At 44.8% G+C, this 71,164-nt stretch overlaps 4 protein-coding genes across 6 annotated transcripts in view; 1 reads left to right on the forward strand and 3 right to left on the reverse strand.

Moving 5' to 3' along the window:
* Positions 1-11,232: 11,232 nt before the first annotated feature.
* Positions 11,233-20,907, forward strand: fgf18a (fibroblast growth factor 18a). Of its 2 annotated transcripts, none has more exons than XM_021561019.3 (5): positions 11,233-12,855; positions 16,791-16,830; positions 17,056-17,236; positions 18,587-18,693; positions 18,919-20,907. In XM_021561019.3, the coding sequence occupies exons 1-5, from the start codon at positions 12,824-12,826 to the stop codon at positions 19,186-19,188; spliced, it is 630 nt and encodes a 209-aa protein (XP_021416694.1). In that variant the 5' UTR covers positions 11,233-12,823; the 3' UTR covers positions 19,189-20,907. The 2 variants fall into 2 exon arrangements, with proteins under 2 accessions (XP_021416694.1, XP_090054408.1); XM_090198282.1 differs by having other exon boundaries at positions 18,922-20,907.
* Positions 20,908-24,311: 3,404 nt separating this feature from the next.
* fbxw11a (F-box and WD repeat domain containing 11a) lies at positions 24,312-44,889 on the reverse strand. The gene is made up of 13 exons (XM_036942846.2): positions 44,591-44,889; positions 40,674-40,745; positions 40,273-40,495; positions 36,029-36,215; positions 35,828-35,918; positions 35,258-35,395; positions 34,735-34,853; positions 31,877-32,126; positions 31,585-31,703; positions 25,884-25,994; positions 25,696-25,774; positions 25,445-25,609; positions 24,312-25,369 (listed from the first exon to the last, which is right to left on the reverse strand). Exons 1-12 carry the CDS (start codon positions 44,627-44,629, stop codon positions 25,448-25,450), a joined length of 1,590 nt encoding a protein of 529 aa, XP_036798741.1. The 5' UTR covers positions 44,630-44,889; the 3' UTR covers positions 24,312-25,369; positions 25,445-25,447.
* An 808-nt stretch (positions 44,890-45,697) lies between these two features.
* On the reverse strand, positions 45,698-54,843 carry LOC110488703 (eukaryotic peptide chain release factor subunit 1). Of its 2 annotated transcripts, none has more exons than XM_021561018.3 (11): positions 54,598-54,843; positions 54,087-54,198; positions 52,406-52,581; positions 51,067-51,206; positions 49,620-49,758; positions 49,282-49,472; positions 48,976-49,105; positions 48,581-48,754; positions 48,240-48,304; positions 47,965-48,112; positions 45,698-46,431 (listed from the first exon to the last, which is right to left on the reverse strand). In XM_021561018.3, exons 2-11 carry the CDS (start codon positions 54,170-54,172, stop codon positions 46,349-46,351), a joined length of 1,332 nt encoding a protein of 443 aa, XP_021416693.1. In that variant the 5' UTR covers positions 54,173-54,198; positions 54,598-54,843; the 3' UTR covers positions 45,698-46,348. The 2 variants fall into 2 exon arrangements, with proteins under 2 accessions (XP_021416693.1, XP_021416692.1); XM_021561017.3 differs by having other exon boundaries at positions 54,328-54,705.
* Positions 54,844-63,835: 8,992 nt separating this feature from the next.
* LOC110487720 (testican-1) overlaps positions 63,836-71,164 on the reverse strand; it is a 288,270-nt gene continuing 280,941 nt past the window's right edge. Inside the window, exons 11-12 of the mRNA XM_036942848.2 lie at positions 69,595-69,732; positions 63,836-68,205 (exon numbers count right to left, since the gene is read on the reverse strand). Of these exons, the coding sequence (XP_036798743.1) occupies positions 68,009-68,205; positions 69,595-69,732 (335 nt within the window). The 3' untranslated portion in view covers positions 63,836-68,008. The remainder of the gene's footprint in view (positions 68,206-69,594; positions 69,733-71,164) is intronic.

Here is a 71,164-nt window from a genome sequence, read left to right on the forward strand (position 1 = left end):
CACAACCATATTTCGAAACTTGCACCTTGTGTATACTCCCAGTCAGTATTAAATAGAACGTCACGGCACCACCCGCCTTAGGGGAAAACCACCCATGGTCACCTTGGTTACCCCATTGTCTCACAGCAAAAACTTGACCTCTTTCAAAAGCTATGTTCTTGTTGTCTGCTTGTTTTTCAACACTGCCTGCCCCCTACCGTTCTCACTACTTAGAAAAGCATAATATTGTAGGGCTTGCCTCATGCTGCTTTTCATGACGGTGCTAGCAGCCACGTGAGTCAGTGCTAGCTAGCTACCGGCCGGGAACATTAAGCTAGCCAAGACCAACAACACAAACAAATGGACTATCTAGATGCAAGTAGTGAGTGGAGTTACAAACGGACTATACTAAACAAGTTAAATGTCTTATCTGTGATTAAATGTTTTTCACACTCATAGCTACATGTAGCCTACTTGGACACCGGGTCACCACAATTTCCCACTCTGCCACGCCGAATGCAGCTAATTTCCAGTAATTCTACCCATTTTGCCATGGAGTAGAGAGATACTTTTTCTGTTTTTTTTTCTCACATTTTGCAATGAATTGAGTGAGAGCGACTAATAAAATCTACAGGTGCCCCCTGTAGGTAAGTGCTTCTAGGCACATGCCCTGTGTGACCGGTCGGTATTATGTCATGATTACTACAAGTAGCTGGCTAGACTAATTTACCAAAATAAAAATTGTTATCTGACATGGCTAATTGACTGACATAACAGTCAGTGACTGACATAACAAGAGAAAAATAGCTGATTCATAACCAAATTTCAAACCAAATGTCTAACTATTGTAACTCTGAGTCGTCCCCCCCCCCCCCCCCCCCCCACACACACACAAAAAAAAATGGGCCCCCTAGTGGCCTGGAGCCCTAAGCGACCGCTTTTGTCACTTACGCCTGGAGCCGGCCATGCCTGTCCCACTCCATTATCCCTTACAAATTGACGTCCCATTCCTCAACTCTGTCACATTCTATGTTTCTGTCCCATTCCAGAATTCTGTCACATTCCATCTGTCTGTCACTTTCTGTATTTCACTGTCATCCCATAAGTCTGTCAGAGCGCTGCCCCTCAGCCAGGCTGTGGAAAAAGGGAACGAGTGACAGAGAGGATGGAGGAGGTGCCATCAGAAACATTTCTCTCTTTTCCTGTTGTTTCCCTGAACTCTGCCTCTTTTAAAATAACAAAGGGCAGAGGGGGTGGCAGGTGGGGTACGGAGATGGGAGGAGGAAGAAGGAGGAGGAGAGGGGGGAAAGGCAGTCACCGAAACAGACGCTGACAGACAGAGAAAAAGAGAAAAGGGGTGAGCAAAAAAAAGAGGGGGGAAAAGACAGAGACAGGCTGAGAGAAAGAGAGAAGAGAGAAAACCAGAGACGTTTTTCTTCTCCAACGGGACAAAAGGTTACGGCATGACGGGGGTAGGTGTCAGGTGATGTGTGACAAGCCCAAATTAAAGATGACATAATGGTGGGGGCCGTCAGGGCCGGGGGCTGGCTGGGGGTCGGTGGAGGCAGGGGCCCGTGGCAGAGGAACCCGGCTGAGATGAGCTGAGCCGTGCTGGGCTGGACTGGGCTGGGCAGCGGGGGGCTACCCTGCCGCGGGCTGCTACTCCATATGGAACGCGTTAGTCTAGTGCTGCTAATGAAATGCAGGCTGACGTCAGGCCGACACCAGCCCATTGTTTTGCTGCTTAATTTGTTATAATATTTGTCTTACAAACGAGGGTTTTTGCAGAGCGAGAAAGAGAGGAGGGTGTGGAGTTTTAGGCTTCAAATGAGTAAAGACAGAACTAAGGAAGGGCCTTCGTATGACAACCATAGGGAAGGGATCTTGAGGGTTTAGCGTTAGCGATAGAGGTGGAGGTAGAGAGAGGCTTGAGGCTTTAGCATAAGTGCTAACAAGAGAAGAGCTTAGGGTTTCAGCATAAGGGTAGAGCCGTTTCAGTGGGTGGTTGTGCCCGGAGGTACATAGAGGTGTGTGGGTGGGTGTGTTAGAGTGTGAAAGGTGAAAGGCGGTGTTTATTGCTGATGTGGAGGAGGTCTTACTCACAAGCAAACACTTAATCTCAGAGTGTGTCTCTCTTCCTCCATTCCTCTCTCTCTCTCTTTCTCAGTCTTTCACCCTCACTTTCTCATGGCTGGTACCTTCATTCACAAACAGACAGGTCTTTCCAAAAATAGTCTCTCTAGACCAGGCTAAAGAATGCCTTTGTTTTCCCAAAAAAGAAATGTGCTGTAATTGACTACCACCTGGGCATTTGGCTTGAGTCAGGGAGAGAAGGGAGGGGCACGGAGAGAGAGAGAGAGAGAGAGAGAGAGAGAGAGAGAGAGAGAGAGAGAGAGAGAGAACAAGGGGGAAGGAGGGAGGAGGGTATGCAGATGGAAGAAAGGGGATGTGGCGGATGGGAAAAAATGAAAGGAAAGATGAGACATGAACCAACTGAGAGACAGAGGAAAGACAAGAGAGAAGGGGGGGGGGCATGGAAAGTGTGTGTGTTATGTCCTTCCCCTCTCCCCCCCTTCTCTCTCTCCGACATGTCAATTCGAAGGTGCTTTATTGGCCTGAGTAATGATGAGAAGTGTTGCCAGGGTAATTACATAGCACATTAAAGGGTTTCATAAACATTACAGTTCCTCCTCTGCCCGGTGGCAAGGCTAAGGGGGCAGGGAGAGCAAAAAAATACAAAATAAATAACAGAATGAGAGAAATGGACAGAAGGAGACAGGGCAGAAAGAAGGTGGGGAAGAGAGGAAGGGGAAAGGGCAATGGTGAGGGAGGTAGAATACAGGAAGAGGAGAGAATCAAAAGGAGGAGTAGAGAGGAAGACGGGGGAGAGGAGGAGGAGAGAAGCTTGGTTTTAGAGGTCCGTAGATTCCATCGTCGTCAGAACATGAAACAGCAACAACCAGGATCATACTCCAACATAAACCACAGCTGCTATTCACATCACCATTAACAGTGTAGCAGAACACACACACACACACACACACACACACACACACTGCTGCCACGAGCCTTACACACTCGCATAACCTTAGCATACAACCTCACACACACCGCAGACACAAGCGTTACACACTTACACAATCACAGTGCAGCCGCGAGTCGTACAAACACTAACACACCGCAGCACACGCCTTACACACACACAAACTCCATGCACACAGCAGCCACGAGCCTCATACACTACAGCTGACTACGTCCAAAACTACAGCGCAGCCTCACACCCTAAACTACTTCCAACCAGTAGCCATGACTGGCATTCTACTGCAACTCGCTAGATTGCAGTTGAGAGCCCAGTATTACTAGAATTTGCTATACCATCACTATTCAATAACACACAGATTTCCCTAAAGGCTGCATGGTCAGGCCTCATATGGGGAGGCTAAAAGGCCTACCTACTACACAGCCTGTAAGCAGAGGCGGGTTGGCCATTGGGCAATTCTGGCAAATGCCAGATGTGCTGGTCCAATGTTTGCCCAGTGGGACAGTCTTAATTGGGCTTTTTTTGTGCAAATTGATATATTTTTTTACTAATAATGGAGGGGCCTCAAGGGAAGAAATGGGCCTGTGTGTTTCCTGGCTGACTTCTGGTCCCAGTCCATCACTGCCTGTCTATAATGAGAGATGGCTGGCTGTGAGAACGAAGAGGGAGATGAATAACGAATCATGAAGAACCCTGCTGACATGATTCCAAACAAGCATGAAACACTTCAGCTTGAAAGTGTCAAAGAAAAGTTATTCCAGCGCTCAGCTGGTCTATGTATAGACACTTTCCAACAACAGCTGCGACGGATTCCCGGACATGGAACGCAAACGTTCAATATTAATCTCACTGAAAGCAAGAGAACCAGACCAGGCTCTGTGTGCCACCAACATCGCCGCTAATGAAAACAATATTTCTCGTTTCTCTTCATCTCTTGCGGCGCGGTATCGCACAAACAGCCCTCGTTAATTAATTCCTGGTGTCGCGTCGTCGCAGCTGCTGGGGGATCTCATCTTCCAGACGTGGACAAGTGGTGAACAGGTTCCCATTTCAAAGCCAGCGCACTGTGCACATTCCACAACTCGAATGTACAAAAACATTTCGTAAGAAGAGCCCCTGTCATCAAAGCCGCTTTATTAAGTGTCTCACACATTGACATGTTGGGGAACGGCTGAGACTTGGCTCGTGATTAACAGAGCGGGGATATATATCCTAGGAACCAATGTTAGGCTGTTATCTCACCATCTGACCAGAGGAGTATTAATGAAAACCACACAGCACGCTGTCCAAAGATCACACACACGGCACGCCCCCCCCCCCCCCCCCCAAAAAAATAACCCAATCCATCAGTCTTTCAAAGTTAAAGGGATACTTAAGGATTTTTGACAATGCCATTGATCTACTTACCCTGAGTCAGACTCGTGGATACCATTGTTATGTTTCTATGTCCAGTATGAAGGAAGTTCGAGGTCGTTTTGTGAGTCGATGCTAACTAGCATTAGCGCAATGACCCGGAAGATAATAATTGTGCTAGTGCTAGTTAGCATCTTCCTTCAAACTGCACACAGAGATAAAAAATGGTCTCCACGAGTTCATCTGACTCTGGGGAAGTAGATAAAGGGCCTCAGTGCCAAAATCCCGAAGAATCCCTTTAGGAGTATAAGCCTTTGCACTAGACCAACCTAAAACCACCAAATCCTGGTGATAGCAGTGTCCTTGTAGCAATAGAGGAGGATCCGGCCTAACCAACTATACCTAGCCTAACCAGTAACCATCCCAAAATAAACCCATACCCTTCACCTTCCAAACCTGTCTCTGCTAACCCCTCTTCACCAGAGGACCCTCCTGCCATGATCAATGAAGGGCTCTAACCTGTGACCTCACAGCTGGGGCCAAGTTTTACCTCACCTTGTGATCTGTCAATGAAATAGTCCGGGCTCTACCAATATCATAGGGTATAACTCATCCTAAAGACTATAGTTATGACCCAGAGTTTTTCCAGGTCAGGTCACATGGTCAGGGAAAACTTGTATCTCTGGTCGTGTCAAGAGCCTAGTGCTCTAGCCTCCATATTGACCTTGGGGTCAAGCCAGAATGCCCTCATATAATCAGAGCGCTGTTTGGGGATTTGTTCTAGCGTGATAGAGAAAGGGCAGGCTCACACAATGCACCCTGGGTCTTTGTCTGGGCGCTGGCAGTATTGACGAGCACTGATCGATGTTAATTGCTAGATGGAATGGCCCTAAGGAGGCAGCAGCCTGCAGATCTTCCTGGTTGGTCATCCTCATCCCTGAAAAGAAAGACAGAGACAGAGACAGAGACAGAGACAGAGACAGAGACAGAGACAGAGACAGAGACAGAGACAGAAAGAAAGAAAGAAAGAAAGAAAGAAAGAAAGAAAGAAAGAAAGAAAGAAAGAAAGAAAGAGAGAGAGAAAGAGAGAAAGAAAGAGAAAGAAAGAAAGAGAACTAAAGAAAGGCAGAGCAGGGGTCAGACCCACACAGCAGCAACCACTGGGCTACACACAAATGCACGGACGCACACACACATGCTCTCATTCACTTAAATAATGAGTAGAGATAGGAACACAAAAGCATAGTGTCCATCAATGCCAAGTCTATTTAAATCAGGGAGAGGGTATATGTAAAATATACGCTGGAGTGTATCTTTGTTTGAGAAGTGTGTGAGTGTCGGTTGGTCTATATCTGAAAATGAGACTTACAGGTAACTGCCAAAATGTACGAAACACCAACACAGAGTGTCTTAATAGGGCGTTGGGCCACCAACAGCTTTGAATTCGCCTTGATTCTACAAGTGTCTGAAATCTACTGGAGGGATGAGACACCATTCTTCCACAAGAGATTCCATCATTTCTTTTTTGTTTATGGTAGTGGTCTCATGAGTCTCATGAGCCACTCCAGAATCTCCCATAGCTCTTCGCTTGAGTTGAGATCTGGTGACTGAGACACACACACACACACACACACACATACACACACACACATCTAATCAAATCAAATGTAATTTGTCACATGCTTCTTCAACAACAGGTGTAGACTAACAGTGAAGCACTTACTTCCCAACAATGTAGAGAAAATTTAAAACATACACAATGAGTAATGATAACTTGGCTATAGAAGCTGTTCAGGGTCCTGTTGGTTCCAGACTTGGTGCATCGGTACCACTTGCCGCGCGGTAGCAGAAACAACGGTCTATGACTTGGGTGGCTGGAGTCTTTGACAATGTTTAGGGCCTTCCTCTGACACCGCCTGGTATTGAGTTCCTGGATGGCAGGGAGCTTGGCCCTTAGTGATGTAGTGCTTTGCAGTCGGATACCAAGCGGTTGCCATACCATGGGTTGATGCAGCCAGTCAAGATGCTCTCAATGGTGTAGCTGTAGAACTTTTTAGGGCCCATGCCAAATCTTTTCAGCCTGCTGAGGGGGGAAGAGGCGTTGTCGTGCATTCTTCACAACTGTGTTGGTGTGCATGGACCATGTTAATTCCTTAGTGATGTGGACACAGAGGAACTTGAAGCTCTCAACCCACTCCAGTACAGCCCCGTCGATGTGGATGGGGCGAGCTCGGCCCTTCGTTTCCTATAGTCCACGATCGGCTCTTAGGTCTTGCCAGCGTTAAGGGAAAGGTTGTTGTCCTGGTACCACACTGCCATGTCACTGACCTCCTCCCTATAGGTGGTCTCATCGTCGTCGGTAATCAGGCCTACCACTGTTGTATTGTCAGCAAATGTAATGGTGGTGTTAGAGTCGTGAAGTCTCGGGTGAACAAGGAGGACAGTGGGGGACTAAGCATGCTACCCTAAGGGGCCCCCATGTTGAGGGTCAACGTGGCAGGTGTGTTGTTGCCTACCCTGGCGGCCTGTCAGGAAATCCGGGATCCTGTTGCAGAGGGAGGTGTACAGTCCCAGGGTCCTGAGCTTAGTGATGAGAGGGCACTTTGGTGTTGAACGCTGAGCTGTAGTCAATGAACAACATTCTCACATAGGCATTTCTCTTATCCAGGTGAGAGTGCAATAGAGATTGCGTCCTCTGTGGATCTGTTGGGGCGGTATGTGAATAGGAGTGGGTCCAGGGTGTCTGGGATGATGGTGTTGATGTGAGCCAAGACCAGCCTTTTCAAAGCATTTCTTGGCTACAGATGTGAGTGCTACAAGGGGATAGTCATTTAGACAGGTTACCTTGGTGTTCTTGGGCACAAGGACTATGGTGGTCTGCTTGAAACATGCAGGTATTACAGACTGGGCTAGGGAGAGGTTGAAAATATCAGTGAAGACACTTGCCAGCTGGTCAGCGCATGCTCTGAATATTCGTCCTAGTAATCCGTCTGGCCCCGCAGCTTTGTGACTGTTTAAAGGCCTTATTCACATTGGCTATGGAGAGTGAGATCACATAGTCGCCCGGAAGAGCTGGTTCTCTCATACATGGTTCAGTGTCTTGCCTTGAAGCGAGAAGGCATTTAGCTCATCTGGTAGGCTTGCATCACTGGGCAGCTTGCAGCTGGGTTTACCTTTCTAAATCCATGATGGTTCGCAAGCCCTGCCACATCCGACAAGCGTCAGAGCCTGCTTAGTAGGATTCGATCTTAGTATTACCACTTTGCCTGTTTGGTGGCTCGTGAGAGGTCATAGTGGGATTTCTTAGAAGCATCCGGATTAGTGTCCCCCTCAGATGTTGCCTGTTATCCATGGCTTCAGGTTGGGATATTTACAGTATATATGGTCACTGTAGGGACGTCATCAATGCACTTATTAATGAAACCGGTGACGGATGTAGTAAACTCCTCAATGTTATTGGATGAATCTCGGGAACATATTCCATTCTGTGCTAGCGAAAGAGTACTTTAGCCTAGCATCCACGTCATCGGGCCACTTCCTTATTGAGCACGTCACTGGTACTTCCTGTTTGAGTTCTTGCTTGTAAGCAGGAATCAAAAGGATAGAGTTATTGTCAGAGAGGGCGAGGGAGAGCCTTGTTTGCTTTTCTTGGAGTGGAGTATTCTTTTATTCATTTAATTTTTTATTTCACCTTTATTTAACTAGTCAAGACAGTTAAGAACAAATTATTCTTTACAATAATGAATTAGTGTGTGCCACCCTATGAAACTCCCAATCACGGCCAGTTGTGATACAGCCTAGAATCAAACCAGGGTCTGTAGTGACGCCTCTAGCACTGAGATGCAATGCCTTAGACCTCTGCCTTAGACCGCTGCACCACTCGGGAGTAAAGTTGAAGAGTTGTGTCACCTCTAGTTGCACAAGGGACATGCTGGTAAATATGAGGTAAAATAGATTTCTGTTTCCCTGCATTAAAATCACTGGCCAAGGGAAGCGTCACATCTGGATGTGCATTTTCTTGTTTGCTTATGGCCCTATACAGCTCATTGAGTGTGGTGGTCTTAGGGCCAGCATCGGTTTGAGATGGTAAATAGACAGCTACGAAAAACATAGATTAAAACTCTTGGTAAATAGTATGGTCTGCAGCTTATCATGAGGTATTCGAACTCGGGCGAGCAAAAAGTCAAGACTTCCTTAAAACATTAGAGATCGCTCACCAGCTGTTGTTAACAAAGAGACACACCCCTCCCCCTTTCACCTTACCCCAGGCTGCAGTCCAGTGGAGAAAACGCATGGAAAAACCCGAGCGTTGCATATTATCCATGTCCTTGTTCAGCTACGACTCATGCGAAAACACCGTATATTAAAGTTCCTCACGTCCCGTTGACAGGCTAGTCTTGAGGAGAGCTCGTCCAGCATGTTTTCTGGTGATTGTACGTTCGCCAATAGAACGAGGGTAGAGGCGGTTTATTTGCTCGCCAACATAGTCTCATCAGGATGCCAGCTCGTTTGCCTCTCTTGCGCCGTTGCTTCCGCTTTTGAATCCCAGGCCCGGTCCAGAGTAAGCAAAACGTCCAGAGCTGCCTGACTCTAAGTAGAAATTGTTATTCAAATCTAGGCTAGTGATCGCTGTTCTGATGTCCAGAAAATGTTTTTGGTCATTGGAAATGATGGCGGAGACCTTATGTGCAAAAATGCTAAGATCAGCATTTTTGCACATAAGATCACCCCCCCCCCACCCCCCCCACCCCCACACACACACACAAAATAGCAGTATAGGTCAGTAGCCCAGCGTCATCTCTCACACACACACACCTTGAAACCCCCTATGCTCCTTTGAGACCCCACTTTCATAGTCACTGAGATCTCTTCTTCGAGCCGTGGTAGCCAACATAATGGGCGACTGAGCATTTCGACACATGACCCTGTGTGTGTGCGCACGCATTTAAAACATCTTAGCTGAGGATCAATAGCCAGGAGCTGCGGAGGCAAAGACATGGGCGATCAATACACTCCCTCGCTGCAAACAGAGCGACAGTGGGAGGCGATACAAAAAGACAGGGGGGGGGGGGGGGGTTAAAGAGACCGATCGGGAAGACAGAAAATGGATGAGGGAAAGACTTGCGTGACAGAGGGCGAGGAAGAGAAGGAGAGAGAGAGAGAGGGGGGGAAAAAGGAAGAAAAATGTAAATGTGTGTAAGGTAGACAACTGAAAGCCCTGAGGAACTTTTCGATCTGGTCTCATATTTCAGTTGACTATTTCGCTCTAGACCTATCTTTCACCCATTCGGAATAAAAATGCATCTGTTGGTAAGCTGACTACACGATGGCTGTCAGCCAGCACATCAAAACCTCATTCATCAAGGTGCCGCCTTTCTTACACCGCTGCAAAGCTGGATACCCACAAAAGGCGCCCAAAGTGAAATAGACTCCCTGAAGTCACTCCTCATGACGAGGCCTTTCTGCAGCTCTCTGATCAGTCTAATAAAGGGCACGTTAATATGGCACAAATGACCAAGAGCAAGCTGGAGAAAACGGATGCCACGAGTAATGACTCTTGCTCCCTTTGTGGTGTGTGGTTGCAGCAGTGGTGTGCGTCTGTTTGAACCTGTGGTCCAGCGGGCTGTGGTCAACCAGGTGGTTTAAAATAAGTGCCCTCCTGCCCTGGCCTGGCTAGCTGGACACCAGGCAGGCCAGAGGAGCAAACTATCCACCCAGACACAGGTGCAGGGAGGGGAAGAGGGCCAGTAGGAGAGGAGGGCCAGGAGCTCTTCTTTTGAGCATGACTTAAAGCCAGTCAACCACAGTACCCCTACCCAGCCCTATGAAGCCACGTAGCCTGTGTGTGTGTGTGTGTGTGTGTGTGTGTGTGTGTGTGTGTGTGTGCGTGCACACGCGAGCAACATTGAAAAGCCAAGATATCTGCCCCCCCCCCCCCCCCCATTTCCAGCACACACAAGCGAGTGAGAACCCAATCTCTCCTGTGTGTGTGTGCGTGTGCGTGTGCGTGTGTGTGTGTGTGTGTGTGTGTGTGTGTGTGTGTGTGTGTGTGTGTGTGTGTGTGTGTGTGTGTGAATGAAAGGTATGGAATGAGTGTTGTGTTGGCTTGGCTGACCGTCTGCGGTTCTGTGGCGGTGAGAGGGAGGGTTGGGAGCGCAGAGCGGGCGTTGCTGCCGAAATCCCTGAGAAATGTTCGTTTTGGATCCGAGTCCATGCTTACATACCGCCCTCCCGCTTGAAAAGCGGACTGTCTCTCATTCTCTGTTTCATTTTCCCCTCAAGGTTTAAGTTATAAGTTATGAAACGAAGAGTCACAAAACATCACTTTTCAAAGCGGTAATTATTTACTTGGAGGGTCTGCTCTGCTAGTCGTGCCCCCCCACCCCGCTCTGGCGGTCTCGCCTCAGCCCACACTCCCCACCATGGGTCAGGGGCAGAGGGGTGGCAGTGGTCGGGTTTCTTTTTAACTGAGGTGAGAAGTAATCGGAGGGCAAAAGTGACTCGCCCCTGTTATTCCCCAATGACTAGTGAAAGGTTCCAAAAGCGCAGAGAAACCCACATAAACCCGTGTTTTGTGGAGATTTGTAAAAACTAAGCCCTGTTCCCCCTTCCTCCTTTGTTGCAGCCAGTGACATTTCCAACACGGTTTCGCCTTTGGTGTAGTTGGTCGGCATCACATAGCGACTGACTAATCTCATTTTGATCCAATAAGTGTGTGTGTGTGAGAGAGAGAGAGAGGGGGGGGGGGGGGGGGGGGGGGGGGAGAAAGAGGGGAAGCGGGGGAGAGATAGAGAGCAGACGCGAGAGAGGGGGGGCTGGTGGGAGGGAGGGGTGGATTGATCCACGGCTGTTAAAATCTTGTTCTGTTTTTTCTTGGAGGTTCGTGCCTGCCGACTGACTCGCCTCTCCCTTACAGCACTCCCATCCACCGTAAAGACGAGCTTTTTGCGGAAGGAGAACGCTTTTTATATACATGCTGTAGCTGGAGAATAGACGCAGCTGTGTTCTTTCTGTATCTTCTCCTGTGCTTTCCTCTCGTCACTGAATGAAAGAGGGAGGCTGTGAGAGAGAGCGAGAGAGCGGGGAGAGACGGTGCAGTTTCTGGAGTGATCTGTCAATGTGATTAGGTAAACGTCGTTGAAGCGCATGCATTCACTTGTATTTCTTTACAAACAGGAGAAGTGGACCTGTGTCTTCTGCACTGCAACGGTCGGTTCCAACTGAGCCATCCAGACTTTGGTGCCTTTACAGGAAAAGTGCTAACTTTCTACGTTTAAAAAATTACTAAAAAGATCGGATTGCATTTTTTCCTTCAAACATTTTTGAGGTGATGTCATCGCGCTCTGTTTTGGCTGGTATTGTGCAGGAGCTCAGGGAGGACCGCAGCCAGGCAACCAGCGGTTGAAACGGTCGGGGAAGTCCGAGAAATCAGGTGCCGAGAGCGCCTGTCATTTCCGTGCTGTCGCGGGTGGCTGGGTCCGCCACCCAGTCACAGCTGTTCCCATCCTCTCCAACTCCCCCTCCCTCCCTCCATCCCTACCTCTATCTCCCTCCCCTCCTCCCTTTCATTCAACTCTCTCCATCTCCATCTGAGCTGGACCGCTACGGGCTCTTATCCACATTATTAGACACTGTTGTTCGGTGCCCCCGGGGCCAGAGACTTCGTGACCCATCGTGGGGTCGCAGCCATGACCGAGCCCGCCCTGCAGCACCCGGCGCCCGCAGAGGCCCCTTCTTCACGCCGCCCTCGCCTCCAGCCCGTCCAGGTACCCCGCCTCCCGCAGCGCCTGGCATTGCCTCGCAGGGACTAGAGACCTTGGGCGTGCTCCAGCCTGCGTCCAGACAACCACTCCTCCTTTACCATCCCTCATTCTGCGTCTCATCTCTTCAAATTCGTCTCTAATGTGGACTTCTCTCAGAATAAAGTTATTGACCTAGTATAAACTTTATTGTCGCACTAAAACACCAATACGAACGTGGATTACGCATAAGATTACCGGGAGAAAACATCGTCACTAAATCACATTGGAGTGATTTTGACTGACATTAGTTGCATTATTGATACGTAGCAGGTGAGTCGATTGGAGTTTAGCCTCTATGAGTCGTGAACTTGCTTTCACCTGTTCCTCTCCAGCCCGGAGGTGCGCAACTGTTTGATGACCTAACCTCCCCCTGCGCCCCGCCCCTCCCCGTTGCACCGGCCACCGTGACAGCCAAGAGAGGTAGCCCTCCAGTCACAGTGGCACGGCCACCCCCCGCCCCACAACCCGCCGTGCCCGCGCCCTCACACCCACGCCGCCGATGCCAACGGGAGTGTCCGCTGACTCTTTGACCCTCCACTCCGTCCAGCGGATTATAAAAACACAAGTGAACTCTCCGGACTGTCGGACCGGCTCTGACCGAGCGAGGCGATTGACTCTGGGCGAAGTTCCCTAGTGGAGGGGGGAAGCGATGCGGTCCCTTCTCTCCACGCTGGCTGTCTTGTAAGTCCCTCTAACCATTTATCAAGAATGTTATTGCCATATGAAGCACATTCTGTTTGATTGTTGCAGTGTGTTGTTTAGTCTTTGACCATATGGACACGGCAGTTTTTGATGGGCATGGTTCATGGATGCTCTGGCCTGGGTATTCGACGTCTCATCTCTTCCCATCGGTCACCATAGAAACGTGTCAAAGAAGGTGATTGGCTAATTAGTCGGGGTCACTGGGTCAGGGTTGGGGCTGTGCCACCCATAGGACTTGTCATAAACACATTTATAACTGATTATTACTGGTGTAGATGTTGACCATTTCAATTGGATCTAGGTTTATATGATGTACATTACAGTAATATATTGCATTGAATCCACCACTATCACAAACTATCGTTTGATCATAGTCTGCAACCATATTTCATTGAAAATGTGAAATACGTGCCAACTGCAGCTATGTGAAAGGATACAGAATGAAGCCAGGGATTTAATTTGTCTTTCATTGTGACCAATGTACTTCTCCCAGATGGCAGTCATCTCCAGATAGTTATCATCTCTCTCTCTCGCTCTCTCTCTCTCTCTCTCTCTCTCTCTCATTCTCTCTCTCTCACTCTCATTCTCTCTCTCTCTCATTCTCTCTCTCATTCTCTCTCTCATTCTCTCTCTCTCTCTCTCTATCTCTCTCTCTCTCTCTCTCTCATTCTCTCTCTCTCTCTCTCTCAATCTCTCTCTCGCTCATTCTCTCTCGCTCTCTCTCTTATTCTCTCTCTCTCATTCTCTCTCTCTCTCTCTCTCTCATGAATGGATAACAACCTAACAGTGTCAGATGAAGAGAAAGATTCAACTCTCCACCACCTCTTCTACGTTGTCTTCTCCTCTGCCATGCAGGCTCTCTTTTTTTATTTCCCCCTCACTCCCCGAGACCACGGCTACTAACTACCGCTCCACACGAACGTTACATCTATGATCATCAACATATTAGCTCGCCCGGCTAATGGCTGCTCTACACAAACTCAAGCATTGGTTCAATGGTCTAGACTCGGAGCTACTGCTCCCCACTGGGGCCTATTTCACCTCTGACCACAACACCACAATGAGACCTACAGTGCTATTCTTTTAGAAAACACTGCTGCACGCTGGGACCCGCTGCTACTCTAACCACTGCTCCACACTGGGGCCTGTTACTGCTTTAACCACCACTGAGACTTACCGCTCTGCTTTTCAAACCACAACTCCTCTCTGAGGCCTACTGCTCTGCACTGAGGCCTACCACTCAAACCATTTCTCAGCAGTGAGGCCCACTACCTCAGCCATTGCTCCACGCTGGCGCTCTGTATTTAGGCCCACTCTACCTTAACGTCTACTCAACATGGGAGAACTTCAGAGACACAGGTTTATGATGTCGGCTTGATGCTTGTTTTGGCACAGGTCCAACGGACAACCAGGTTTCCCCATTGGTCCCTCTTATAGAACTATTACCTCCCTCTTACAGTCCCTTTTCATCTCTATCTTTGCTACTCTCCCTCTCTTCTCCATTTCTTCTGTCTTCACTTTCTCTGCTCGCCATTTCCTCACTGGCATACTGTGAGTGTCTGTGGTCGGGAAGAGAGAGGTAGAATCCAGAACTGAAGCACTTTTCTCTCCGTGTCCTCGGGCAGCGGTGCAGCAGTGATGTTTTAACAGCTGAGAGTCCTCACAATGCACAAGACACCGCCACTTTTACAGCTGCGCAGGCAGAATGCAGCTTTGGTTCCCCTGGTGTCTGCATCTGTTAGCAGCCCCTATGAGCTGATACACCAGCCAAGGGAAAGATCACCCGTGTGATGTTGCATAGGAAGGAGTTTGGCTTCTTGTGTGTTTGGGTTGGTGTGGGTTGTGGTATGTGGGTTGAGTGAGTCAAGAGTGAGGTACATGTATGTCTATGAGTACGCATCAGTGGATGGATGCAAGACCTTTCTCTTTTTCACGTTCTCGTCTTCCTGTCTCTCACACCACAAAAAATGGGGACACCCGTGTTTCTCTCCAGCCGCAATACTTGTACAGGAGGAGTACAGTCTCTCTTTCTCCCCACCCTGTCACTATCTCTCCCCGTACACAGACACCTCTCTCTCACTCTCACCCTGCAGTGCATCAGTCTTTTCTTCAGTCCAGCTGTCAGCTTCCTGCTCCCCCGACATACACACATCCAGCGCACATCTCCACATCTGCGTGTGTGTGAGGCCATGACAGTGTGTGGGGGAGTCTCCTCCATCCCTAAACACTGAGCATGGGACAGGAGAGAGAGGGGGGGGAGAGAGGGAGAGAGAGAGGACAGTGGAAGGGAAAGAGGGAGACTGGTAGACCTAGGGATATGTGAGGGTGAAGAGAGAAAACAGGAGAGAAGAGAGAAACAGGTAGGAGAGAAACAGGTAGGTGAGGAGAGAGAAACAGGTAGGAGAGAAACAGGTAGGAGAGGAGAGAGAAACAGGTAGGTGAGGAGAGAGAAACAGGTAGGAGAGAAGATAGAAACAGGTAGGAGAGAGAAACAGGTAGGAGAGAAGAGAGAAACAGATAGGAGAGAAACAGGTAGGAGAGGAGAGAGAAACAGGTAGGAGAGTAGAGAGAAAAAGGTAGGAGAGAAACAGGTAGGAGAGGAGAGAGAAACAGGTAGGAGAGAAGAGAGACAGGTAGAAGAGAAACAGGTAGAAGAGGAGAGAGAAACAGGTAGGAGAGGAGAGAGAAACAGGTAGGAGAGAAACAGGTAGGAGAGGAGAGAGAAACAGGTAGGAGAGAAACAGGTAGGAGAGGATTGAGAAACAGGTAGGAGAGGAGAGAGAAACAGGTAGGAGAGAAACTGGAACGAGAGGAGAGAGATACCGGTAGGAGAGTAGAGAGAAACAGGTAGGAGAGGAGAGCGAAACAGGTAGGAAGAGAGAAACAGGTTTGTACTGCATTTGGCAACCCTTCACTCAACAAGCTTGCCTCTCCATGCTGTAGTGTAGAACACACAGAGAGAGAGTGAGAGAGAGAAAGAGAGAGATAGAGGAGACAGTGCATGCTCTTCTCCACAGTGCACACACACACACACGCACGCACAAGTGATATTATGGCTACTTACACAATGGCACAGTACAGTCATGTAGGGGTCAAGAGGTGATTGAGTGGGAGAGGTGTCAGTCAGTGTTTCCCTGTCTGTGTTTCCCTGCTGCTCTGATGGAGCATCTGCTGGAGGAAAACATGGAGGCTCTGGGTGTTGTCCCCGACTGACCCTGGATGGCTGTCTGTTTGTCTGTCTCGCATGTCGCCATGCCAACTACACCACCCCATCCTGTATCTAATCCCACCTACAGAATGTCTATTGACAGACACCTACAGAATATCTGTTGACAGACACCTACAGAATGTCTGTTGACAGACACCTACAGAATGTCTGTTGACAGACACCTACAGAATGTCTATTGATAGACACCTACAGAATGTCTGTTGACAGACACCTACAGAATGTATGTTGACAGACACCTACAGAATGTATGTTGACAGACACCTACAGAATGTCTGTTGATAGACACCTACAGAATGTCTGTTGGCAGACACCTACAGAATGTCTGTTGACAGACACCTACAGAATGTCTGTTGATAGACACCTCTTCGTAGGTCAAGTGTCAAGGCTGGTGGTTCTGCTGACATCAGGGTGACAAAGTTTGGGAACCAGCGACTGTCTGTCTCTTGTAGCACAAAAAAAAATATTAAAATGTATGCATTCACTACTTGAGTGCTCTGGATAAGAGGGTCTGCTAAATGATAACATGTCAAATGTCATATCTGAGGGAGTGGGGAGTCCCACAGTCCAGCCAGAAGCTCTCTCTGGTTTCCCAAGGATAGGTCTCAGTGTTGTGGAAGGGATCAGACGGATGGAAGGAGAGGAATCCTTGAATCGGAGATATACTGAACCTATTTTCTCTTTCCAGATGCATCCAGATGTTGCTGGTGATGTGCAATCCATTGCAGGTGAGAAGCTAGATATGCACGTGTGTGTGAGTACATGTTTGTATGGATATGTGTGTATGTCAATAAACGCGTCTTGACAAAGGCATTTAGGACCTTCAGATTTTTGCGTCGTGTTGCCGTTCATCGTGTCCTCGTATCCTTCCCCCAAGGATGGAGGGAGTGGGGATAGGAGAGAGCATGTAGTAGCAGTATGCTGATTGTGACCCGTGTGTCCCGTGTGTGCAGCAGGTGTTTGGCGTGGATGGGGTTAACTTCAGCGTGCACGTGGAGAACCAGACCCGGGTGAGAGACGCTATGAGCCGGCGGCACCACCGGGTCTACCAGCTCTACAGCCGCACCAGCGGCAAACACGTCCAGGTGCTGGGGAGACGCATCAGTGCCCGCGGAGAGGATGGAGACAAATATGGTAAGACACACACACACAGACAGGCATATAAGTACACACACACACACACACACATGCCTCAATCCTCCCAGCCTTGGCAGTGGGCAGTGGAGCTTGTCTCCGGAGCACAAAGACCTCATCGACCAACTGCTGACTCAATGATACACCAGAGAGACACACAGAGAAAGAGTGAAAGAGAAAGAAAGCAGGAGAGAGGGGGGCCTGCCAGGTAGAGTGTTAGGCAGTGGTAGAAACTCATCTCCTCCATCGATCTATCCATTGATTTTTCATCCTCCCCGTTGTCTTCTCTGGGTTTAAAACAGCAGGCTGCCTCCCCCTCCCTCCCTCCCTCGTCCATCCCTCCCCCACTCCTCCCACTTCCCCTTTCTCTCTTTGTCTGTAATTATGCCTAACCCATTCTCAAACCGCAGAGGATCAATGCAGGAAAAAAAGCCCAACGTTCACGCTGGCGTTCATATTCCTCTGTGCAGATGAATGGGGTTCATGTTACCAGCTCTCCCATTCACAACCGTGCTCTTCACAAACATACCACTTCAAGGCCAGCCTTATTACTGCTCCGGGAGCAGATCTGTTCTTGACAAGTGGTTCTCAAAAGAAGAAAGACTGTGGTTAACGCCATCAGGCAATGGCAGTAAAGCATTGTGAGAGGAAAAAAGAACAGAGAACGAGGGGGAGAACAGAGAGGAGGGTTGAAGGTGCAAACATGTAGAGTGGGAGAGAGAGAGAGAGGAGGGGAGAGTTAAGGGAAGAAGAGGGAGAGAGAAGGGTATTGATTTATTGTGACCCCTTTGTTGACTAAGGTCATGTAGGAACCATTTCAGGGATTTCTTTTAAAAACAGGCACAAGCGCTCTCTCTAAAGACATTGAGTCAGCGCAGTGTTATTACAAGAGAAGGGGAGCTGTACTTTAATATACACTGAATCAGCTTCACAATGGCATGATGAACACACACACACACACACACACACACACACACTTAAAACAACAATCCCCCCTGCAGTGTTTGCTAGACTTCTTCTTCTTTTGTAGCCTCGCTCTGTGTCGGCTGTTCTCATGTCTTTCTGTGTCTTTTTTTTTATGAGCCCCAATTGTAATGACCAGTCTCCCGTAAGACCATCTCTGAACAGGCTTCTTTGACAACTAACCATCTACTCACCCAAATGTCTGCCTGTCCTCGCTTCGCCATCTGCCTGGGATTGATCTGTCAGTTCAAACCCAGGCTATAATCTGTCGCTCTGTCAAGTTGCGTCCCCCCTCCTCCTCCCTTATTTTCTCTCCCTTTTGTTTTTGGTGCTCTCCCTGTCTGTGGCTCTAACGTCTGTCTGTCCCTCTGTCTGTCCCTTCACAAGCCCAGCTTGTAGTGGAGGCCGACACCTTTGGTAGCCAGGTGAGAATCCGTGGCAAAGAAACCAACTTCTACCTGTGCATGAACCGCCGCGGCAAGCTGGTGGGAAAGGTGAGACCTCTTCTGTTTTCTCATGTTCTCAAACAATTACAGCATCATTAGGCTTATGGCATGAATCACAACAATATGCCAAAAAAGTGCTGTTTGGAAGCATTCCTGAGCATTCCTTTTGTTCAGATTGAATGTGTTCACATGGATTGCTGATCTGCCTCTTCCCTCCTCATGTCTCTCTCTCTCTCTGTGTGTGTGTGTGTGTTCGTGTCTCTGTTCTCTCAGAAGGCCAGTAATAAAAGTGAAGACTGCGTGTTCGTGGAGAAGGTTCTAGAGAACCACTACACCGCATTGATGTCATCACGCTACGCAGGCTGGTACGTTGGATTCACCAAGCGGGGGCGACCTCGCCGCGGCCCCCACACGCTGCCCAACCAGCAGGACGTCCACTTCATGAAGCGCTTCCCGCCTGGAGAGTACCCTGAAACCACTCCCTTCCGCTTCACAACGGTCAACAAGAGGAGCAAGAGGGTCCGTGCCACCGGGCCCCGCTAGCAGCTAATGGCTACCCTCCATCCACTACCCATTGCCACCTGTACCTGCTTATTCAGTAATCGCTAACGGGATAACATTGACCCTTCCTCTGGACTTTAATACATGCTAATTGGCTAACCTGAAGCTAATCGATAATGGGATAACATTGACCCTTCCTCTGGACATTAATACATGCTAATTGGCTAACCTGAAGCTGATCGATAGTGGGCCAGTGATACACCCAGACTCCTGACCCCACCTAACGCTTCCCGCTACTGGGATAACATGTACCCTCCTCTGGACCCTGATTGGTAGGTTTCCTAACTGTGCTAGTGCCACAGTACATCCACTAACTTGACACTTGGCCCTGATAAGCCGTCACTGCCCCAGGCTCCACGATCTCTGTCCATTGACTGAAGGCCACTAGCTTGTAGCCCTGCTATCACAACTAGCCCATCAACCTGGCCCACTCCCCTGCCAGGCCCAGAAACTATGACAAGGCCCCTGAAAGCTAGCTAAACTGATGACCAGGCTTTCCAACTTGTGTAGACCTCGTTTCCCTCCAACCTCCAAGCTTGAACATAATGGTGCTATTGCACTGTCACTGGCCAGTTAATCACTAGTTTAGAACGGACAAACAAAAAAAGGGTAACTTTGCTGTTTTATCAAGCAGCCATGCTTTAAGGTTAACACTATTGCTCTGCTAAACAAGAATGAGTTCAGTGTGTTCTCGAAACTGCGGGTTTAAACTCTTTCTGAGGGCTAAAACGTAGCTAAGCTAGCTACACCGTGATAGCCCCAACCTTACTCACAGGCTTGGACCAGTTCAGCTATCTGACGCTGTCCAGGACTCACTGGATGATACCCACTTAATGGACCAAAAGACAGAGACAGGAGAGACAGACAGGTGGACAGACTGAACGTCTATGAGACAGTGAAGTCATGAGAGAAACTGTGGAGCAACCGGTGGACAAACAGTGCGAGGAACACAGGAAGTCAGTGGAGTGGTGATCAAGCCACAGTACGGGACTAGACAGAATGGCACTGTGGAGAAATGGATAGACTGCTTTGACGCACTTCTCTCTGTCTCACCCCCCTTGGGTGAGAAGAATCTGTGAGACTTGGGGTGAATGAATGTGAATGTATGTACAGTATGTGAGTGTAAGGGCACCAAAGACCATTTGGGGGGAGGAATCTAGAAAGGGACTAGAGGCCTAAATTATCCCTAAGGCAACCTCCCCCGGCAACTAACTGAAGTGACGGAAGCTTTAAGAACTGGAATGTACAAACCGAGCTGAACCAAAAAACAAACCAAATCTAATGACCACCAAAGACAACTGGAGACCAGCGCCATGACACCTCCCCAATTCCCACTGCCAGGACAGAATGCCCTCTTCTTATAGGATCAGAGGGTGATGACGGGCGCGTGGGGGAAGGGTGCCTTCTCTTCATGTATGCGTTGCTATAGAAACGACCCAGGGGATGACGCTCCTGTGCGATACCATGGATACAGAATGCTGCTACCAGGACATTCAGTGGAACACCAAAGTCTTATACACAAAATATAAAGGGAACAATTTATTAAAAGTTATATAAAGATGACCAAAAAAAACTAAATAAGCAATCTTTTTATGATTGTTACTATAATTGTTGATATTATTATTATAAAATGATTTCTTTTATTTATTTCAGCTCTGTGTGCAGCAGTCTTTCTCAAGTCAGTAAACCTGCATACAGAAACCTGTCTACTGTGTCATAAAGCATCTATACACAGCACAGGAGGTTGGTGGCACCTTAATTGGGGAGGACGGGCTCGTGGTAATGGCTGGAGCGGAATGGTATTGAATACATCAAAAAATCTAATCAAATTTGATTGGTCACATGCACATGGATAGCAGATGTTATTGCAAGTATGGTGAAATGCTTGCGCTTCTAGTTCCCGGCATTGCAGCAATATCTAACAAGTAATCTAACAATTCCTCAACTACTACCTGATACACACACATCTAAGTAAAGGAATGTACATACATCTGGGATGAGTAGTGCAAGATATGCAAACATTGTTAAAGTGGAATTAATAAAGTGACTAGTGATCCATTTGTTAGAGTGGCCAATGACATCAAGTTTGTATGTAGACGGCATCCTCTCGGAGTTAGTGATTGCTGTTTAACAGTCTGATGGCCTTGAGATAGAAGCTATTTTTCAATCTCTTGGTCCCAGCTTTGATGCACCTGTACTGACCTCACCTTCTGGATGGTAGCGGGGTGAACAGACAGTGGCTCGGGTGGTTGTTGTCCTTGATTATCTTTTTTGTCTTCCTGTGACATCGGGTGCTGTAGGTGTCCTGGAGGGCAGGTAGTTTGCCCCCGGTGATGCGTTGTGCAGACCACACCACCCTCTGGTGAGCCCTGCGGTTGTGGGCGGTGCAGTTGCCATACCAGGCGGTGATACAGCCCGACAGGATGCTCTCAATTGTGCATCTGTAGAAGTTTGTGAGAGTTTTAGGTGACATGGTTTCCATGTGTTTGATGCCATTCCATTCGCTCTGTTCCAGCCATTATTACGAGCCATCCTCCCCTCAGCAGCCTCCACCGATACACAGGTACACAACCCCTTCATCATCATAAATTGACAATATTTACTTAACTATGTGGAAGATAAGTCTTCCACAAGAGAGTGCGGCCACTGCTGATCTTCTACCATTTTGGGGTTTCTCGCCAGGTTTCCTTTGGGTGGCCATGTTTCCGTTTTTGGAAATATATAGACACAATATTAACATGTGGGTCTTGTATGGCCCTATTAGCTTAACAAAACCTGCATTTCTTACTCTACTTATATTCCTGACCACTGATCTGAAAGCATTGTGGAAAATAACAGTAGGCTTCTGCAAAGCAGTAGTATCATTTTCTTATTCTTTCTCTCAACCCACGAATATAGGCCGACACCTAACCCCCTTCATCCCACCACACAAACAACCCTCCACCACCATCCCAACACACAATTCTATCAGGGAACTACCATGAGACTTCAACATGGTTGCATCACAATAAATGTAATCTTGATTTACTGTATTAAATCCTCTTGGCCCCTTTGGGAGATTAGGGCGTCCACCATGGTTCTCTACCTCACCGTCTTCTATTACCTCTTAAAATGTTGTCTCTCACCATGAGATCCCCGCTTTACTAAGTTCCCAGCTGGTTTTTGGCCATCCCTGCATTTGTAAAGAATCTTCCGTTTCCTAAATCTGCACTGAACTGTAAAAACAGGATAGGTGGAACTAAGCAAAGCCTACTGGCCAGTTACTTACACCTGTCCAGTTCTTTCACATCTGAGCCGATGAAGGAAAGGAACAAGGGAAAGGGAGCAACCAACTTTGGACTATTGAGATGCAGCAGGTCTCTTACATGCTACCTACTCCCCCATCCCTCCCGGGAGGTCTTTATAGAGGTGCCGCTGCCGAATGACCCAATCACGTCGGCAGACACAAACAGCTGACTCAGGGGGGGAAAAAGGGCTGTACCCGAGGATTCCAAGGAAGGCAGGAGTATGAGAGTGAGGAATCTGAACTGTAGGGGAGGGGGTTCTGGAACATCGCTGCAGTTCCTCTCGTGAATGATGGAAATATTCTGCAGAGCCAAACCCAGAGTAGAAGGTGTATGGTAATCATTTCGGGGAAAGAATGCCAAATATGTGTGAGAACGGCACTGTGACCTGAGAGCTCCAGGAATTATGGGCCCAAATCCGACAGACCCAGAGTAAGCGCGCACACACACACACTCTCTAAACAGTCTCACACACAGAGCTTTGTTTTTGTGAAATTTCAGGAGTTAAGAGTGTAAAAACTGTATTTTCCCCTAACTCCAAAACCTAACCCTTAAGGTTAAAATAGCATTCTAAAAAAATTCAGGACCTGAAAGAAGTTCTGACTTCTCCAAAAAGTTAACGTTTCAGGACATTCGGGTGAAACGTTAGGATATTGGGGTCCTGATATGTAGGAAAACAAGTGCACAGTCACACACAGACATTTCTACACCACCCCACACATCCATTTGACAAGTTATTTACACGCAGGGTACTCTGCCACAACACAGGCACTCTACTCTTCCCCCTCCAACACAAACTTAGAATAAAAAGTTTAACCCACCCATCCGTTGGTGAAGGATAAAGGCTGCTGGTATGGAGCCTGTTTCTACAGTACATTTACTCCCTAACTCTACCCAAGAGGCTCAGCTATCCCAGTCATGAATGGAACCCTATTCCTTATATTAGTGCACTACTTTTGACCAGGGACAATAGGGAATGGTGCCATTTGCAATGCATGGAAGCTCTGCAGGTTGGAGTTTGAACTCTGGCATTTGAAACTACAGTACAAATTGGTACTATTTTTTTTTTTTAATAACCCAACAGCCGCAACAGTACTTTTAAAAGGGAAACTAAATATTTGTCGCGAAGGAAAACAACATACTGTTCCTACAGTGTAGGTTATCCTATTCACACGAGTGGGTAGTGTATTAGAACAAGTTGTAAGCAGTGTAACTACTTGGGTAGGACTAGTGTTACACCATATCAGGCTCAGTGATACAGTAGGGTTAGAGCGCCACCCGGTGGCAAACCGTAGGCGAGAACGGACACGTTAATGATGTCCAAGTATACCTACCCATCTGCAATGATGTTGAAAGGTCACTAAAGCTAGAATCCAGATTTCGTGACACAGCCCCACTGTTCGCCTCAGCACGTTTGTTATTGTTTTGTTGATTAAAACAGAGTCGAGTGGGTGGAAATGCGGTAAAAAAAAAAACACTAAAAATCACATTTTGTCACATGCTTCAGGTGTAGACTAAACAGTGAAATGCTTACTTATGGGTCCTTCCCAAAAAATGCTGAGGTAAAATTGAAAAGTAAAAAAACGCAGTACGTTCTCTCCGATTTTCTAACGGGCGTGCGATGACGTAAGAGGGGAAAGAACAGTGTTCGTTGTTTTAAGTAACCTCCTTGTCGTCGTAATATCCTAAACGGACGTGGCAGTTTCAACAAATACAGATTTCAGCTTCAAGGACGCAGACGCTAACACTCATCTGGGCACACATACTGATGCAGCAACACACAATAATGACAAGGGATAAACAAACAGACACATGCAGTAATTTATGTTAGTTGGCTCAATACCCAATCACTGTCAAGTACTTTATTCACAATATCATTTTCTTTAAAAAAATCATTTTAATATAGAACAATTTTGACAAGAGGACTCAGTTTTACAGCTAAATTGCATTCAGAGTTCCAGCTTCTCTCATAACTAAAGCGAGCATGGATGGATAGAGAGAGATGGTGAGCGGAAACGACTGAGAAGAGTGAATGAGAAAGACAATGAGAATAAGAGACAGAAAAATAACTACAATGCTTAGTATAATTTTACTAAGAACAAAATGATTTGTCAAATAAAATATAAAAACAAAAGAATAAAAAAAACATTCAGAAAGTAAAACAGCCGTAAAAGGAAAGAGCATAGGTGTCGCCCGGGACGACGTATCCCGGCAACCTCAACATGCACATCCATTTCCATGGTGACGGAGCAATACTGCCAGTCTTTCTATTAGTCTATGCCGCATTTTACAGGTTCACACACACACACACACGTGTGTTCCGCGTTCCGAACAAGTGTTCATCCCAGGGAGAAGAAGAGTGGGAACCAGGATAGATGGAGTGGAGTCTTCATTCTTCACTCATTAACTAACTCCATCGCTCATCCTTCCTCACTCAGAGCCGAGATAAAAGTCTCTCTCTCCCACACTGCAGCGCCAAGGTCATTCTCCATCCATACGAGCACGTGTGTCTAGGTGGGGTTGGGGGTGAGAACTGAAGAACTAGAGCTTATGGTAGGACTTCTTAAGGTAAGTGATTAGGTCATGTCTGGTGTAAGATATGTAAAAACATTTTTTACTGTGGTGGGTTAGTGTTGACTGGAGAACATAAGTTAGTGATATAATATGAATGTGTGGTTGTGTGTGTTCAACTGCAGGAAAAGTTGCAGTGCGTGTGTGTGTGTTTGTGGGGTGTGGTGAGAGACCTAAGTCCTTGTCAGAATGGGTATATGGACAGAAGGATGAGGAAGAAGACGAGTTGAGCTCCTCTCTGCAACACACCCTCCATCAGCCAATCAGATCTCAGCTCCTCCAAGACTTGCTGCAGTGGATGGCGCCACCTGAAGGACAGAGACGGGTCAAAAACTCCAAGCCAGAGTTGTGTGCGAGCGCGTGTGTGTGTGTGTGTGTGTTACCTGCTATCTGGAGATATAGGTGTAGGTGCGTGAGGGGGACCGGCCCTCTGACTGTCCATTGGTCGACACGTTCAGGAAGTCCCAGATGAGGATGGTGTCGTCATGGGAACTGCTGATGATCTGGAACTCGTCAAACTGCAGCCGGAACACGCGCCCCGAGTGCTCCTGAAAAACACACACACAAACCACCTAACGCTACGGTCTACAACAGACCAGACATTAAAAGATTAAAGCAAACAAAAGATACTCACCACCAGTGTGCGCAGACACAAGGTGCTGGCTGGGGCTCGTGGGTCCAGGGCAGCTTGCAGGTCCCACACCTTGATCTTACTGCAGAGAGAGGAGACGAGGTCAGTAGAGAACAGCAGTGTGCGTGTGAATTGTAAAAAGACAATCTATAAACTCATTGTGTGTGTGTGTGTGTGTGTGTGTCTCTCACCCGTCATAGGCACCACTGACAATTCTCTTGTTGTCAAAGCGAATGCAGCGGACTAGTTCCTCATGACCTTCCAACACTCGCAAACACGCTCCACACTCAATATCCCATAACCTGGAAAGAAACAATACGTTCACACAATAAACCATGCGTTCACACAATAAACCATGCGTTCACACAATAAACCATACGTTCACACAATAAACCATGCGTTCACACAATAAACCATACCTTCACACAATAAACCATACGTTCACACAATAAACCATACCTTCACACAATAAACCATACGTTCACACAATAAACCATACATTCACAAACACACACAGCTTTCAGAAAAGGTATTCACACCCTTTATTTAGGGCAAGCCTAAATAAGTTCAGGAGTAAAAATGTGCTTAACAAGTCACATAAGCTGCATGGACTCACTGGTGTGCAATAATAGTGTTTGATAGGATTTTTTTGAATGGCTACCTCTGTACCCCACACATACAATTTACCTGTACGGTCCCCTCAGTCGAGCAGTGAAAGCACAGATTAAACCAGAAATCTAATTTACATAAGTATCCACACACATCAATACTTCGTAGTAGCACTTTGCCAGCAGTTACAGCTGAGTCTTTCTGGGTAAGTCGAAGAGCTTTATACACCTGGATTGTGCAACATTTGCCCATTATTCTTATCAAAATTCAAGATTTTTTTTCAAGATTTAAGTCAAAACTAACTCAGGAACATTCACTGTCTTCTTGGTAAGCAACTCCAGTGTAGATTAGGCTTTGTGTTTTTGTCCAGCTGAAAGGTGAACTCATCTCCCTGTGTCTGGTGAAAAAGCAGACTGAACCAGGTTGTCCTCTAGGATTTGTACCTGTGCTTAGCTCTATTCCGTGTCTTTTCATGATAAAACTCCTTAGGTCCTTGCCAATGACAAGCATGCCCATACTTGAGTAAAACATACCTTAATAGAAAATGACTCAAGTAAGTGTCACCCAGTAAAATACTACTTGAGTAAAAGTCTAAAAAGTATTTGGTTTTTAAATATACTTCAGTATCAAAAGTATAAATCATTTCAATTTCCTTATATTAAGAAAACCAGACGGCACCATATAAAACATTTAAAAAAGTATAGCTAGAGGCACACTCTAATACTCAGACATAATTTACAAACAAAGCATTTGTGTTTAGTGAGTCCATCAGATGAGGCAGTAGGGATGACCAGGGATGTTCTCGAGAAGTGTGTGAATTGGACCCTTTTCTTGTCCTGCTAAGCATTCAAAATGTAATGAGTACTTTTGGGTGTCAGGGAAAATGTATGGAGTAAAAAGTACATTATTTTCTTTAGGAATGTAGTAACATAAAAAAATGGTACGGGTAAAGTAGGCACCCTCCAAAAACTACTTTTAAGTATTTTTTTCTTCTTTACACCACTGCCCATAACATGATGCAGCCACCACCATGCATGAAAAAATGAAGTGTACATCTTAGTCATTTAGTAGACGCTCTTATCCAGAGCGACTTACAGTAGTGAGTGCAATTATTTTATCCCATTCTGGTCCCCAGTAGGAATCAAACCCACAACGCTGGTGTTGCAAGCACCATGCTCTACCAACTGAGCAACGCAGGACACTGTAGGATTTGTCCCAAACAGCACACTTTGTATTCAGGACATAAAGCAAATTTATTTGTCAAAATTTCTGCAGTTTTACTTTAGTGCCTTATCGCAAACAGGATGCGTGTTTTGGAATCTTTTTCCTCTACAGGCTTCCTTTTCACTGCCATTTAGGTTAGAATTGTGAAGTAACTACAAAAGTTGATCCATCAGTTTTTCCCTAACATTTCTATGTTTTTGAAAGTTAACAGTGGCTAGGTCTTGGAATTTGAGGTTACGGTAATTGTCCAGGCCAATGTACACCGTCACCGACATAACAGTTCAGGGGGAGGTCACAACTCTGTTTATATACTTGTTTACATGGATATGCGTCCAAATAAAACCTATTTGAAACACTCCATTATCATCATGGCATTTAATGACTATTCAGGTTATTAATGATAAAAATAAATCACCGAAGGCTGCTGAGGGGAGGACAGTTCATAATAATGTCTGGAATGGTATCAAACATGGTATCGTACTCATTAAAACACATGGTTTCCGTTTCATTTATTCCGTCACAGCCATTACCACGAGCCAGTCCTTCTCAGTTAAGGAGCCACCAGCCACCTGTGTTATAAACATTAAAATCAACAAATTAAGGCCAGGTTGGAGCGGGATCTGTTGCATTTTAGTATTGACAACAAGAAGAGTCAAAATAAAGATATGCCTACCTTGTCCTCTCCTGCACGAAATATGTAAATAAATAAAGATCCTACTTTGATGCACAAAACCATTCAAACGAAGTCTGATGGGTTTTCCCCACTTTTCCCGAAATAGTAGCATAATGTCACAAACCCTGCTACTGCGGTCATTTGATGGCAGTGGCATATGTTCTTCAAAGAGAAGACGCCGTAATGAGAGAAATAATGTAGACTAAGCTACTGAAAATAGGCCTTTTACAAGATTAAATCATGACAGGGACGTTTTGATTCTTAAAAGAGACAGAGTCCAGACAGGCTACTTTAGGAAACTTTTTGAATAATGAAATTGACAATCATCAAAATAGAAACATGTCCATAGCTTTTTTTTTAAAATCAGCTACGCTGATTATCGAGGGGTAGGAGTGTTAGAAAGATTCTTCAAATACTGTTAGTAACATGCATACAATTTTTTTTTGAGAAGCCCAGCTGGGCACTATACTACATTTGACATTTGCGAGAAGCAGGCCAGGTACTTCTATGCGTGCTCAGGCGCATGCTCTCCATCAACATCAGGGGCGGCAGGTAGCCTAGTGGTTACAGCGTTGGACCAGTAACCAAAAAGGTTGCCGGATCGAATTCCCGAGCTGACAAGGTATAAATATGTCGTTCTGCCACCTGAACAAAGCAGTTAACCCACTGTTCCCTGGTACACCGTCATTGTAAATAAGAATTTGTCCTTAACTGTTAAATAAAGGTTCAAGAAAAAAATGTATTAACAGGGAAACGAGACATGCTCACATGGAGCTCCTAAATGGTGCGTCTTGTTACTCACAAGTGTAACAAACAACGTTTCCACTCCAAGAATGACAAATTACTGTATTTAATACAGGCAGAAATGACAGGGATTAACTGTAAATTGCCTGTTTTACAAACTGTAGGTGACCATATGGGGCATTCATAAAAATTAGGAGGGCGGCAATTACTTTGTCTCGCCTAAGGCAGAATGTCGGCCAGTACCTGGCCTGATCAGCGTTGATGAGTGTATAAAATTATACCACTCCAGGTTGGAGGATTGGTGCATTGTCCATTTGACAAAACATTAGTGCATTACAGCCCTCAGTCAGAACAAATTTGTCAACTGTTGAATAATTAATGAAGTCAGACACATCCAAACTTTTTTATAAGACAGATTTATTTACTAGCAAGCAATGAAAGTCCACATATCTTTTTTTTTTTACTGTAGTCCCATAGCGCTCTACACCCCCCCCCCCCCCCCCCCCCATCTAGGGATTACCTGATCGAGAGTCAAAGGAAAGAGGAAATAGAACTAGAAAGTTTGACAGACCAATAACCCCAAAACAATTGGTTATAATCATTAGTAAAACTTCACCTAAAAGCGGGAGCGTTATCTACATGAAAATAAAGTTCAGCCTACATTAATTTTGGGATAAATTTGTTTTTTTTTTTAAAACGGTTTTGACGGTCATTTTATTTTCATGGTGGTCTTCATTCATAACCGTCAGTTACACAGTTATTCAATTACTGTCACAGCCCTACAATTGGCCTCATGGTGAAATCACTGAGCGGTTTCCTTCCTCTCTGGCAAATGAGTTAGGAAGGGCACAAGTATCTTGGTAGTGACTGGGTGTATTGATACACTATCCAAAGTGTATATTCAATGTCTTCTTTATTTGTACCCATATACCAATGGGTTGCCTTCGTTGCGTTCTTTGCGAGGCATTGGAAAACCTCCCTGGTCATTGTGGGTGAAATTCACTGCACAAACAGATAAGTGTATGTGTGGGGGTACAGAGATGAGGTAGTTGTTCAAAAATCACACCTGTTCATTTAAATGCATTCCAGATGACTACCTCATGAAGCTGGTTGAGAGAATGCCAAGTGTGTGCAAAACTCAGGGGAGCAATCGGGGGAGAAGGACCTTGGTCAGGGAGGTGACCAAGAACCAGATGGTTATTCTGACAGAGCTCCTCTGTGGAGACAGGGGATATCTTCCAGAAGGACAACCATCTCTGCAGCATTCCACCAATCAGGCCTTTATGGTAGTGGCCATCTGGAAGCCATTCCTCAGTAAAAGGCACAAGACAGCCCGCTTGGAGTTTGCCAAAAGGCACCTAATGACTCTCAGACCATGAGAAACAAGATCGTCTGGTCTGATGAAACCAACGTTGAACTCTTTGGCCTGAATGACAAACGTCGCCTCTGGAGAAAATCAGGCACCATCCCTACGGTGAAGCATGGTGGTGGCAGCATTATGCTGTGGGTATGTTATTCAGCGGTAGGGACCAGGAGACTAGTCGGGATCGAGGGAAAGATGGACGGAGCAAAGTTCTGAGAGATCGTTGGTGAAAACCTGCTGCAGAGTGGTCAAGACCTCAGACTGGGGGCGAAGGTTCACCTTCCAACAGGACAACGACCCTGAGCACACAGTCAAGCCAAGGCTTTGGGACAAGTCTCTGAATGTCTTTGAGTGGCCCAGCCAGAGCTCGGACTTGAAACCGATCGAACATCTCTGGAGAGACCAGAAAATAACTGTGCAGCAACGCTCCCCAACCAACCTGACAGAGCTTGAGAGGATCTGCAGAGAAGAAATGAGAAAAACTTCCCAAATACAGGTGTGCCAAGCTTGTAGCGTCATACCCAAAAAGACTCAAGGCTGTAATCGCTGCGAAAGGGGCTTCAACAAAGTACTGAGTAAAGGGTCTGAATACTTATGTAAATGTAATACTTCCATTTTTTTTATTGTAACTCATCTGCACAAATTTCTGAAAACATGTTTTTGCTTTGTTATTATGGAGTAGTGTGTGTAGATTGATGAAGGGAAAAACAATTTAATCAATTTTAGAATAAGTCTGTAACATAACAAAATGTGGAAAAAGTCAAGGGATCTGAATACTTTCCAAAGGCACTGCCTACCTGACACACATCCTACAAAGTCCCATAAACCCAGTGAAACAAGATATCACAGACTGGCCGTGTGCAAATACCCATAATGTGTTCTAAATAGTAGGCATTTAATATATGTGAAAATATAAAGTTTTATAGTATGTGAAATTGGGGGGGACGTAGTATGTTTTAAATGCCAGGATGTCATACTCGTTTCCTCTTTTCATCTAGTACGGATTCACTGCATGCTATTGAGTAAGAAAATCACCTTTTCAGACCCATGTGTGATTGACAACAGCTGACAATCAGGTAAGGGGACGCGCTGTACCAAAATGAACAAACGATGGGAAACGTCGCCATTGTGCATTAGCTAACGCATTCTCAGTATGGGTGAGTCTGGTACGTAGATATTTATTGCTTACATTATTTCTGAACATTATGTTAAAAATAGGATGTAGGATGATTAGTACAGTAGTAGGCAGGACAGATTTAGGACAGGACCAGTCTCCTACCGTATGGTGTTGTCCGAGGAGCCACTGACCACCAGTCTGTCTCTGTACTGCAGGCAGGCGATGCCTCGCTTGTGTCCGTTTAGCGTGCGCACAAACTCACACGTACTGGTGCTCCACACCTACAGGGGGCAGCAGAGAGAGAGGGAGACAGACAGACATCAAATATTCACCGGAAACAACTACAATATCAAACACTGTAGAGACAAGGTATGTCCGTGTGCACCCACATACTCGCTAACACACTAGCCCCACATTTCATATCTCATGATCCACACACACACACACCTCTCACCTTGATGGTGCGGTCCCCCGAAGCGGACACAATGTATTTGTCGTCAAAATCGACCACGTTGACGGCGGCACGGTGACCCACGAGGACCCGCCGGAGGCTGATGTCGGTGGGCGAGGCCATGTCCCACACGGCGATGGAGCGGTCCTTGGAACAAGTCACCATCAGACCGTTGCAGAAGCGCAGGTGGAGCACCGCCTCGTTGTGATGGATCAGGGTGTTCAATACCTCACCCGACGTCACGTCCCACACCCTGAGTGAGCGAGGGAGACGGACAGAGGAGAAGGGGAGGGTGGAGGGAAGGAGATTTTAAAAAAGGAGGGAAGGGAGGGAGAAGGAGAATGAGAAAAGGAGGGGGGGGATATTATAAAAAATAAAAACGAGACTGATTAACGAAAGCTCTGCTAAACAGACCGAAGCGGCCAAGGCTGGACACTGCGCCGTCCCAGTCAACACACCCCACACTAGGGACCAGCTGTTAAGAGCGTTTTTATTGAGTTCCACTGTACGACAGGGGGGGGATCAAACACACAAACTCAGAATACACACTGGAAAAGCTGAGACTCAAAGCCACAAACAAGTGCCTGTCAAGTCGTCGCTAAGGAAGTGAAGTCACATTTTCCTTGGATACCTCCCAGGGAGAGTGTGAAGTAATGAGTGTGTGAAGGTTGAGCTTCTGTGTGCAGCCGAGACTGGCATGGGCTGGTGCGCGCACACACACACTCTCCTCAGGTTTGGACATTGTGTGACATTGAAAATGTTAACTAACCATATTGACTATCACAACTCTCTTACAGATAGGAAATCTAACAGCTAGCCTTATATTGGAAGGTGAGAAATGGTAACGATTTAAATATCAATCTCCTCCCTGTGTACGAGTGTGTGTAGCGTCTGTGTGTAGCTACAGAAGATAGGGTGAAGTACTGATTATTACCACAAGAGTGGTAGAGAGAGAGACTGACATTCACAAATGATATAATATTGCATCCAAGAGACAGCGAGATGGCTGGGCAGCAGATTAGCACTCCTCAACTAGCTATAAATAAATGAGCAGACAGGGCAGGATGCTTTCATATATAGATAGACCACAGACAGAGCCTTCTCTCTCTGCTATGAGACCTGTGTTTGGCTGCTCGGAGGGTTGGCTGGTGTGACAGTCAGAAGTGACAGTGATCCAATGGCTGTGGTGGGTATTGGGCAAATCCAAGACAGATGTGGAGACGGTTGGCGATCCTGACCAAGACAACTTTTTAGTCACGTTTCTAGGACGACAATGTCCATTCTAGATGTATTTATATCATGTACTTTTTCCACATTTTGTTCCGTTACAGCCTTATTCTAAAATGAATTAAATAAAAATCCTCAGCAATTTACACACAATACCCCATAATGACAGTGAAAACAAGTTTAGACATTGTTGCAAATGTATCAACAACAACAACAAAAAAGCTTATTTACTTAGGTATTCAGATCCTTTGCTATGAAAATCGAAATTGAGCTCAGGTGCATCCTGTTTCCATTGATCATCCTTGAGATGTTTCTACAACTTGATTGGAGTCCACCTGTGGTACATTCAATTGATTGGACATGATTTGGAAAGGCACAAACCGATCTATATAAGTAGACAGGTCAGAGCAAAAACCAAGCCAAGAGGTCAAAGGAATTGTCCATAGAGCTGTGAGACAGGATTGTATCAAGGCATAGATCTGGGAAAGGGTACCAAAAGATTTCTGCAGCATTGAAGGTCCCCAAAAACACAGTGGCCTCCATCATTCGTCAATGGAAGAAGTTTGGAACCACCAAGACTCCTCCTAGATCTAGCCGCCCGGCCACACTGAGCAATCGGGGAAGAAGGGCCTTGGTCAGGGAGGTGACCAAGAACCCGATTGTCACTGACAGAGCTCCAGAGTTCCTCCGTGGAGATCAGGGAATCTTCCAGAAAGACAACCATCTCTGCAGCACTCCACCAATCAGGCAAAGATTATCAGAGAAAAGTACAGCGAAATTCTTGATGAAAACCTGCTCCAGAGCGCTCAGGATCTCAGATTGGGGTGAAGGTTCACCTTCCAACTGGACAACGCCCCTAAGCACACAGCCAAGACAACTCAGGAGTGGCTTCTACAAGTCTCTGAATGTCCATGAGTGGCCCAGCCAGAGCCCGGACTTGAACCCGATCGAACATCTCTGGAGACCTGAAAATAGCTGTGCAGCGACGCTCCCCATCCAACCTGACAGAGCTTGAGAGGATCTGCAGAGAAGAATGGGAGAAAGACCCCAAATACAGGTGTGCTAAGCTGGTACCGTCATACCCAAGAAGACTGGTTGCTGTAATCGATGCCAAAGTTGCTTCAACAAAGTAATGAGTAAAAGGTCTGAATACTTATGTATTCTACAAATCTGTTTTTGCTTTGTCATTATTGGGTACTGTGTGTAGATTGATGAGGGGGAAAAAACAGTTTCAGCAATTTTAGAATAAGGCTGTAACGTAACAAAATGTGGAAAAAGTCAAGGGATCTGAATACTTTCCAAGGCACTGCAGGCGGCCGCGGGTTTTACACTGACATACCGGGTGGCTAAAGCAGTAGGTCATATAGCGACAGATGGCAGTGTAAGGTGGTCCCCTCAAACGGCACCCTATTCCATATATGGTAGTGTACTACTTTTGGACCAGAGCTCCATGGGTCCTGGTGAAAACTAGTGCACTGCATGGGAAATAGGGTTGCATTTGGACTAAGCCTGTGTGTGTGTGTGTGTGTGTGTGTGTGTGTGTGTGTGTGTGTGTATATATATATATATATATATATATATAATATATATATATATATATATATATATATGAATATGAGATGACTGTGTCATACCTGACAGTGGAGTCGGAGGAACCAGTGACTATGACTCTCTCATCATACTGCAGACACAACACTGACCCTGTATGACCTGTCAGGATCTTCAGACACTCCAGAGACTGCTTGTCCCAGATCTACACCAATAGAGGGAGGAGGAGATGTCAGGAGAGAGAGAGAGAGTAGAAAAAGAAAGAGTTAGCACGAGGAAGGGAGAGAAAGCTAGCAGGAGCAGATGTGGATCAGGGTAAGCTGGTCTCAGTATTGTTCATGCCCAATTTCCATGCAGTGTGGTAGGGATCCCTGTGTACTAGAGTGCTGGAGATGGACAGGCTAGCCCTTTCCTCCCTCCTCCCCCTCATTTTCCAGGCCAGACAGATGAGTGGAACACACAGAGGGTGGGCAAATGACTCCTTTCATCCTTTAATTCATGTCTTTCCTTTGAGAGACAGACAGCTGTTGTTTCACATCAAAGGCATAGTCTGCAATAACATGATGATTAATCCATTTTGACCCCATTTTGACAAGTACACTCACGCACCTTTATGGAGTTGTCTCTCAGGCCGCTGATGATTTTATCATCGTCGTACTGGAGGCAGTAGACTCCTTTACTGTTCTCTGACCGACACTGGATCCTCTGTAGGTTGTGTCTGCCACACCGCCAGTTAGCCTCGATAGTCTACACACACACGAGATAGAGGTGAGGAGAGGGGGGTAGAGGTGAGGAGAGCAGAGCAGAGAGGGGGTTGACAGGTAATGGGAAGGAGAGAGAGATGTCAAGAGGAAACACATACAATAGGGGGATAGAAGAAAACAGAAAAGAGTGGATATACGAGGGAGGAAAAACATTGGATGGGGAAAAAGAGCAACGACGGGTGAGACCAAAATAGATCCCTTCATCAAAAGTATTAATAGTTTTTAATCACACCCACGGTCTATAGACACAGAACGCAACAGAACGTGTCCCCCCCACATGGCACCCTATTCCCTACATAAGGTCACCAGAGCCCTGGTGAAAAGTAGTGCACTAAATAGGAAATAGGGGGCCATTTGAGACGTAGCCACCGCCTGAAGGGCGAGGGTTTTTTTGTGGACAGAGCTACAGTCTAACCTCTATGTCCTGGATGATCTTGGGGTACAGGGAGTGGTAGTAGGAGTTGGGCGGGACCTCTGTCGTTCGGTTCTTGAACAGATACTTCTCCCTGAGATGACGGACAGAACAAGAAGCCAATGAGAAATCAACCTTCAGAACTTCCCTATTCCTTGTGTCTCCGTCTCCAGTAGCTCGACGAGCGTTCGTGATCATGCTCACCACTGGTGCCTCTCGGACAGGCCTTTCCAGAGGGGATCTGTGCGGACCATGCGTTCTATGAGTTTCTTCCAGAGCATGCCCTCTGAGATCACCCTCTGCCACTCCTTACACACCAGCTCCGCGGAGCACAGAGACTGCGCGTCCAGGAACGACAGGATGTTCTCTGCTATGTGGTCCAGACCCTGGGCTAGAGAGAGGAAGCGAGAGAGATGGGGTGTAAGTGTTTGTTGGGTGTGTGAGCATGGTGTGTGAAGGAGTGCAAAAGAGTGTGGAAGATAGAGCTCTGCTACCTAACACTAGACACCAGGTTAGGGGCCGGGCATCTCCGTTTCTTTCGTCAATTTCTAGGTTTCGGGCTGGGCTCTGCCATCAGTAACGTTTTGAAGTTGAGCCATCTGCTGTGCAGTAGCCGACAGTCATACCTGCCTAATATGGTGCTGGAAGTGCTTTAACCTCGTCAGACAGACCAGAATATTGTCCGCGTCGACAGGAGAGATTTTGTCACAGGAAATAACGTTAGCCAGCTAGCGGCTAACTGCTCCCTCACGTCCCGTCATTGAGCAGCCCAAGGCGGAGCCGTTGCTATGGACACTCAGACAGGCCGATTAGCAGCAGAGTGTGCGCAACAGTGCAGACTGAGACCAGAAGCTAACGGAGGGAAGTTATTTCAAACGTTGGGTTGGGAACGGGCTGAGCCTTAAATTAGGCAGAAGCAAATCGGGCCTGGGTAGGGTCTGAACGTCACGGGCATTGGTAGGGCTCAGGCTTAAAATACATTCCTGTGCTGGACTCTAGCGGTCGCATCCAAAACAAGGTGTGAACGTGTGTACGCGCGGGTGAGAAAGGGTGTCTGGAAAATAAGTTAAAGGGTGTGTAGTGTGGCAGTCACGAAATTGTCAGCCGGTGATTGCCAAGCAAATAACTGGTCGGTCTCACGGTAATTGACCGTTAATTAAAACATACACATTTAGCATCTCCTGGATGCAGACTTTTCAAACATCTACGTTTGAATTAGTCTAAGAAATCCATGTATTATAGCCTACACCTTCACAATGAATCCATGATTTATTTTAGACAGGTCTAAAGAAGCATGATGTGAAGAAAATGTAGTGTTTTTCAGAAGAAAAAAATAGCATACTCCGAGTTGTCTTTATGTTAGGTCCTGATGTGGCTATGCCAAATGGCTGTGGGCTACACTAGTTCATTTGGCAGACAAGATTTGCTTACAATTCCGTGGCATTATTTTATGTTATGACGAGTACAATTGAACAAAGCTGAATGAAATGGAAAGGATATTTTCTCCAATCGATTTGAGGGAGCGCGCCCATGCGGCTATTCTGTGTCCAACGGTAAAGAATCAGGTACTCCTATATATGCTTCATTTTAAGTTATTCAATTTAGTCATTCAACAAACACTGGTCATTACGTTTTGATTTTTAATACATTGTAAGGCTACATGATGAGACTAATTTGAAAAATGCCGCTTGAAAAGGCATGAGCTCTGCTTTGTTTTTTCATTCAGGCAGTACACACATCAATCATCTCTCATTCACAATTTGACAAGCACTTGATAATATCTACAATTTCATGGTGGCATCCCCTTTGTGTACATAATGCACTCTAAAACAGCCTGCCTGCGTCCTTATCCAATTCCAAAAGATGCATATTGAAAATATTGGAAGAACTGTCCACATTTACTTATCGTCAGCCAACAAGATGAACAGCAAATGCACTAGCCTATGTCAATCTACTATCCCCCCCATAGTACAAAAGTCAACCTATCCTATTGTGTGAGAAATAAATATTCCAAACAGTCTGGGACAGTTATGGGATGCGATAGATCCCAAATTATTAGATTTTTATTTTTTATGCTAGTGGTTGTATTTACTCAATGTGGCTGACGTAACAGATCAGAATTTTTAAGCTTAAAAATGTTGATAGCCTAATAGTTTATTTCTTCACATTATAAGCGCAGCAATGCGTACATGGCAGTAGGATATAAGCACGAATGTTCCATTAGCGGGAAAACACTTATCAAAAGTGACCGTAAATGCAATTATGCATGTAATCCTTTTTATAAAGGTGCATTTTTATAGTGAAAATTATCTTCCCCAAACTTGAAACTCACACACTGCTTATGTATGCCGGTTAGGCTCTTAACCTCTTGTAAAGCGGATTAACGTTCTTCATTTTAAGAAGTTATTTGGCCATTTTAGTTTTGATACAAACGTTAAAGAAACATATAGGCCTATGGGCAACATGAGGTGTGAGACTGATTTGAAAAAGTCACAAAAAAATAAAAAATAAAACATCATTCACAAGTGACAGTCTGATGGGTAACAATGTTAGCCTATTATTGATATAAACTTTGCATATACATTACCAGTCAAAAGTTTGGACAAATACCTATACCAGGGTTTCACTATTTTCTACATTGAAGAGTGATAGCGAAGACTTCAAAACTATGAAATAACACATATGGAATCATGTAGTAACCAAAAAATAAATGTGTTGAACAAATTTAAATCAATTTATATTTGAGATTCTTAAAAGTACCCTTTGCCACCCTTTGCCTTGACAGCTTTGGAGACTTGGCCTTCTCTCAACCAGCTTCATGAGGTAGTCACCTGGAATGCATTTAAATTAACAGGTGTGCCATGTTAAAATAATTTCTGTAATTTCTTTCCTTCTTAATGCGTTTGAGACAAATCAGTTGTGTTGTGACAAGGTAGGGGTTGTATACAGAAGATAGCCCTATTTGGTAAAAGACTAAGTCCATATTATGGCAAGAACAGCTCAAATAAGCAAAGAGAAACAACAGTCCACCATTACTTTAAGACATTAACATCACTCAATGTGGAAAATGTGAAGAACTTTGAAAGCTTCTTCAAGTGCAGTCGCAAAAACCATCAGGTGGTGCTATGATGAAACTGGCTCGCTCTCATGAGGACCGCCACATGAAAGGAAGACCCAGAGTTCTCTGCTGCAGAGGATAAGTTCATTAGCGTTACCAGCCTCAGATATTGCAGCCCAAATAAATGCTTCAGAGTTCAAGTAACAGACAAACCTCAACATAAACTGTTCAGAGGAGACTGCGTGAAGCAGGCCTTCATTTCTTTCTGAGGTCTCGGTTGATTTATTTTGATTTTCCCATGATGTCAAGCACAGAGGCACTGAGTTTGAAGGTAGGCCTTGAAATACATCCACAGGTACGACTCAAATTATGTAAATTAGCCTATCAGAAGCTTCTAAAGCCATGACATAATTTTCTGGAATTTCCACAGGTGTTTAAAGGCACAGTCAACTTAGTGTATGTAAACTTCTGACCCACTGGAATTGTGATACAGTGAATTATACATGAAATAATCTGTCTAAACAATTGTTGGAAAAGTTACTTGTGTCATGCACAAAGATGTTCTAACCGACTTGCCAAACTATAGTTTGTTAACAAGAAATGTGTGGAGTGGTTGAAAAACGAGTTAATGACTCTAACCTAAGTGTATGTAAAGTTCCGACTTCAACTGTATGTGGGAACTCCTTCAAGACTATTGGAAAAGCATTCCAGGTGAAGCTGGTTGAGAGAATACCAAGAGTGTGCAAAGCTGTCATCAAGGCAAAGGGTGGCTACTTTGAAGAATCTAAAATATATTTAGATTTTTTAACTATTCTACAATGTAGAAAATACAAAGAAAAAACCCTTGCATGAGTAGGTGTCCAAAATTATGACTGGTACTGTATGAGTGAAATTTGTTTTCACACCCACCTGTATCGAAACGGGGGCAGCGGGAAAAAAACACATTTAATCTACGCACTTAAATAGCGAAGGGAGGACGCTTTTCCCCATGGTTTATTTTCATGCCAGCCAAGTTGGATATACTCCAGTTGTAAATATAAGCAATGTGCTTAATATTAGTAAAGTTGAGAAATAAATATTTTAGGTCTGCCTATAGAAAGCTAACAACCGCTTTTTAGTAGAGGCCATCACTCAATTGCATTTCCTATTGAAATGTTGCACAACATGAGCTCTCATTAAGTGCTTGATTAGATTCTCAATAACATTTGCATTGATGTCAGAGTGATTAGAGGGAGTGCTGAGTACCAGGCAGTTAGCAAGTTTGGTACGCTACCCAATGACCATGAGCAGCATCAGAACATCAGTCACGTGGAATTTGACTCCCTTCGTGACTTGTGATCGCCGGTGTGGCGGTGTTACGTTCACCTCAACAACCCTAGGTGTGTGTTACCTGGCAGTGCTGTGATGAAGTCTCGTTGGAGCATGGGTTTGAGGTAGGAGTTGATGTGGCCGTGTTGGTAGTGGCACATTCGGGAGATGAGGTGTTCTACAAACTCAACTTGGTCAGTCTCGGACCACTGGTCAAACAGGGAGATGCAGTGCTCCTTCTCCTTGTCGTTGTTCCCCTCCGACGGGCGCTTACGAGAGCCCGTCATCACAGGACCGTTACTAAGCTGAGAGGGAGAGGACAGAGTTATACACGCACACACGGCATCCATTCCCACTGAAATTGAATTGCCCATTGCCATACATTTTAAGTGCCTTTTCAAGGACAATTGACACATTTTACGATGTAATATCCCTCAGATATATTACACAGATTCCACACCCTCATAATCCACCTACACACACCTTGGTGAGAACTGTGGTCTTCTTTGGCGAGAGGTCGTCTACGTGGTTCTGAGACTCCATGACTGATGTGTTCTGTATGACGAGACAAGAACACAGGGAATGAATGGTTAGAGCTCATTTGGTGTCTGTTAAGAAAAGGTAAATGAACACAAATGTGCAAAATGGTAGCAGAATGCAGAGTACAATGGCACACACACACGGCTAGCTAATAACATAAGAAAGCTCCTCTCCCTGTGATGTGCAGTCTGGACAGGAAATTAAACTGGAGTATGTGGGTATGGCTGCTAGACAAACCTTGCAGTAATGAAACCATAATCTGATAGTACCAAGGCCTCCAACACAGACAGTTTTCATTTCAAATGGCACCCTATTCTCAACTACGTACTACTTTGTGTCAAAAGCACAACACCGTATAGGGAATAGGGTGTCATTTGGGATGCAGCGACAAACAGTGGGAGAATGCTGGGAGGAGTACTGTTAAAGGTTGAACCAGACGGGCTCCCTCTCCCATTTAAAATGTTAACAGATATAACAAGCACGGGCTGTGTGTGTATGTCTGTGTCATCCACACACACTTCACCTGACACTGTCACAGATTGAGAAATCTGTCCAGATGTGTATGGATGTATGTAGAAGAGAAACACAAGGGACTTCCTCAGATAGCCTACAGTAGCACATCTCCAGTATCTGATATGCAAAAATGAAACTGATATTGCACTGGATCATTTGTCACTCTTCAGTGGAGAGACTGACAGACCAATAGTAACAGGTCAGACGGGTACACAGACAGATGGGTACAGACAAGGTCAGGGGTCAAGGCTGAGACGGACACTAGTGTTCATGCAGCAGTGCCATACAGAGCAGACAAACTAACAGACAGAGAGCAAGCCTAGGGACAGGCTGCCAGAGACAACGAGCATACCATGGCGCCCCTCACTCCCCCCCTAACACAGGCAGGGCGGGGGGGGGGGGGGATTCCTAGACCATCCCCTGCCCAACACACCTCCAGGCAACCTAGCACTGCACCCCAAGTGACATGCTCTGGTAGCCTCTCCTTCCTTTCACCCCAGCCAGCAGCCCCAACTCTGCTCATCTAATTCAGATTAACTAGACAACTCTTGTCAAGTGAACTGGGCAACTTCTGTCAGAACTAAAAAAAAATAAAAAAAAATGTAAATACTTGAGAGTAGGGAGTAGTCTAGCTATTTGAAGCTTTACTTTCACTTTGACATGACCTAGCTAGGTTTGGCTAGGCTTGATACAATCCTGTTCCTGTGATTCACTTGTTAGCCTATTATGCTATCTTTGATCAAAATTTGGTCTGTGTGTCACTTCAGCTTTGACCAAAACAACTTTTTTACCAAGGAAAGAGGGAGGCATCTTTCAGGCGAGCTTGTCTGTATTGATCAACCCTTTTCTAGAAGGCTAAATATGAACTTGGGCCAAGATATCAGATATCCTGTAAGCTGGGCTGGAGAGAGAAGCATGTTTTTGGGAGGAAGAGGCGGGAAGGCAAGGGGGCCTGGGGAAGGTGCAGGACACAGCTCATGGTGTGGTAAGGGGCTGAGGGAGGGGAGGGGAGGGGGGGCAGTAGGCAGGTCAGAATTAAGAGGAGAGAGTAGCAGAACCTGGTTGTGTGCCCGGGTGGAGGGGATGCTCTGCAGGCACCTGAGTGCACACAAACTCTCTGCCACCGAGGAGCAGCCCAGCCAGAGAGAGCGAGGCACAGAGCACTGTGTGAGAGAAGGAGAGATCGGAAGAGGAATGAAAGGAGAGAAAAGAGGTGTGAGACAGGGATGGGAGAAAGGATGGGAAGAGAGAGGAGGAGGAAAAGAGATGAGGAAACAAGCGAGATGAGGGGTGGAGGAAAGGAGTTGAAGAGGTAGAGAATAGATGAGAGTAGCAGGAGGAAGACAAAAATGGGGGGTAGAATATACGTAGACAAAAAGGAGTGAAAGAAATGGGAGGAATGTGGAGGGAAGACAAATATGACAAAACAGAATAGGAAAGAGTGAAGTGAAGAACAGATTGGTGTGTGTAATCACACCAGTGTTTGTGAAGATGAGAAGAGAAGGTGGGTTGGGGTAGTGAGGGGAAAAACCAGTATTAGAGCTACACGCACATTTGCACAGTGAGCGCAGAAACACATACTTACACACACACAAGGCATAGACAGACACACAAAAGCATTGTTAGATATATGAAGTGGGTGGGGATAGGAAGAGAAGTTGGAGGGACGATTACGCAATGGACATGTTCGTCAATTTTAAGGCCTTTGATTTTTGCTAACGCCCCGCCCTCTGTTCTTCCATCCTCACACTATGAAAGTGGTTAGTGATTTACATAGGGTCAAAATACAGACACACAGAATAATCTAGAACATACATAACATATGTACATTGTCAATTCAGTGCGAGTAGGCTATCTAATAGGACTGTCTAATATAGCCTAGGTTGGGAAAAGGGTACACAGGGAAGGGAAGAGGGTAACTGGAACAGAAACATGACATGTATCTTAGCTCAAGATCAATGTAGTTTACTTGCAGGGTGGTTGTGTTGATTTAGGTTTAGTCAATGTCAAATAATGCTTACCATTGAGCTTAGTAATGGTTTAAAGAGGGGTACGACTGACCTAATTGGACAAGGGAAAACTCTATTGGAAGTCTTGACAGACTCATTAGCTAGTTACAGGTGAATCACCTAGAGATTTCTGATTCAGTGTGAAAATAATGCCATCATTGCTGCGGTGTGAGGAGCGAGTCTGGTTAGGTGGAATTTAACTTTGCCAAAACAAACAGTGGTGGCTGAGGATTGTTGTGCTGGATGAAACCAAATCGGTCCCTTATTTAACAAACCATTTTACTGAAATTATCAGGCTTATCTGTTTCCAGCTACTAGTTACCAACACTGGAATATTATTCTAATGTTAGCCAATTGACAGTCTTGACAGGCAGATGTCATTTTTGATAGACGACATCAGACCAACAACTAGTAACGTTAAACGTGCAAGGTAGAACTCTGGGCAAACAGCTAGCCATCACCCCAAAATCTGATATATTGGCTTTTGGACTGGTCAGGTGGCTAGTTCAATCTAGCTAACGTTACCTATAAGTCTGCAAGCTAGCTAACGTTACCTTGGTAAATTGAAGAATGAAAAGATGGAAAACCCAAGTACAACATAGTTTGTTACAAATGTCAGCTGTCCATCTATAGCTGTCGAAATCAAGTAAGTTACAATTATTTATGCATCACAATGTCACGGTGGCCAACTATTTGATGCTTAACCAACAACTTGTTAGCAATGGAGTTAGCAATGAAACTACCCCTCGCGAGTTAATGTTGTGCACTTCCTTCTACGCAGCTTTATAAACATGAACACGCACACCAGAAGAACATTCAGAAATTCACATGGGAGGGTGTGGGCGAGATTTTATTATATTTTATCAGACTTGAAGGTGCATTCCTGTACCTATCCAGCTAACTAGCCAGGTACGTTGTGTCCATAGTTAGCAGGCTAGTTAGCTATCTAGCTGTGACACAGGGCCGAGTGGCGCAGCGTCACCGCAGTGAAAAGCTACACCGAAAGCCGTGACTTTATTTAGTGGACGCCTTGCAGAAACCATTCGATTATTTCGCATGAGGTTACGGATTCAATTTGGCAATTGCAAAAATCAGGGACTATCCTGTCACTTTGACTAATAGGTTTTCGACGACCTAGTCAGTCGCTGCACCAGGACCCTCAAAGAAAAAATATCAATGTTTCAGGCCCTCCCTCTTTTTCTAGTTCCCCTTCCTTTTTCCTCCAACTCTCCCGACCGTCGGTTCGGGTTGGTACCACGTTCGGCCTTCGATTCAAGCCTCTACGGCTCCTTTTCGTTCCCAGTGGCGGCCTAAGGGGTCAATGTCACCAAAGCTTACCATTAATTCCAACGTTTTGTCCTCAATCTCCGGTTCCATGTTGTTGGTCACCCCGATACTCGGCTGTGAAAATGGAAACCAAACACTGCGTCGGCGGCTGCAAAGGCAGAGACGTCATTCACTTCGCTCAGCCACAGCTTGGCAGGGCTGTGTTTAGTGCCCTGCCCCCACTCGTGAATCCGACACTCTTGACTGGCCAAGCTCTGCTAGAGGCGTGCCTTAACTGGCTTGCCCCACATTGATTGGCTTGTCGTGCTATCAAGGCATTCCCCTAACAGAAGGCCAAATGTTTGAAGATGCTGCCATTCTGAGAAACACATCAAAACTATACCACTCATCACTTTTAGAACGATACCAAAATATGCTTTCTGAGTCTCAGAGATGACTCGCGTCATTTGTTAACATAGTACATAAAGGAATATGACGAGCAAGCAAAACCTATTTTGCATTACTTCTAATATAACACTGTAAATTAATGTAGACACTAGCATACAGCACCAGATCATTTGAAAAATGAAAGTGGATATAAAATGGCTAAAATGACATCTAGGCATGTATCTCTTCAGTGCTTGGGGTGTCTCTACAGACACCCTGGTTCGATTCCAGGCTGTATCACAACCGGCCGTGATTGGGAGTCCCTTAGGGCTGTGCACAATTGGCCCAGCGTTGTCCGGGTTTGGCCATCATAAATAAGAATTTGTTCTTAACCGACTTGACTAGTTAAATAATGGTTCAAATTTTAAAAATTAAATGAGCAATGTGGGCAAATGTATTTGTAACAAATAGTGTAGAATGAGTTTCTCCTGAATTACACATTCTCCTTACCTTTTTGACAGCAATTGATTTGAGATTTTAAAAACCTGACCAGTGAACCTACCTCTAAGGTCCTCATTGATTAGAATTTAGTATCCTTATTTTCCACACCAAATAAAATACATGCACCATGATGATCATTACAGCAAAACAATTCAGACATTCTAGTCACACTCATTGGTGCTTATTGGCCAAAGAAACCTTTCATTGGTGGGGAAGCAGGAAGAACCAGCCGCTCTCGGAAGGCCAGCCACTCCACAGGATTGTAGACGACAGCGGATGAGGAGGTAGCAATGGTTTTGAGCAGTTCAAATTTAATACCCCCTCCCTTTTGCTACAGAAACCCAGGTAAAAAATAAAATAAAAAAAACTCCCCACTCTCATAAAATTACAACAGCAGGAACCAATAAAAAAATGAAATGCAATTTTTTTTTAACGCATTGAAGGGGGGGGGGGGGGGAGGGAGGGCAAGGACAGGATGAGGGGAAGAAATAATCTATTTTTTCTATATGCGAGGAGTGAGTCCAGAGTCTTCATCAGACCGTCTTAATCAGACCAGGGGGACAGTGGGAGGCAGCGAGTGAGGATTGCTGGGAACTTGCTGTTGTGTTCATTCAAAATGGAGGGGGAAAAAATCTACGAACAAAAATTGAGTCAAGTCCAATCCAACCAGGAGAAGGAACCAGCACTCTAAGGCAGGGATTCATTCAGGAAGGGTTGTGTCCCTCTATGGATTGAAATCAAATTTCACTCTTCAGCCTGTGTGAGCGTTAGTGGAAGTGTGTGTATATGCATTTAAAATTGAATGTAATGTATATGTCTGTCTATATGTCTGTCCCCTCTCACTTGCTGCAAAAGATAAGTCATTTTTCTTTCCTTATTTCTTCATTCATTCTTGCAGGTTTTTTCCCCCTCTCTCTCTCCCCAATTCGGTTCCCTTACTACCTAGTAGTCATCTAAATCGAAAAACTCATCGTCCTCTGCCTGGTAATCTATGGCCTGGAAATCCACCCTGTACCGCAAGCATCCTGAGAAAGAGAGAAAGAGTCAATTATCCAGGTGAAGACTTCTGCTGGATTGAAGGGTCATTACGAATATTAGGCTTTTGAATTTGATCTCATGCTGTGAACTACCTCCACAACATGATCATAACAGAGACTCCTACACTACCGTTCAAAAGTTTTGGATCACTTAGAAATATCCTTGTTTTTCTCCATTAAAATAACATCAAATTGATCAAAAATAGTGTAGACATTGTTAATGTTGTAAATTACTATTGTAGCTGGTGGAAACAGTTTTAATGGAATATCTACGTAGGCGTACAGAGGCCCATTATCAGCAACCATCACTGTGTTCCAATGGCACGTTGTGTTAGCAAATCCAAGTTTATAATTTTAAAAGGCTAATTGATCATTAAAAAAACGTTTTTGCAATTATGTTAGCACAGCTGAAAACTGTTGTGATAATTAAAGAAGCAATGCAACTGGCCTTCTTTAGACTAGTTGAGTATCTGGAGCATCAGCATTTGTGTGTTCGATTACAGGCTCAAAATGGCCAGAAACAAAGTAATTTCTTCTAAAACTCATTAGTCTATTCTTGTTCTGAGAAATGAAGGCTGTTCCATGCGAGAAATTGCCAAGAAACTGAAGATCTCGTACAACGCCGTTTACTACTCCCTTCACAGAACAGCGCAAACTGTCTAACCAGAATAGAAAGAGTGGGAGGCCCCGGTGCACAACTGAGCAAGAGGACAAGTACATTAGTGTCTAGTTTGAGAAACAGACACCTCAAGTCCTCAACTGGCAGCTTCATTAAATAGTACCCGCAAAACACCAGTCTCAACGTCAACAGCGAAGAGGCGACTCCGGGATGCTGGCCTTCTAGGCAGAGTTCCTCAGTCCAGTGTCTGTGTTCTTTTGCGCATCTTAATCTTTTATTTTTATTGGGCAGTCAGATATAGCTTTTCTTTGCAACTCTGCCTAGAAGGCCAGCATCCCAGAGTCGCCTCTTCACTGTTGATGTTGAGACTGGTGTTTTGCGGGTACTAATTAGTGACGACTTGTGAGGCATCGGTTTCTCAAATCAACAGTTTTCAGCTGTGCTAACAATTGCTAAAGGGTTTTCTAATGATCAATTAGCCTTTTAAAGTGATAAACTTGGATTCGCTAAAACAACGTGCCATTGGAACACAGGAGTGATGGTTGCTGATAATGGGCCTCTGTACGCCTACGTAGATATTCCATAATTAAATATATAATATCTATCATATATATATATATATATATATATATATATATATATATATATATATATATATATATATATAGATTTAGATAGATATTATATATATAATTATATATATATTTTTTAAATCAGCTACAATAGTCATTTACAACATTAGCAATGTCTACACCGTATTTCTGATCAATTTGATGTTATTTTAAAATGGACAAAAAAATACTTTTCTTTCAAAAATAAAGATATTTCTAAGTGACCCCCAAACTGTTGAACGGTGGTGTATGTTATAACCCTATAATAACAAGTGGCTGGTGCGGACTCACCCCCGATGCCTCCAAAGCCCTTGACAAACTGGGAGCCTTCTTGACTCTTGTCTGTGACGATCTCCAGCGTGGCTCCAAACTTCTTGTAGTTGTTGGCGAACCACTCCAGCAGAGGCATGCTCTCAATCAGCTCGTGGTCCTGCCCAGTCTGTGAACATGCGCACACACCAAATGGACACAGAGCGCAAAGAAACGTTTACAAGTAAGCAACAAATTGAACCGCCCGAATGGGCAACTGTGTGTATGACACCAAGGGATAGAGAACAGGGCTTTACCTCCTTGTCTGTGAAGTGGGACTTGTCTTTCTCCTGCTCTGGTGTTAAATACAGAGTCTTCTCATCTGAAACACAAACGGCCAACGGAGACAGGGAATGAGAACACATATCACATTTTATTTGTCACATACACATGCTTAGCAGATGTTAATGTGAGTGTAGCAAAATGCTTGTGCTTCTAGTTCCCGACAATGCAGTAATAACCAACGAGTAATCTAACCTAACAATGGTTTGTGTGTGTGTGAAAAGGGAGTGCGTCTGTAGCATTCTCTGCTCAGCTGTTCTACTTCACGGAGCAAGACAACATACTGCACACGGGGAGTGTGTGTGTGTGTGTGTACCGTTCTCTGTTCCGATGCTCTCGGCCCCGTGCAGGCGAAGGATGTAACGCATGGTGTCTAGGTTCTCATAGACGATGAGGATCTCCACAGCTCCCATCTCCAGGGCTTTGAGTGTGTCCTCCACCCCAAAACAGTACTTTCCCGTGTCCTGACTTATCTCATCAAAGTACCGCCCTGCAGCCAGAGAGAAAATGGGGGGGGGGGGGGGGGAATAAAGGGTCAAATAAAAAAGAATGAGTGACTGGGGGATGGAAATGGGGTAGCAATCATCATTATCACTCATCATCATTCACAATCTTCACTAACCCAAACAAACACCGGACAAATGCAGGCACAGGCAAACATTCGCTGGGATAACCCAAAATCTAACCTCAACATGTGCCACAAACACACACCTATGAGCTTCTTTTCCTGGATGAACTTGACGTTGGAGAGGACCTCTGCCGACAGTTCGATGGCCTGGTTGAAGCCATTCTCTCCTCCGTACGAGATGTCCACCAGCTTCAGAATCTTCGCCTGTAACCTCTGGGCGCGCACGCACACAAACCAGGGGTTAGTGTGCAGTGCTATGCATTGTCACTAAGAATGAGCAAATCCACAAGAGGAATTGCACCAAAAAGCATCAGTCTGACAAAGGACTGACTGATCACAGTAAGGATCGGCACAGCATAAACCATGGATCATCTCAAACACACACTTACAGGGTCAAACATGTCGGACTGGCTGAGCTCAGTCTTGAAGTCGGCAGACCCTGCTAGGACCATTCCAGCAACGTTGACCTTGTCGTTGGACACATAGAGCTGGACAGCTGTCTCAGCCACCTTCCTCACATAGTTATGCCTCTTCTCCATCCTCAGACGGGCAAACCGCAGAGCAGACTGACCTCCTCTGCCTGACAGAGTGAGAGAACGTTAGATGGATAGAAAAGTAGTGATGGGGGATAATACATTTTTTTGATCAATTGTTCTTATTTAAAATCTCTAATGTTCTTGTTCTTATGTCCGTCTGTGTCCGTGTGTGTGTAATGAGCGGAGCGTACCGTGTTTTTTGGGCAGGTCCACTGTGAACTTGTGCAGCACCTCTCTGGTGTTCCCCTGGAGTGTCCCAAAGAGAGCCCCGCTACCATCGATCACTATGAAACCAAACTTACTGTCATCGGACAGCAGGGCCGTCAGTGCCTGGAGAAAGGGAGAGAGTAGAGGGAAAAAGAAAGACAGAGGGCATTTTCATTACAATTTCATTGCCATTAAACATCCACAAAGAGGAGACATACAGTGCCTTCTGAAAGTATTCAGACCCCTTGACTTTTTCTACATTTTGTTGCGTCACAGATCTGGGGAAGGGTACAAACATTTCTGCAGCATTGAAGGTCCACAAGAACACAGTGGCCTCCATCATTCCTAAACGGAAGAAGTTTGGAACCGCCAATACTCTTCCTAGAGCTGGCCACCAGGCCAAACTGAGCTATTGGGGGAGAAGGGCCTTGATCAGGGAGGTGACCAAGAACCCGATGGTCACTCTGACAGAGCTCTAGAGTTCCTCTGTGGAGATGGGAGAACCTTCCAGAAGGACAACCATCTCTGCAGCACTCCACCAATCAGGACTTTATGGTAGTGGCCAGACGGAAGCCACACTTCAGTAAAAGGCACATGACAGCCCACTTGGAGTTTGCCAAAATGCACCTAAAAACTCTGACCATGAGAAAAAATATTCTCTTGTCTGATGAAACCAAGATTGAACTATTTTGGCCTGAATGCCAAGCATCACGTCTGGAGGAAACCTAGCACCCATCCCTACGGTGAAGCATGGTGGTGGAAGCATCATGCGGTGGGGATGATTTTCAGCGACAGTGTCTGGGAGACAAGCAGGATCGAGGGAAAGATGAACGGAGCAAAGTACAGAGAGATCCTTGATGAAAACCTGCTCCAGACCACTTAGGTCCTTAGACTGGGGCGAAGGTTCACCTTCCAACAGGACAATGACCCTAAGCACACAGCCAAGACAACTCAGGAGTGGCTTCGACAAGTCCCTCAATGTCCTTGAGTGGCCCAGCCAGAGCCCGGACTTGAACCCAACCAAACATCTCTGGAGAAACCTGAAAATATCTGTGCAGCAACGCTCCATGTCCAACCTGACAAAGCTTGAGGATCTGCAGAGAAGAATGGGGGAAACTTCCGAAATACAGGTGTGTCAAGCTTGTAGCGTCATACCCAAGAAGACTCGAGGCTGTAATCGCTGCCAAAGGTGCTTCAACGAAGTAGTGAGTAAAGGGTCTGAATACTTATGTAAATGTAATGTTTTTTTAAATTTTATAAATAAGCAGAAAATTCAAAATAATTGTTTTTGCTTTGTCATTATGGGGTATTGTGTGTAGATTGAGGGGGGGGGGGGGGGGGGTACAATTTAATCAATGTGTAACAAAATGTGGAAAAAGTCAAGGGGTCTGAATACTTTCCAAAGACACTGTACATATGTAGAGCTCCTACCTCAGTGTGGAACTTGTTGTCACAGAGGTACAGAGAGGTGTTGATGGGTTTAAAAGGCTCAAAGTCTATGTTGACTTTCTTCTCTTTGCCCTCGTCTGTCACAATGGTCCCACAGTACACCACCAGGCCGTTAGGGGGCACTGCAAGAGAGAGATGGGACTTAACAGTCAACACAGGCAAGACCCAGTGACCCTTAACCTCTCTAGGCTAGGGGGCGGTATTTTCACGTCCGGATGAAAAGCGTGCCCAAAGTAAACTGCCTGCTACTCAGGCCCAGAAGCTAGGATATCATATTATTAGTAGATTTGGATAGAAAACACTGAAGTTTCTAAAACTGTTTGAATGATGTATGTGAGTATAACAGAACTTATTTGGCAGGCAAAACCCAGAGGACAAACCATCCAGGATTTGTTGTTGTCACTCTTTTCAAAGGTTTTTCTATGTGGATCTAGATTTAAGGCACTTGCTTGCAGTTCCTATCGCTTCCACTGGATGTCAACAGTCTTTAGAAATTGGTTGATGTTTTTCCTTTGTGTAATGAAGAAGTAGGGTCGAGTCTAGTGTACTGTTGTGGTTTGGGCGCGCGACCTGAATGCATGCTCCACATTGTTTTTATCCGCTATTGAACGCAGTTTATCCCATCTTAAATGTTATCGATTATTTAAGTTAAAAAATACCCAAAGTTGTATTAGGAAAGTTGTTTGAAATGTTTGGACAAAGATTACATGTAACTTACTAGATATTTTGTAGCCATGTTGCGCGATTTGGAACCTTTGTTTTTCTGGATCAAATGCGCCAAATAAATTGACATTTTGGAGATATAACGACGGAAGTAATCAAACATCCCAAATGGTACTTTTGTTCATGGGACATATTGGAGTGCCAACAGAAGAAGCTCTTCAAATGTAAGGCATGAATTATATTGTTATTTCTGAGTTTTGTGTCGCGCCTGGCGGGATGAAATATGATTGTCTGTTTGATGGAGCGCTGTCCTCAGATAATCGCATGGTTTGCTTTCGCCGTAAAGCCTTTTTGAAATCTGACACGGTGACTGGATTAACAAGAAGTAAAGCTTTAATTTAGTGTATTGCACTTGTGATTGTAAGAAAGTTAAATATTTCTAATAATTTAATTTGAATTTGGCGCTCTGCCATTTCACCAGATGTTGGCCAGGTGGGACGCTACCATCCCACCTGCCCATAAGAAGTTAAGAAATATACACAACTAACAAGAAAGAGACATCCTTGCTGTAGCTTTGGAATCCACTATGAGGAGGTCAAGGCTCCTAGCACAGATACATGATGACACACTTAGTTACATTTGAACACAAATCACTAACCTTTATTGTATAGCTTTAGTCTCTGCTGTACAGAGGTAATAGCCCCGAGCACAGAGAGCCTGTTGACTCTGCTCTTGATATTGGAGGCTGTCCCAAACTCATCAGCCAACATCTTGGCCACTCTGGAGATCTGGTCCTTAGGGGGAATGATCAGCGAGATCATACTGGTTCCATTACTGAGGAGAGAGGTACACATAGTGTATTTACACAACCTTGTGTAAAGTGTGTGTTTATGTAACTGTCTTAGTCATATCAATCTCTGAAAGGAAGGACTATGCTCTCAATCAAAACAAATATGCCGCTCATCAACCCCCCCCAATCATCCTCTAATATTACCTGACCCATATCTATCCTTGTAACACACACCTCAACTTTAAAACAGTCTGACACCAAACATTACTGTCTGAAAGGGGAGGGGCACACAGTTCCATAGAGAACAATAAGTTCTGTCCTTGACACCAACGACTGCGCTAAAACCCCACCGTGCCACATTCACTACCAGTTAAAGGCAAACCAGTGAGCCATACACCTAGACGCTGCATACATACAGGTAGTTGGTTAGTGAATATAGGCCAAATTGTCAACCGTATGTGTATGTAGCAGAGGATTCTGTGCCAGTGGACAATAAGAACACTTCGGGGGCAAAGCGCTCCCATTTGCCTAGTCACACTGCCGAGTAAGCCACATAGCTAGCTTTGTCAAACTACTTATCTAAATTAATATGGATGACCGCTAGCTAACTACACACATTGTCAACAAAGGAATAGGAAATGGTAGTCGTGTGCCTGCTGCTTGCTACTCAAACATATGGTTGCTTTAAGCCTTCCACTCCCAAATACAAGACATGCTCAATGCTGTATCTTGAAAGCAAGCCAACATAGCCAACAACTGCTTTATCTATCGCAGCATATGGGAACATACTGGTGTCAGTTAGGTGCAATTGTACTGGTTTGCACAAAGACCAGTCCATGGGAAGATAACGTTAAGTTAAATACAGTTCTGTTTCAACTTACTGTGCCAGCGGCACCACATGTGGCCAAAAAAGACAAACTTGCTCGGGACTTTTATTGACGACATGATGTTAGCAGAGGAAGTTGGTCTACAACAGACCCATGTTTGGAAAGTCAGTTAAATATTAAACGATCCTCTAGATATTTTGTCTCAAACCCCCCTGTCACAATGACCAACCGTCCTGCCCACTGCCACAGTACTGGCAGTTAAGTTGAAATTGAATTTAGCTTCTGGCTTTGTTTTTGTGCAACCCAATAAAATTGAAAACAAGGCTAGTGTATACTGTACACCCGCGTTGCTAAAAGCACCTAGTCGTTGGTGTGATATACAAACGACCCGGCTGTTCTAAAGACCCCATCCACAGATGCCGGCATTTTCGGCTAACATGTAGCTAACTGGCTAACTAACCCGGACAGAAATACACACAAGTAACCGAGCTAGCTACAAACAGGAATGGCATCATACTAATTATACGACACAAATCGAATATTGGTAGGAACTAACGTAATTTCCAATGTTGACTGTGTTAATAGTACGTTAACTGGCTAGCTAGTACCACTCCCAAAATGTGTCCTCGCCTATCCAGCTGTCCATTCAGGTCTGCATATCTCCGTCTCCCTCCGACACCCAGTGATACGTCCTGTATCGTGTGGCCATTTCAACCACTTACCCTCGGGCAGCTTCCAAACTTTTAATCAACTTCTTGATTTTCCATATCTCCACGTTCCTGTCCGCTGCGTTAGGGTCGTCCGCCATCTTTCCTGCTGTAATCGCTTCAGCACCTGAAAGAGAAGAACGTCAACTAGCTGGCTAACGTTGCATCAGCCGCGAACACAAAGGATAGATTTAGCTAACTTCATAAGGTTCAGTGACCGGATTTTAGGTTGCCAGGGTGACAGTTGTGTGTCTACCTCTCTGAGCTAGAAGCGGGTGTCCGAGAGGGACCTGACCAGTGTGGTGGACCGACCGGGAGGAAAGACTCTACCCCGCTGCTGTGTCAGTAAAGTGCGCGGAAAAACTAGGCCTACGCACTCTTCCCAGGCCCTAGTGTCCACCCCATTCATTGTCTAAAGTCGCAACCCGACCTAGTTTCAACTCTCTTTCTCGAGAAAACGTTAAATCATCCAAATGTCAACTGGTTCCAAACCCTTTCATTTACAAAAACGACGAAGATACCGTACCTGCCTCCGGCAAAGCCACTCCAGTCTCTGCGCTACAGCTGCCGCTCTAGTTCGGTCGTCGGTGAAATGACGTTGTCCACTTGCCTCTCCTGCCGGTTCCTCTCTACCACACTCAATAGGCTTCGCGTGGTGAGATCGGGGCTCACATGTGAGACTTCCTGGAAACGTAGAAACACTGAGGTACATTTCTGGTTGGTCAAAACTCCATGTTGATCATGGATATCTATACGGTGATTGGAGTGATTCAATATTATACGAAGATGGGCGGGGATATCTCAAAATGGTTCATATGGGATTTGTAGTCAAAATTATAATTTGTTATTCATCTCAATTTAAAGTTCTCCAGAACTTCTTTAGTGACTATGATGGGGGAAAAAACGTAGTTTAACGTTTTAATGTCACGTGAAATGCCTTTCTTGCTAGCTCTAAACCCAACCATGCAGTAGTCAATATGATTGTACTACTAAAAAGAACACAAGTTAGAACAAAATCACACAATAAGAAGAAATAAGAAGAACATGATAAGTAAGTAAGTTATATACAGAGTCAGTTCCAATGTATGTGCAGGGATACTGGAGTGATAGCGGTAGATACACTATATATACAAAAATATGTGGACACCCCTTCAAATTAGTGGATTCAAATTGTTAAGTTTGGTGGATGAGGAAAATGGTCTAGGGCTGTTTCTCATGGTTCGGGCTAGTCCCCTTAGTTCCAGTGAAGGGAAATCTTAACGATACAGCATACAATGACTTGCAGACTATTCTGTCCAACTTTGTGGCAACAGTTTGGGGAAGACCCATTTCTGTTTCAGCATGACAATGCCTCCGTTTACAAAGTGAAGTCTATACAGAAATGGTTTGTCGAGATCGGTGGGGAAGAACTTGACTGGCCTGCACAGTGCCCTGACCTCAACCCCATTAAACTCCTTTGGGATGAATTGGAACGCCGACTGCGAGCCAGGCCTAATCACCCAACGTCAGTGCCCAACCTCACTAATGCTCTTGTGGCTGAATGGAAGCAAGTCCCCGCAGCAATGTTCCAACATCTTGTGGAAAGCCTTCAAAGAAGAGTGGAGAATGTTATAGCAGCAAAGGGGGGATCAACTCCATATTGATACTCATGAGATGGAATGAGATGTCCGATGAGCAGATGTCCACATACTTTTGGCCATGTAGTGTATGTACAGGGTGACTAGGCATCAGGATATATGACACAGCGAGTAGCAGCAGCGTGTGTGTGTGTGTGTGTGTGTGTGTGTGTGTGTGTGTGTGTGTGTTTGTGCATGTGTGTGTGTGTGTGTGTGTGTGTGTGTGTTGGAGTGTCGGTGTGCATGAGTGTGTGGAGTCCTGTGAGGGTGCAGAGAAACAAAATAAATGATAAGGGTCAACTCAGATAGTCTTTGTAGCCATTTTGTTAGCTATTTAGCAGTCTTATGGTTGGGGATAGAAGCTGTTCAGTAGCCTGTTGGTGTCAGACTTGATGCAAGCCTTCACAACTGTACTTGTGTGTGGACCATTTTAAGTCCTTAGTGATTTGGACACCAAGAAACTTGAAGCCTTGAAGGCCACGCAGTCTTGGGAGAACAGGGAGCAGAGGAAGGGACTAAGCACACACCCCTGTGGGGCCCCCCGTGATAGCTTAGCAATGTCATGAAATTAAAATACCAGTCACAATATCACATTAGCAAAGTTTGTTTGGTGGAATGATAGATTTAGTCAATTATGGACCCTCTAATTTCCTTTTCAGGATATTGAGTATGCCCAAAGGGTCAATTGCATAAAAAAATAAAGTAATCTATAAGCAATGTGGAGTTGAAAGTTCTACAAAATCTACAGTATTTATTCCAAAGTCAAGCCCAGTTTTTTACCACTAGATGACAGCATTGATTCACTAGAGAAGGACCAATGTTACTTTACCAGTTATATGTACACATAACAGTGGTATTGGCATAAATTATATTTCTACCTCCCTTTTGCCCTCAGAACAGCCCCAATTCATCAGGTCATGGACTCTATAACATGACGAAAGCATTTCAAAGGGATGCTGGCCCATGTTGACGTTGAATCCAATGTTTCCAACAGTTGTGTCAAGTTGGTTTGATGTCCTTTGGGTGGTGGACCATTCTTGATACACATGGGAAACTGTTGAGCTTGAAAAACCCAGCAGTGTTGCAGTTCTTGACACAACCGGTGCAACTGGCACCTACTACCATACTCTGTTCAAAGGCACTTAAAACTTTTGTCTTGCCCATTCACCCTCTGAATGACACACATACACAAATGTCTTAAGGCTTGAACAATCTTTCTTTAACCTGTCTCCTCCCCTTCATCTACACTTATTTAAGTGGATTTAACAAGTGACATCAATAAAGGATCATAGCTTTCGCCTGGATTCACCTGGTCAGTCTATGTCATGGAAAGAACAGGTGTTCCTAATGTTTTGTACACTCAATCACAGAATTTAAGCTCTGCCATTCAGTTGAATTAAAATGACGTGCACACACACAACACACTCGTGCAAACGCACACGCACACACACACACACACACAAACCCTCTGCCCCTTCCGCATCATAGAATTAGGAATTAAAATACTAGAATGGACATAAACCTTCTTATGACGAGGTCAAAGGTCAGCCATTTTGTCAGGGAGTTGGTCAACGATGGTTTGCCAGTGCTGTGATAAGATATGGTGCAAAACAATGTATGTCTGTTAACTAGCTAGCAAGACAGCTTTAGTTGAATGATGCCATACATTTTTCAAATTAACTGCCAATGTGTCAACATTCAATTCAAACAATGCAGTCGATCCACAGTCATACAATAAATGAGGTAAAGAAGTCAAAACAACAAAGACCAGTGGGGGATAGAAGAAGGACACCAAGGTTTGCGCACAATCAACAAAGTTGATCGAACAAAGTGGATATTCCTCAAATCCGTCATGATTTATGTTTTGTAACAGGCCCACAATGTGTTTACTAAAGTCAGGTGTGGATGTATTTGGCTGTTTTCACTGCATAACATTTAGAAGTAGTCCCTTTTCAGGTTTAGAAGTGACTGCTAAACGTTAAGTCCCATATAAGTTGGTAACATAGCTAACAAAGAGAAATTGGTGATGGTAGCAGGGACAAATGGGCCAAACGGGCGCGCTGGGCATGTGGCCCGGGGGCCCCCAACCAGGAAAACAGCAACATATTAACAAATAACAGTGCAACGCTTACTTACAGGCCTTTCCCAACAATGAAGAGAGAAATACTAGACAAATAATAACACAAGGAATAAATACACAATAACTTGGCTGTGTACACAGGGTGCCAGTACTAAGTTGATGTGCAAAATGACAAAATGTTTTGAATTGCAAGAAATTTGCTTTAAAGCTGCACAATTATCAGCCTCATGTCAAAATGTGTTGAACAGCATTATAAAACTGCACATTTTACTCTCTGCCCCATCGTAAAATGTGTTAAAATGCAGGAAGTTAGCTGTTTTCTGGAGGTAGGTGCCCTGGGGCCTCAAATGCGGTAGGCTGGCCATGGTTGGTAGTCAAAGTCGTTTTTTAACTGTAATGCAGTTGATGACATGAACATGAATTGGGGTTGACATCCGTACAGGCATTGTACACCAATTTTTACTTCAACTTAGTGTGAAATGCACAAAAAACAATAGCCTAAATGTCAGCAAATGTCAGCACATTCAGGATCTTTCCCCCGCTCGTTTCCATGGCATATTTCCATTGTTTTGGTCGAGTTCCATTGACCTCTTTACCACATCTATGGTTGAAATCAGTTGATGATAGGACTTAAACAAGTTGTAAATGCATCAAGTACTGATATTGTATCATGTAATAACACACAGCTTTCCAAGAAAAGAAGAATTGAGACATTTATGGTCTGTTTACATATATTTTATGGAGACAATTGGTATGAAACCCTAATAAACTGTATCTATAACGATATATCACAATATTTTAGGTTGACAATATTTCTATTACACAATTTGTGATATATCGCATGACTTACTTTTATTTTCTTCCTTAAGTAAAATCAGGAAATTCATCACCTATGCCTCTTCTGCCATTCATTCCAATTAGACTGGTTTTGGATTTCTCCCTGAGCACAATGGCTGCCATTTTTACCCCATTCTGGAACTTAGAGGGTTGATGACATAGCCCCTCTAGTAGTTTAATAGGATCTCTATGCTCCACATACTCTCAGATTCCATTCCAATTTCCCCTCTGCCCTGATACCCATATTACAGAGATGAAATGACACAGCAGTTTGCTAGGCAGTCTGCCCCCAGAATGGCTTCAGTACAATATAAACACCAATTCATCACTATCTGTCTGCAATCAGAGCTGTAATCTGGAAAGGCATCCGGCCTTGTGTGCAGTGTTCTTGTCAGAAAAGTTACATTTTTCCAAATGCAACAGATTCTCTATCATCCAGGGTCAGAGTGATCGCAGAGTAATATCATTCTGCAACATCCGACAGGTAAGAGAAGGAAATTCATCAGACCTGATTTATTTCTGCCATAGATATTAAAAGTCCAGAAGAAACTGTAATCTACAATATCACCTCAAATCATTTCTGGTGACTCCATAGCTTCAGGTAGAGGTTGGCTGACCATGCTTGCATGGCGTCTGTGTGTGTAGTTGTGCCTGGTCATTGAGGAGGCAGAGAAAGAAAAGAAAAAGAGAGAGAGAGAGAGAGAGAGAGTGTGTGTGTGTGTGTGTGTGTGTTTGTGTGTGTGTGTGTGTGTGTGTGTGTGTGTGTGTGCGCGCGTGCGTGTGCGTGTGTGTGGAAGGGTTATGGCGAGAGCAACCCCACACAGATGCCATCAGGTCCGCTCTGCTCCACTTTCCATCTGTGGCAATCTGCTAGAGGGGGGCTGAGTGATGGAGGGATGGAGGATGGAAGGAAAGAGTGATGTTGTGGTGTTCAAGGGCGTCACTGTGCTTGACACAACCCTAACAGAAGGGAAGGGCTGCTGCTTTGGGGGTGCCACACGCCACACCTGCTCTGTCACTAATATCAGATTCAGTTTAGTCCCAATTCCCAGAAGACTGTGAGAGCAGACATACACAGTACAGTCATTGGAGCAGACAGAGATGGCTCTACCAGTGAAAAGGCCCTGGCCTTATCCATCAGCAGCACAAACACAAAAGCAGACCTTGGATCATTGCTCAGGGGGAACCATATTGATAGCTCTGACTCAGAATTTCCCATTGAATGGTGGAGATCACACACCCCTGATGCTTCAATGTAGCAAATAGCTAGTTCTTCAGTCTAATTGCCATCACCATGGTTTATTAAGCCTGGACCCGCCTCTTTCTTGAGCAACCAGGTCACCCGTGATACAAGTCAGTATTCGACGTCCATCCATATCTGAGGACATCGGGAGATGACGTGGGATCCGGCCACTAGGGGCAACAGTGAGCGCTGTTACCTTCAGGTAGGTTTTCCAAACTTTAACCCTTACCTTAACCATTCGTAGTTAATGCCGAACCTTAAGATTTTGGAGTTAATGCCTAAACGTAACCTTAAACCCTTCGAAATTTGACGTTTCAGAAACATAGACAAACGTCTAATTCTGATGTGGGACTGTGAGAGCTAGTTTTCTTGAGATCAAAGACTGCGTAAACGGAGCTGTGCAAATACATGTTGAACGACTTTGATATTTATTTGACTCGTAATCTCTGGCGTTATAGAAAAGGGCCCCATTAATGCTTGGCAATTTTTTTCTCCCTCTGACAACTTCATGTCCCATTTGGAGGGTAAAGACGCAGCTCTCAGAGAGCCAGGGAAAACCTTTGAACCCCTCCGAGGGAATTAAGCAGAAGTTTTATTTTCCCCATGCTAATCTGTGACTCACTGTCTCTCTCCACCACATTCAGAGAGGGGATCATAATCGTCAGCGCTTCAATAACTAGCATCCCCGCTAAATACACATCTTCTTATTAAGCTGCCGCGTGTGTGTGTTTGTGAGCAAATCTGGCAGTGTCTGGCTAGTATCTTTTGTGTGCTGCTGCTGCTTCTGCTAGGAAATGCTAAGATTTGGGGCGCCCATAGCCGGGGCTTTGCTGTGTGTTTTCCATCTAATCTCTGAGTCTACATTCTTGTCACACTCTCTGCCACTCCCTCTTTCTCCTCTCTCCGTCCTCCTCAGAGGCAGACAGGAGATTTACGGATCTGCACCCAAATATCAAGTGGATTAATCAGGAATGGAGAGAGGGAGCGTCATAAATATCAATGAGAGGGGGTGAGATGAGAGGAGGTACCTGCTCCTCTCCGTGTCCGCACTCTGTATAGCTATTAAGAGTTTATTAACGCGCTGGATTAACCCAATAACCTCTATTTAAAGAAGATGGGACATGCAGTCTATCTTAATGATGGATTTCATGGGGGTCACTCCTAAAGGGAATTGGGAGCCAGGGAAACAATGCCCGCCTCCACCTTTGAGTGACATGGGGCCTTTCACCTATGAGGGATCTCTAGAGAGTTACTATCCACCCTCTTGTACAAAAACCGTTTGGTGTGCTTAGTGGGGATATAGAGGCCCAAACTGCTTAACGCTGCAGATTGAAGTTAAATATATAGAATGGGCCATTTAAGCTATGTTAACCTTTACCATTCACCAACCAAGCACGTCCCTAATAAAACGTCCTGTACTGCAACAGCAGATGAGTTATTTCTGAGTATTAACATTAGAGTAAAGAGAGAGAGAGAGCAATGAATAGTAAGTCTTATTTAGGAGGAACAATCAAGCCCCCTCAGCTAATGAATATGACAATTGCATGAGGGGCTGGTTTGACAACTGTCAACATGCCCTGTCAATCCTAGCCTAGTGGTTGATGCTATCTCAACACCTCTCGTTGATGACGCCTGCTGCCTAGTCCCTCAGGAGAAGCAGACACATTACCATATGTTCCTATCATCCTGAAAGCATCCCTGGAGATTCTGGAGTGTCTTTGTTTGGCTTGAGTCTGCAAGGGGAAATAGTAGGAAACAAATAGCGTTCAGCCATTTCAAACCATCTGCATCCACCCAGCCCATGGCATATTAGTTCTCTGAGAACCAACTTCCTGGGAGAATTGGTTGTGTGTGCATCAGTATTACAGTTCTGGATAAGACTGTTTATTCTTGGTGCGGCTCGTATTTTGAAAGTTTTCCGCTTCTATGACGTTCACTGAACAAGAGACCCGGCCCAGATGACTTTAGGTTCAGACATTGATCTAAGGTCAGTATTGTGCGTTTTCCCGAATGGATTTGAGAAGGGAAGACTGACCCTAGATCTGTGCCTAATGTGTAGTGTCTATCCATAGCTATATCAATCCACACCATCAGCCACAGATCACAGCCCAGACCAAGTCAGAAATCACTATGACAAAGCCACAATCATAACAGACTCCGAGAGATAGAATGATAGGAAGTAGAGGACAGAAGAGATGGAGCAAGATGGAGAGGGAAAGAGACTGAGAAATTGATTTCCCTCCAGCTGCATGAATCACATTGAGTACAAAAAGAACATTATCAAATCAATAGATTTAATATAGCGTGTTAGATGAAGACAAAGGCATGTCTGATGAGGGGAGTTAACTTTGACTGATGACACTGGGACACATCAATATAGTCCATTTGCCTTTGGAGGAAGAATAAGCTATGTAGAATGCAATAACACAACTCCGAAACCTCTATAGGACTTGTTATAGGCATATGTGAGGCTCATGTATGCGTGAGCGGGTGAGTGAGGGACTGAGTGAGTGAGTACGTGTCATATGCATGCCTACACCCACACTCATTTTGACGATGCAGCTGTGATTCGGTATGTCTGCAGGAATGTCTGTGTGTACGTGTTTTGTGTGTGTATGTGTGTGTGTTTACAGCGCCTTCAGAAAGTATTCATACCCCTTGACTTATTCCAAATGTTGTTGTGTTACAGCCTGAATTCACAATGGATTCCTTACCCAACCATCTACACACAATACGCCATAATGACAAAGTGAATCATGTTTTTAGAAATGTTTGCCACATTTGTTGAAAATGAAATACAGAAACAGAGATTACAGCTGTGAGTCTTTCTGGGTAAGTCTCTAGGAATTGTGCACACCTGGATTGTACAATGTTTGCACATGTATTTTTTTTTGAATTATTCAAGCTCTGTCAAGCTGGATGTTGGATCATTGCGAGACAGCAATTTTCAAGTCATGCCATAGATTTTTAAGCCAATCCAAGACAAAAATGTAACTAGGTCACTCGGAAACATTCAATGTGGTAAGCAACTACTGTGTATATTTGGCCTTGTGTTTTAGGTTATTGTCCTGCTGAAAGGTGAATTTCTCTCCCAGGGTCTATTGGAAAGCAGACTGAACCAGGTTTTCCTCTAGGATTTTGCCTGTGCTTAGCTCTATTCTGTTTCTTTTATTGTTTGCACCAAAATAGTGCTTTGTATTCAGGACATACATCTAATTTCTTTGCCACATTTTTTACAGTTTTACTTTAGTGCCTTAAAGAACAGGAAGCATATTCTGTACCGGCTTCCTTCTTTTCACTCTGTCATTGAGATTAGTATAGAAGATTAACTACAATGTTGCTGTTCCATCTGTCAGTTTTCTCTTATAACATCCATTAAACTTTGTAACTGTTTTAAAGTCACCATTTGCTTCATGTTGAAATCCTTGTGCGGTTTCCTTCCTCTCTGGCAACTGAGTTAGGAAGGAAGCCTGTATCTTTGTGTGACTCAGTGTATTAATACACCATCCAAAGTGTAATTAATCACCATGCTCAAAGGGATATTCAGTCTCTGCATGTTTTCATTTTACCCATCTACCAATAGGTGTCCTTCTTTGCAAGGCATTGGAAAACCTCCCTGGTCTTTGTGGTTGAATCTGTGTTTGAAATTCACTGCTCGACTGAGGGACATTACAGACAATTGAACTGTATGTGTGGGGGGTACAGAGATAATGTAGTCATTAAAAAATCATGTTTTATTGCACACAGAATGAGTCCATGCAATCATTATGTGACTTTTTAAGCAAATTCCTATAGCTTTTCATTTTTAATTAGTTAGTAAAAATATCTAAAAACATAATTCCACTTTGATTAGACCAGTGACACAAAATCAGACGGTAACACAACAAAATGTGGTAAAAGTCAAGGGGTGGGAATTTCTGAAGGCACTGTATGTTTGTGTGTCCAGCACAAATGACACCATTGAAATAAGACGCACACAAAGAGAAGGTACAGGACAGGACAGACTTAAATTTATTCAGACAAACATTGTGGAACTGTTACAATAAAATAAAGGTATTTTCAGCCCATAACATCAACATTCCATTATAACTTCAGAATGGGGGAAAATAAGACACTCTAAAACTCACTGCACTATGCTTCTATGGAAAGAGCTTCTGGAGTCTAGCTACATTAAGGACAATCGATTTACACACCTCAGTCTGCAACTGGACAAAGCCACAGAGCCTTCACACGGCAATATATTACCCTTTAACATGAGTCATTTTTTTCTCTTTACAAAGTAAAAAATATATAGAGTTAACAAAGAAGACTTTTGCAAACATGGCCATTTATGTGTGTGTTTGAACTAGCATCGTAAAACTGTATCGTGTGTGTGTGTGTGTGCGCGCGCGTACACTCCCCTACATATTTATTTGGACAATTCCATCATTTTGGATTTCAAATTAAACGTGTTATATGCGGCGACATTACAGAAGGACATGTTTTATTTGACTGTATTTTCATACATATCAGTTTCACTGTTTAATAACGAACGCACTTTATGTATATATTCCCCCATTTGAAAGTGTCAACGGGAATAATGATGAGAGAGAAAGCTTGAGATGCACAAAGATTATACCCCCAAACACATGCTATCCTCCATTACTAATAACAGGGGACGTTAGCATTTTTTGGAGGGGGGGGGGGGGGGGGTATGATATTTACGCCTATGTAACTTTCTCACTCATCATTATTCGTGATTCATTCATGATTATACGTAATCACGGTAGCATCCACGTTAATGTGGAAGTGTTTAGAAACATATTCTCTTCTTATTTACAATAAAAGTGACTCCAAAATGACACAATACACTATTTACCATTCATTTCTATTGGGCACAACATAACACGAAACACAACCAAATGCATACTACAAACCTGGGGTGTCGCAAGCTTGAGTGCTAGGAACATGGGACCAAATAAAACATTTTTGACTAAATCTCATACACTATAAGTGAATTTGTCCAAATACTTAGGACATTTTCAAATGGGGGGGGGGGGGGGGGGGGACTATATACATAGCATACTTCCATTTCTAAACTGTAAAATAGATGTGGATGAAAATAGCCTAAAATAAAAGCTGACATTTTGTACTGTCGCCACATATAAAACATTTGACGTCAAATACAAATAGCGAGTATTGAGCCAAATGAAACATTTTAGCTTCACTGTCCAAATAAAGACGTAGGGGAGTGTATGTGCGTGTGTGTATCTGAGGACATTTCAGCAACAGCGAAGGACCTTGGGATTGCATGTAATTCCGCTTCTGTAGACGTTTGAGTGACTTGGGCCAAAAAGAGGGAGGGTTACTCAGCTATGTACACAAGCAGGCCAGGCAAGCGAGGGACAGCAGTGGCATCAGGACAGGGAAAGAGTCAGTTATGACATCATGAGAGGGCAAAGGTCAAGGGCAGGTTTGATTGCAGAATCAAAAGAAGAGGCCTTACACTGCTACAGCAAGAGATGACTTAATACACACGCGTTACAAGCATGTTACAGGCTGTGTGTGTGTGTGTGTGTGTGTGTGTATTGTGTTAGCGGGAGGTTTATTGTCTCTCTGGCTGATATACACACAGAGACGTCAGAGTTGAAGATGCACAGGGACAAAACACAAAAGGGTCATCATGCATGCTGTTGACGTGATAAACAAACAACCAATCAATATCAGGGTCAGAGGTCACTGTGATGCAGTGATCAGTTGTGACTAGATGAGTTAATGTTGTGATCTGAAAGGACCAACCGATTGATTAATGGACAGAGGGAGAAATCACCCATCAGTTTTTAGTAAATACACAGATATACTGTATATGAGTGTGAGCATGAGAGAAAGGGATAAGGAGTGGACTGAAGAAGGGAGAAAAGGGAGCGCAATAAGGACAGAGACCAAAAATGGAGGATGGGGATTCGAGAAAGGGAGAGAGATTTGAGGGAAGGAGAAAAAAAAAGCCCCGAACCCAAACGCATCACTTTCATCCCCTGTGTTCCTCTTCCTGTCCCCAGATTTCCCAGGCTCCTCTGGGAGAAGACTGAGATGAAAGGCCGACTCTACGGGTGTCGACTCCGAACTATAAAAAACAAAATAAGGGAAATTAGATGAATGAGAGGAGCGCCACGGCTGTAAAACTCACTCATGCATTCCACCAGCGTGAAAAACAGAGCACAGAGAGAGATAGTGAGAGAGAGGGGAGAGGGAGCGAGAGAAAGAGGGAAAATAAGCGAGTGACAGAAAGAAAGTAAAGATGTGTGAGAGCGAGAGAGAGAGGGAGGGGGGAGTAAAAGGCTGTGAGAGAGGTAGCAGAGAAAGAGAGCGAGAGCGTGAGATTTGTAAAGTGAGCAAGCAGGTTTTGGTCGTGACAGACTGTTTTCTAATTAGCTCTGTGCCTGCCTGGAACTACACTTGGAAAACATCAGTGTTGCTGAAGAGTAGAAGAGCTCAGCCGTCTATTCTGTAGAGCTGTTGTTTGTGCTATATGGACCAAAGTGTCAATCACATCAGACTCTCATACGTGAATAAAAAATCTGTTCAAGATCGCTTCCCACTGGCCGAAGCACGCAAAAGCAGTGTATCATTACGCTGCATCACAAGCCCAATGAAGCATATAGTGCCCGGCTCAGACCTGTGAATATATGCGTCCAACCATCGAAGGCCTGTCATTATCAAAGTGAAATGTCACTACGCATTGTGTGTGTGTGCTTATACTGTACCAGTGTAACGCTTATAACTGTTCATAAGCCCGTCTTATGGGTTACGCCTATCTCATCTGGGTTCGTGGGGTAGATACATTACGATAACTGACCTCACTTGACTGCAACCCGAAATATTCTGAAATAAAGCAGGAACTCATTTAAAATAGAAGCTATACTATAGCTAGAATATTTCACTTCTTATGTCAACAATACAAACCAATGGCTACAGAAATCAAACTCTACGACAAACAAAACTATTATGGTAAAACGTTATTTTTAAACTCCTGCTGCTTTTAGTAAAAAATAAAAAAAAAACAAAGCAAACCGTTAAAATGAAAGAAAAATATATTTGTGTCCGTCTCAAAAGCTGCAGGCTGGTTTGTGGCGGTTTGAAAAAGGTCTGGGGACCTTGTAGGATTTCTCGGATCTGAAATTCCACAGACAAAGTGCTCGTCTCCACCTGAACCAAAGTACAAAACTGTTTAAAATAAATACATAAATAATAATCAAATGAATGGAAAAACAATATGTATGTTTTGAACTTTCAAGCTGAAGATAGAGGTTGCTATTCAGTTAGTGGCTCACAATGTCGTTTGAAACTTCTAAAAGCTACATTAGAGGAGGTTTGCACGGCAATAAGACTGCAACAGAAGAGAGCGCTGCAGCAGCGAATGTGGGCATTGTCACCAAATAAACCAAACTAAATGTTACATATCTGGCTACCCAAACATGTCTTCAGCAGGGGCGTAGTAGGGGAACATGCAAAAAAACACAATCACTCTTGCTGATTCTAGGACACCCTGGAGCATTCAATAACAACCAGAACAATATTCTCAAGCAAAGAGCCTATAGAATATTCTGGAACCCGAGAATATGGTATTCTAGAACATGAGGAGGGAGGACGCGAGTGGAACACAAACAGGAGAACAGCCTCTGACAGAAGGGCCAGGGAACGGAACATACTGTAGAATCTCGCCTTCCTGTTGTGAAGGTATTTACATCAATGTGTCTATGGCCTCAGACAGACACGAAACTCCCAGAAACACAGGCAGATAAAGAGAGAGAAAGGGGAGATGAGAGAGCAAGAGAGAGAGAGAACGAGGCTATAGCAATCGGTGTCAGTCAAAAATTGAAGGGTTTGGGGACAGTTGAAGCAGAGGGTAACACAAGAAAAGAGTCTTTGTTTGAATTGAATAGGTCTCCATTATCTGAAGGAGAGTAGAAGGTGGACACATTATATGAAGGTTGAGTAGGACGGGATTAACGAAGAGAAAGCTTCAATGAAGTTATGAACAAGAGGAAGGAAAAGTCAGTTGGACTTGGACTGATGCTGAGGGGCAGGGGGCGGGACGAAGGAGACGCTGGAATGGCTTCAGGTCTGTGCAGAGTTAACGGGAGTCCCTGGTTGGTTGATGGGAGAGCAGGTGGGGGCAGAGCTACCAGACGTAGCCAATCTCGTCATCTTTGTCATCTTCCTCGTCCTCGTCATCCTCGATGGCCCCTCTGGGATGGATCCGGCCCCGCCTCTGCTTCTGCCGGCTCCTCCCACTCCGAGGTGGCTCCTCCTCCTGGTCGTCAAGGAGAAGGACGCCACCCCCGCTGCCAAAATCCCCCGAGGTCTCTTGATCCTCCTCTACACAGAGACAGGGAGATAGACAGGTTAGATATTGAGACAGACAGATGGGTAACAAAGAGAGACAGGTAGGCAGGCAGAGAGTCAGAAACTGAAAGACAGAGAAAGAGAGACAACATGCGGCTGAGAAAGGCAGACAGACCGGCAGCTAGACCTACAGCCAGACTGACAGACAGACCCGACAGACAGACCGACAGACAAACAAGCAGACAAACAAACCAATCCACATACAGCTTCCTTTAATCGAGACGCGCTATTCCGACAGCACAATGCACGATGAGTGTAAATAACGTCCTCTTCCTCCAGTGGTCCGTGTGAGCCTGAGCTCTACTTTATCCCAGCTCACCATCTCAAAGCATGAAACCTTTCAAAGGAACACTGTTGAATCCCAAATACATGAGCATCGAATCAGAGGTAGCCAGAGGCATTCAGCTATAGATAGATAAGACTTCACAGGCTGTTCTCAGGTCTGTCTGGGTGATTACACAGCTTCTATTAGCAGCAGGGTTTACCACACCAACGTTCAGTCTGGCAATTGTCACAGCAGATTAGTCTCCTTGTAAAATGGAACTACGCTTCAGAGATAGGAGTACATGCAAATGCCCAACACACTCCACAAACAACAACAACATGACAAAGGCATCGTCTGTTCCTCTAAAAGGCCTGGGGAGTATTTTTTTCGGGGGAGACACATTTGCGCAGTAAAAAGTCTCTAACAGAACAGAGACCTTGTCATTGAGATTCCCCGCATGCTTCAGTGGTATCTTTAAAGAAAGACTCAGCGAGCTCGCTGCCTCCAGCACCCCAGATTACACAGACCTAGATAACACACGCACAGCAACACCTGTATCACAGAGCACACTCATAGAGACAGATGGGACACATTGTAAAGAGAATGCTGGAGGTGTGTGTGTGTGTGTGTGTGTGTGTGTGTGTGTGTGTGTGTGTGTGTGTGTGTGTGTGTGTGTGTGTGTGTGTGTGTGTGTGTGTGTGTGGAAAAGTGTTGGAAAAGTTATGTTGGGTTCACATACTATGTGAAATCTTTTGAATACTTTGAGCATTTGCTCTAGCCTGCCTGGAGTGCCAGTTCGGCGAGATCTTCAGTTTTGGTGCAGGCAAGCTCAATCAAACACATATTACGTATTTGGAATGATTCAAAATAGTATTTGAAGCCAGCTCTGGTACATAGAGTACGAATATTGGTTATATGTGCATGTGTACATGATTGTGTGTTGGTTGTGTGTGTGTGTGTATGTGTATGTGTATGTGTATGTGTGTGTGTGTGTGTGTGTGTGTGTGTGTGTGTGTGTGTGTGTGTGTGTGTGTGTGTGTGTGTGTGTGTGTGTGTGTATGTGTATGTGTGTGTGTGTGTGGACTGAAGGGCTTTACCACAGGTGGGGTTGCCCTGTTTTCTGGAGCCGGCGATCTCGTTGCCGTATTTGTCCACACACCAACACTGTCCAGTACTGCCATGACACTGGGTTGACTTAAAGTAACCCTCCTCAGAACAGCGTGGAATATAGGCCCCTAGAGAGAGAAAGGAAGGAAGTGAGGGAGAGTGTGTTGTGAGGGAGGGAGAGAGAGAGAGAGAGAGAGAGACTGTGTCAGAGATAAAGAGAGGCGTATGCATGAATGGGCCTGGTTGGCCCAGGCCCACCAAATCAGGTTGAGTTCTTTTTTATTATTATTCTCTATTTGTCAGTGTTCCAAACAGGATATTCTTATTTTTTTTTACATTTTTTTTTTTACCTAAACACAGTACTTGATTTGGGCAGTAGATCACGGGAACTGCTTACCGGCACCTGAAATTTTATTCAGCTTGAGTCCCTGCACTTCCTATAGAATATTAGCTCAAAAGTATTGTAGAGTTCCTGCACAGAAATATAAACAGTAACAGCACCCACAATGAGTACCGTGACCTATTTCAGTCCAAGCACTGGCCAAAACATGCAATTAGAAAATAATGGACAGGTTCTGGCATGTGTCATTCCACACTGATACCATGTGCAGTAAACAGTAGTTATCACTGTGTAGGCTAGGCTTAGTTAGCAAGCTAAAACTCACGAGCCAACTTGGCTAACAAAAACAAGTAAAATGGCCGAATAAAGCTCACTGTAAAAAATTTAAAAATCAAACAACAGAAAATAATTTTGTCGCATTTGCCACGTTATTTGATATTTAGTTTGTTATATTTACTAGGCTCGCCTGGCATCTACTCTTCCTTGGGTCCAAACAGGGTTAAAACAATTACATCACAGCCAAACACAAAGCCAAAGACATTATTATGCTATTATGACCCCCTTTAGGTTCCGCTTTAAATGCCATGCAGCTTATAAAGGCTTCCATAAAGCCTTCATAAAGACTACATTAATGTGTTACAAATCATCTATAACCATATGTCATGCTTTATAAAGGGTGGCATAAGCACTGCTTGATAAAGGCCTTATAAGTCATATTAAATTGAGGGTTCACAAAGCATTTCTAACCCTGTCATGCATCTTGGTAGAGCATTACAATGCCAGGATATTGGGTTCGATTCCCGGGACCACCCATACGTAAAAATGTATTCATGCATGACTAAGTCGCTTTGGATAAAAGCATCTGCTAAATGTTATATATTGTATCATTAAAACATTTCTAGAATGACCCAACTTCTTTCCCTCTTTGGTGCCTCTTTGGTGCATAGTCAATATTGGACCCTCAACTTCCCCCAAAATGCATTATTTTTCCAGGTTTCGGATTTCCCCCATTTATGTAACACTTTTTTTTATAGAAAAACAACAACATTTTCTGTGTTCACAACAATGCTTTAACCACATCAGGGGTTGACTTTGGGGTCTGTGAAAAATCTAAAGAAACGTAGATCTTTGTGTGTAGTTGCCCTTTAAAACTTCTTAAGGCTAGGGGTTCCGCTAGCAGCACCCCTCGACAACATTCCGCTGAAAAGGCAGCGCGCTAA

The sequence above is a fragment of the Oncorhynchus mykiss genome, chromosome 14 (assembly GCF_057628025.1).
Source record: "Oncorhynchus mykiss isolate SJ-2025 chromosome 14, ASM5762802v1, whole genome shotgun sequence".
Lineage (NCBI taxonomy): Eukaryota > Metazoa > Chordata > Actinopteri > Salmoniformes > Salmonidae > Oncorhynchus > Oncorhynchus mykiss.

Coding starts and splice junctions, on each gene's coding strand:
- LOC110488703 (XM_021561018.3), bottom strand. CDS start 54,172: ATGGCGGACGACCCTAACGCAGCGGACAGGAACGTGGAGATATGGAAA. Junction 52,582..54,086: donor AGTTTGGAAGCTGCCCGAGG/GTAAGTGGTTGA, acceptor CTCTCTCCTCAG/TAATGGAACCAGTATGATCT. Junction 49,759..51,066: donor ACAACAAGTTCCACACTGAG/GTAGGAGCTCTA, acceptor CCCTTTCTCCAG/GCACTGACGGCCCTGCTGTC.
- fgf18a (XM_021561019.3), top strand. CDS start 12,824: ATGCGGTCCCTTCTCTCCACGCTGGCTGTCTT. Junction 17,237..18,586: donor AGAGGATGGAGACAAATATG/GTAAGACACACA, acceptor TCCCTTCACAAG/CCCAGCTTGTAGTGGAGGCC. Junction 18,694..18,918: donor GCGGCAAGCTGGTGGGAAAG/GTGAGACCTCTT, acceptor CTGTTCTCTCAG/AAGGCCAGTAATAAAAGTGA.
- fbxw11a (XM_036942846.2), bottom strand. CDS start 44,629: ATGGAACCGGAGATTGAGGACAAAACGTTGGAATTAATG. Junction 35,919..36,028: donor CTGTCCGAGAGGCACCAGTG/GTGAGCATGATC, acceptor CCGTCATCTCAG/GGAGAAGTATCTGTTCAAGA. Junction 25,775..25,883: donor GTCAGTGGTGCCTATGACGG/GTGAGAGACACA, acceptor CTCTCTCTGCAG/TAAGATCAAGGTGTGGGACC.